Source organism: Ctenopharyngodon idella, chromosome 1, assembly GCF_019924925.1.
Source record: "Ctenopharyngodon idella isolate HZGC_01 chromosome 1, HZGC01, whole genome shotgun sequence".
Taxonomy (NCBI): Eukaryota; Metazoa; Chordata; class Actinopteri; order Cypriniformes; family Xenocyprididae; genus Ctenopharyngodon; species Ctenopharyngodon idella.
Genome location: NC_067220.1, coordinates 5,295,850 through 5,367,938, shown reverse-complemented (window position 1 = coordinate 5,367,938; position 72,089 = coordinate 5,295,850). Strand labels below are relative to the sequence as shown.

At 37.3% G+C, this 72,089-nt stretch overlaps 1 protein-coding gene and 1 long non-coding RNA gene across 4 annotated transcripts; both read left to right on the top strand.

Annotated features, from left to right (window-relative positions):
• Positions 1–22,970: 22,970 nt before the first annotated feature.
• On the top strand, positions 22,971–57,576 carry LOC127521288 (uncharacterized). Of its 2 annotated transcripts, XR_007932321.1 has the most exons (8): positions 22,971–23,010; positions 28,158–28,200; positions 28,887–29,108; positions 43,410–43,555; positions 46,046–46,374; positions 49,871–49,953; positions 56,285–56,414; positions 56,711–57,576. It is a non-coding gene; the product is annotated as an uncharacterized LOC127521288 (long non-coding RNA). The 2 variants fall into 2 exon arrangements; XR_007932320.1 differs by lacking the exons at positions 43,410–43,555; positions 46,046–46,374; positions 49,871–49,953; positions 56,285–56,414; positions 56,711–57,576 and adding an exon at positions 30,053–41,780.
• An 8,501-nt stretch (positions 57,577–66,077) lies between these two features.
• Positions 66,078–71,087, top strand: n6amt1 (N-6 adenine-specific DNA methyltransferase 1). Of its 2 annotated transcripts, XM_051910326.1 has the most exons (8): positions 66,194–66,220; positions 66,987–67,020; positions 67,918–68,056; positions 68,127–68,213; positions 68,329–68,419; positions 69,977–70,060; positions 70,321–70,462; positions 70,547–71,087. In XM_051910326.1, exons 3-8 carry the CDS (start codon positions 67,929–67,931, stop codon positions 70,663–70,665), a joined length of 651 nt encoding a protein of 216 aa, XP_051766286.1. In that variant the 5' UTR covers positions 66,194–66,220; positions 66,987–67,020; positions 67,918–67,928; the 3' UTR covers positions 70,666–71,087. The 2 variants fall into 2 exon arrangements, with proteins under 2 accessions (XP_051766278.1, XP_051766286.1); XM_051910318.1 differs by lacking the exon at positions 66,987–67,020 and having other exon boundaries at positions 66,078–66,220.
• The last annotated feature ends 1,002 nt before the right edge of the window (positions 71,088–72,089 follow it).

The following is a 72,089-nucleotide window of genomic DNA, read 5'->3' as shown; positions in this document are numbered from 1 at the left end:
AAGGTTTGTTCATAACATTAAGAGAACCTTGCCAGAACGTTCAAGAATGTTCCCTGTTTTCTGGATCTGAAGTGGTTGAATCTGCTGAAGTCCAGCAGGAGAATGTGGAGGTGTTTCTTCACGCAGGTGTTCAGTTCCTGTTTAATCTGAATCCTCCATTCCCTCCGACTGTCCCGGCACGTCCCGCCACATTCCCCCTCCTCTTTTTCCCCTTGTCCTCCATCCGGTCCAGGCGGCACTGATCAATCAGAAGTCCCTCTGCTCTCTCTCTCTCTCTCTCTCTCTCTCTCTCTCTCTCTCTCTCTCTCTTCTGTTAGTTTGTTTTCCTGCGCTGTCATTTTTGATCAATCTCTATATAATATGCTCTACAATACGCCACAAGTTCTCCGTCTCTCTCTCTCTCTGCTTCTCTCTTTTGTCATCCGTCTGTTTTTCATTGAATGAATTCATCAAGTCTTCTAGTCTTATACAGCAGTGTTGTGAAGTAATTACTGTGATTAAATGGAGGAACTCCACTAACTTAACTGCATTTTAAAGTAGTCTGACACTTGTCAAAACAATGCAGCAACTTTTTCCCATAACAAGCAACTTTTTCCAAAGAGTAGCTTTTGTTTTTTTTATTTCACTTTGTAATGCATCATAAATACTGAATGAGTGGTTCTTTAATTAGCATTATTTGAAAAGAAAAGCCATGTAACCATGAGAAGTTCGTGCAATTGCATTTATTTAAAGCATAACATTATCTTTGAACATGCAGAATACTGTATTAATACTGTAACTCCTTCCAGGTTTTATGAAACTACACCTAGCTGTAATTGCTTCAACATTTTCAGTACTTTTCATCGTCTTTCTTTTCATATACAGCGGATGATGTTTTGTATTATGGATAATGAGGCAGTACTGTTACTGTACGGATATTTCCACTGTGAAACTAGCATGCGACCACATGACAAACGACATGCATTTTACTTTTTCCCTCCTGAGACGTTTCTGGTGAAAGTGAGTTTGTTTATTCAAATATAGGCTGAATGTTGCGTGCTTGCAAATGCAAATCCTCCTTAATGTCGTATACTGTAATTTAATGTAATGTTACATTGAACTCATTAAATCCAACAAGTTTGGATGTGTGCCGCAGAATGTAGAGGAACATTTCATTACTCAGAAGTCTTTCAGAGCTTCATAGTAGGAACACTCAACATCTAAAGAGTTGTTCTCTGAGAGTTTTGTGCTTATGGCCCAGATCAACACTTACCAGCTGTATATTTGTCAGTGAATAACTGCATAAGTGTTTTATTTTGGGAGTCATGAAATGTTTTATTCCTTCTCATGCACTCTTGCACTCACAAATTCACACGTTTGTACTGTCTCCAAGTGTCTGAGATGATGCTGTTGTGTGTGTAGTCCGTGTCAGATCCTCTATGATGTGATCTCTGGGCTCTTCAAGCTGTTTGCTCTCTCCGCAGGATCCCAGCCGATCACATGGATGTTGTTGTTCCTCCTCTGTTTCCTACATCACCTCCCTCGTCCTCCTGACGATCCCGGAGAGAGATGGCATGGCTTTACCAGGTTATCCCATTCCATCAGGTAGGCCTTTTCATCTCAGGCTGATAGCAGGCCTGCCTGTTGTTGATAAGGATTGGCTGTGCTCAGAACAGCACTCTGATACAGCTTCTGCAGCACAGGTACAGTGTGTAGATTATATACTATAGTGTATAACCAAAATGCAATGCATTTTACATGGCATGTTTACAGTTTGATGCATTTGGCAGACACTTTTATACAAAGCGACTGACTTTGCATTAAAGGTGTACAGGTCTCTAGGAGTCTATTTTGACTCATTATTTAATCAGAGTGCCAAAAGTTAAGTTAAATAAAAATGCTAAATAATTGTTTACTTCCAGAAACATGATGACATACAAATAGCATACAATGCTTGAAATGTTTACTCACTGTTTATTGTTTTATTGACTATTTTTACTAATTGTAGGCTGTACACTATGTATAGAAGCTTGTTTCCACCACTGAATAAAAAATAAAAAAGGTAATTGTGACTAATCTCACAATTCTGAATTTTTTTTTTTTTTTTTTGCGAGTTTATATCTTGCAATTCTGACTTTATATCTCGCAATTCTGACTTTATAACTCACAATTTCAAATTATATCTGGCAATTCTGACTTTTTTCAATTGCAGGTTTACAGTGTTATGCGAAAGTTTGGGAACCCCTTGCAGAATCTGTGAAAATGTGAAAAATTTTAACAAAATAAGAGAGATTGTAGAAAATGCATGATATTTTTTATTTAGTACTGTCCAGAGTAAGATATTTTACATAAAAGATATTTACATATAATCCACAAGACAAAAAAAAAAAGCTGAATTTATTAAAATGGCCCCGTTCAAAGTTTGGGAACCATTGATTCTTAATACTGTGTGTGGTTACCTGGATGATCTACGACTGTTTGTTTGTTGTGTGATGGTTGTTCATGAGTCTCTTGTTTATTCTGAGCAGTTAAACTGAGCTCTGTTCTTCAGAAAAAATCCTCCAGGTCCTGCAGATTATTCAGTTTTCAAGGATTTTTTGTATATTTGAACCCTTTCCAGCAGTGACTGAATGATTTTGAGATCCATCTTTTCACACTGAGGACAACTGAGGGATTCAAACACAACTAATAAAAAAGGTTCAAACATTCACTGATGCTCCAGAAGGAAACACGATGCATTAAGAGTCGGGGGGTGAAAACTTTTGAACAGGATGCAGATGTACAAATTTTTCTTTTTTTGTTGAAATATAATTTTTTTCATTTAATACTGCCCTTCAAAAGCAACAGAAAATACTTACATGTTTCTTTTTTTCTCATAATTTCAAGTTATATCTGGCAATTCTGCCTTTATAACTCGCAATTCTGAATTTTTTCTCACAATTCCAATTTTATAACCCCTAATTCTGACTTTTTTTCAATTGCAGGTTTATATCACGCAATTCTGACTTTTTTTTCTTGCAATTGCAAGTTTTTTTATCTCACAATTCTGACTTTTTTCTCACAATTATGAGTTTATATCATAATTCTGACTTTATAACTATTATAATTTCAAGCTATATCTTGCAAATCTGACTTTATAACTCACAATTCTGACTTTTTTCCCCGTGATTGCAAGTTTATATCTTGTAATTGTGAGGAAAAAAAAGTCAGAATTGTGAGATAAAAAGTTGCAATATCTTTTAAATTGTTTTATTCCGTGGCGGAAACAAGCTTCCATAGTATGCAGTATATACTGCACTATATTCAGTAGGCTAGTGTTCCATTTGGAACACAGACAGTATTTTTACTCTAGAATGTGCTACACCAGCCTAAAAAATACAGTTTTTAAGATGTTAAAGAAGTTAAATTTATAAAACCATTGTTGTCATATTTCATTTGGTGATTAATTTTGGATTTCCCTATTCATGTAGATGGAGCTGTACTTGTGATGTCTTAAAAATAACCACTTTTCTATTATTTTGTACCTTAAATCAAAAAGGAATTCTCTGTTTTGTTCTGTATTGAACTGGGTGTTTTAATGCAAAAACATCTATTGCTATAATTCAAAACCCATAATAAATTTCAAGATACTAATGTAAATATGTTGTACTTGTGACGACTAAAAAAATGAACAGACTTGCTTCGTTAAGACTGACACGTTAACTATATATGTGTCAGCATCATCTGAGTCTGTCAGAAAACCTTATTGAATTCATCAGAATAACATGTATTGATGAATCACACAATAAGACCAGGAATGTGTATTAAAAAGTCAATATTGATTTCATGTTGACTTTGAAACATGCAGCTATATTCTGGCACAGGATGGATTTAATAATACTGCGCTAGCCGATCTACACAGGCTTTTAAAACAAGATGTGATCTGGTCCAGCTGGTCTCCTGGTGTTACTGAAAACACTCGTCACTTTCACTTTAGTGAGTTTAGCGTCTCTCGTGAGTGTGATGGATGAAGTTTGAATGCCTTCCTGTCTTTGCTAACGCTGCACAAGCTTCACATTCCTGTAAGCCGCCGCTCAGCTCAGGTATAGGAAGCGGATTTGTATATTGTCTTGAAGAATTTGGAACGGATGGAGAAACATGGCTCACCGTTCCGACATTCCCGTCTCATCTGGATCAGCTCTTTACTCGCTCTGCACAAGGCCAAACGCTTGAATAAAATCAATCCCATAATACAGAGGTATATTCATGAATTCACAGCACTTCACAAATGGACCTTTCATTCTATATCAATAAAGACTTTTCTATTACTTTGTACCTTGAAACAAAAATGGAATCTTTGTTTTACATTTTGTTACACCACCAGCAAAAACTATGTATTATTTTCTGCATTCAGCCTACTTTTTGTTGAATTATAAGGCAAAATCTCTATTATTATTCAAATCCATAATCCTAAGCATTATACTTTGATGCATAACTCGTCCCTTGGCTTCAAATGTAAATGATATCCTGTGGGGCTTTTTAAGGACAGGGTTGCTATACTTTTCCAAATGTATACCCTATAGCATATATTTGACCTATTGCAAATTCTGTAGAAACCAGGGTGTTGCTATGCAGTTGCTAAGGTGTTCTGACTTTTTTAGCACATTGCAAAGTGGTTGCTAACAAGTTTTAGGTGGTTTCCAGGGAGTTGCTAAAGTTTTCTAAGAGGATTTTTGGCATATTGATATGCAGCTGCTAAGCTTTTTTGCCAGGTGTTATTAGAACATTACTATGTGGTTGCTAAAGTGTTTTAGGTGGTTGCTATGCAGTTGCTAAGGTGTTCAGAGATAATTGCAATGTGGTTGCTAAAGTGTTTCAGGTAGTTTCCAGGGAGTTTCTAAAGTTTTTTTTTTTGCCAGGTTTTATTAGAACATTTCTATGTGGTTGCCAGGGGGTTGCTATGCAGTTACTAATGTGTTCTGAGAATTTTTTTGCACATTGCCATATGGTTGCTAGTGTGTTTTAGGTGGTTGCCATGGTGTTGCTATGCAGTTGCTAAATTGTTCTGAGAGCTTTTTTGCATGTTGCTATGTTTTTCAAAAGTGTTGAATATACAATTGCTATACAATTGCTAAGGTTTTAGCACTGCATTTGCTAAAGTGGTTGCCTGGGTGTTGCTATGAAGTTGCTAAGGCGCTCGGTGAGCTTTTTTGCATGTTGCTATGTTGCTAATGTTGCTATGCAATTGCTAAGGGTTTTTTTTAGCACTGCATTTGCTAAAGTGGTTGCCAGGGTGTTGCTATGAAGTTGCTAAGGTGTACGGAGTGGGTTTTTACATGTTGCTGTGCAGTTGTTAGGGTGTAAGGAGTTGATATGTATTGTGTTGCTATGCAGTTGGTAAGGTCTTTTTGTTTTAAGGCGGTTGCCAGGGTGTTGCTATGAAGTTGCTAAGGTGTACAAAGTGGGTTTTTACATTGCTATGCAGTTGTTAGGGTGTACGGGGTTGTTGTTATGTATTGTGTTGCTATGTGGTTGCTAAGGTCTTTTTAGCACTGCATTTGATAAATTGTTTTAAGTGGTTGCCAGTGTGTTGCTATGAAGTTGCTAAGGTGTATAGAGTGGGTTTTTACATGTTGCTGTGCAGTTGTTAGGGTGTACAGGGTTGTTGTTATGTATTGTGTACCACCAGGAACACCCTAGCAACAAGCTAAAAACACTCAGAACACCTTAGCAACACACAGCAACACCCTGGCATTGTGAGTGTTGCACAGGCTACAGACACCTTGTCTTTCTTGACAAAATGTAAAAATCTAGTTTTCATGTATTGTACAAGACCAGGTTCTGTTTGATATCACTAAAGCATATCCGTCCAACCTTCCATCAGAAACGACTGCAGTGAATGAAGAGCTGAAAACTGCTGATTCCAGTTTTAAACTTCTAGGAAACTCACACCAGGGGTCAGAAAGATGTGCTTTCACCTTGCAGGTGACAACGATTGAGGCCTGTGTTTTGTTAAGTCCTGCCAAAACTGTGGACTGGTGGTCTGGTCTTAATTACATCGTTTTTTTTAAGAAGCCCTACATTTTAAGGTATAATGGAACCATATTTGGATTACACATAAATGACTGTTGAATGAGTATCAGTGGGGGTGTATTTTTACAGCCTCCACATGAAGCTAGTTATCACATTTGTGTCAGCGCTAAAAGATAATATACAGAGGAGCGTATTGTGCACATGCTCTTGCTGAATTTAGTTTTTTTTCTCCGATTTTTGATGATGAATTTTTTTTTTCTATAATAGTATACCATATTCTTCATACAAAAGCATTTTCTGCAGTCAACCATCAAATATACAGTAGTGTAGTGTAATATAGTATGGTAAGAGGCAGTTTCTCTTTATGTGAACATGGTTTTGTTCCATAAATTATTGTGAACACTGCTATGCAGTTGCTGAGGTGTTCCGAGAGTTTTAGGACATTGCTATATAGTTGCTAAAGTGTTTATATGGTTGCCAGGGTGTTGCTATGCAGTTGCTGAGGTGTTCCGAGAGTTTTAGGACATTGCTATATAGTTGCTAAAGTGTTTATATGGTTGCCAGGGTGTTGCTATGCAGTTGCTGAGGTGTTCTGAGAGTTTTAGGACATTGCTATGTAGTAGCTAAAGTGTTTGTGTGGTTGCCATGGTGTTGCTATGCAGTTGCTAAGGTGTTCTGAGAGTTTTAGGACATTGCTATGTAGTAGCTAAAGTGTTTGTGTGGTTGCCAGGGTGTTGCTATGCAGTTGCTAAGGTGTTCTGAGAGTTTTAGGACATTGCTATGTAGTAGCTAAAGTGTTTGTGTGGTTGCCAGGGTGTTGCTATGCAGTTGCTAAGGTGTTCTGAGAGTTTTAGGACATTGCTATGTAGTAGCTAAAGTGTTTGTGTGGTTGCCAGGGTGTTGCTATGCAGTTGCTAAGGTGTTCTGAGAGTTTTAGGACATTGCTATGTAGTAGCTAAAGTGTTTGTGTGGTTGCCAGGGTGTTGCTATGCAGTTGCTAAGGTGTTCTGAGAGTTTTAGCACATTGCTATGTGGTTGCTAAGGTGTTTTAGGTGGTTGCCAGGGCGTTGATATACAGTTGCTGAGGTGTTCTGAGAGTTTTAGGACATTGCTCTATAGTTGCTAAAATGTTTAGGTGGTTGCCAGGGTGTTGCTAAGCATTTGCTAGAGTTTTTTTATTTTTTTAACACATTGCTATTTGGTTGCTAAAGTTTTTTAAGTGGTTGCTAAGGTGTTGAATTGCAGTTGCTAAGGTGTTCTGACAGTTTTTTAGCATGTTATTATGCGGTTGCTAAAGTGTTTTAGGTGGTTGCCAAGGCGTTAATATGCAGTTGATAAAGTGTTCTGAGAGTTTTGAAGGACATTATTATGTGGTTGCTTAAGTGTTTTAGGTGGTTTCTAGGGCGTTGCTGTATAGTTGCTAAGGTGTTCTGAGAGTTTTAAGACATTGCTATATAGTTGCTAAAGTGTTTATGTGGTTGCCAGGGTGTTGCTATGCAGTTGCTAGAGTTTTCTGACAGTTTATTTAGCACATTGCTATGCATTTGCTAAAGCATTTTAGGTTGTTGCCAGGGTGTTGCTATGGGTTTTCTGAACATGAAATTTCATTTTTCTGTATGTTAATTCACTCATTAATGCTGACATGTTTTAGTGAGATGCCTACTGAGACAGCATTTGTGTGAACAAAGCTGTTAATGATGGAGCTACCAAATGAGACTGATGTTGCTGGTAGGGATACTTGACAAAACGCACCTGTGGAAGTTGAGGGCATGTACAGCATGTTGACTATTTTGAGTGACCTCAGGAAAAGGCCTTCTTTGCTACAGTGAAGGTGCTCAGGTTCCAGGAAAGAGCAGTGTAAGTGTACACTCATTTGATGAACCATAAGGTCATTAGTAGCGTTATTTCCACTATGTAGTTAATGAACAGTAGACTTAAGTGTTTGCTCACTGTGACACTGTTATGTCATTTTAATTTAATAATTAAGCCTTTGAAAAAAAAGAAATTCTGTCATTCTGTCACTTAATGTGCAATCATTATTTCAATGAAAAGGGGTAAAATATGAGAAGAGATGCTGTAGGAAAGCCCCAGACTTGAATCATAGTTTCCAATTTGTTTTGTTTTATTTTCATTCAGCTGTGAAACCCTTTTCTCAAAATGCAAGTAACTAGAAATGTACATATCTATCAAAATACTGAGAATGAATCATAATTTTTCATGTCTAGATGCCACAAAGCGTCAGAGTTCCGGGACATATTTCATAAGCGAGAACTTCCCAATCCAACACACCATCACTCCCACCGTACCAGATGAAGGTTACCTCCATTTCAAGATGATTCATATATATATATGCCTCACGGATCCAACTGCAACCAGCTCTTTATTACAAAAGGTTGTCATCACCCGTGCTCTGACCTTTCAACCTCCAGACCTTGAATAACTAGGAAATAACCCTTTGCTTTTCGTCACTCTCATCAGAGGCTTCCTGGCCTCTCCACGCTCTGTTACACCTCATAAACTGCCCCGTGATTCAGCACTCATGAGTTACCCGTCGTGGAGCCACAGCTCTGGCCTGAACAATCGAGATGTGGAGGTTTGCCATGCGGTAGTTATAAGCTGCGTTTACAGATATGAGTGAGCTTGACTCACTGGGAAAACAAAATGATCTCCAAGATGGACTTTGATTTGCCCTTATTAGTAAAGCTCATAAACATTATGAGACTGTAACAGGAAGACGCCTCCATTGATGTGAACGTCACGTACATCAGCAACCATCATTTTGTTTGTATCAATTGCTCTGTTTTTGTGTGTGGCTAATACTTAGTGTACATCAATTCTCTCTTCCATTGAAAATTGACAAAAAGTCAAAATTGAGATAAAAAGTCAGAATTAGCCATTTTTATTTCATAATTTCTATGTACGTCAATTTCTACTTCTGTCTCATAATTATGATTTAAATGTGTCATAATTTTGACTTTATCTCAATTTCAACTTGCCAATTTCTACTTATCTCATCATGATTTAAATATGTAATAATTTTTAATTTTATCTCACAATTATAACTTAGTCATAATTATAATTTCTTGACTTGTCATAATTATAATTTTAATTTTGACTTAATATCTCAATTGTTTTGTCATAGTTATGAATTTTTATCTCATGTCAACTTGTCAGTTTCTACTTCTATCTCATAATTATGACTTAGTATCTCATCATTTCATCTTGTCATAATTATGAATTTATATCTCATAATTTCAACTTACATCAATTTCTACTATCTCAATTATAATCTTAAATGTCATAATTTTGACTTGTCATAATTATGAATTTTTATCTCATAATTTCAACTTATGACAATTTCTACTTCTGTCTCATAATTATGATTTTATGATTAGTATCTCATAATTTTGCCATATTTATGACTTTTATCTCATAATTTCAGTTTTTATCTCATAATTATTCCTTAGTATGTGTGATAGTAACAATTGCTAATTAACGTTTATGTGTGTGAATAATTCTAAGTGTAAATATCCATACATCAACGCTGTCTTCCATTCACTCTCAGCTGCTGTTGGGTTTGTTATATTATGATTTGAGCTCATTTGAGGAATATTTTGACTTGACATGATCTTAATGATGTGCATCAATGTTGAGCAGCAGAAAATGGTCAGATTTAATGTTTTTTGTTCATTGCAAAAGAAGAAACTTTCCCCACAGATGGAAAACGGCAGGGTCTTTCCACTCCTGTGCTGGAACGTCACGGTTGCTCCACGTCTCATCTGGACGGGATATAGAGGCAGCTGAGCGAAAAAGCCCATAATGTTTCTGTTTGTGCCGACACAGAACAGCATGATCCTTCAATTGTTTTGTCAAAATTACTGAAAATAAGAAAGGCAGATTATGTTTGCTCTTATTTATATTCCACAAAACATATTGTTGCATTCAGATAAATTACAAAAAAATGACTAATCTGTCATCTGTTCTTCCTCAGGAGAACCAGCAGTGGATTCGGCCTGCATTAACTGGAAAAGTCGTAAATCTCACTCACCGGTTTATTTATCACTCATTGAGCTGTGATGGGGTTTTGAATATTAAATCAATTAAGAAAAGTTAATGTCTTTAAATTAAACTACATCCCTGCTGGGAAAAAGAAACAAGTTAAACCAGCTAAGACCAGCAATCCACCTTTAGTTTAGTCACATAAAGACATAATTATGACATAAAAGGTTGAAATGATGGCATAAAAAACATAATTGTCATAAAAAGTCGAAAAATTGAGAAAAAGTCATAATTGTATAAAAGAAATTTGACTTTTTTTGTCTTTTAATGACTTATGGTGTCATTTTTACTTCCTATCTCATAATTTTGAGTTGTGTCATAATTTTAAAACTTTTTAAACTTTAAAAATTTTGAATTGTCATAATTATGACTTTTTTATCTAATAATTTTGTCTTTTTTATCTCATAATCATGATTTACTATCTCATAATTTTGACTTATGTCAATTTTATGACTTACTATGTCAATTTTGACGTCATAATTATGAATTGGTATCTATTTTTTTTTTTTTTTAATCTCATAATTATGACTTATCTCATAATTTCCACTTGTCATAATTTTGACTTTTTTTGTCATAGTTATGACGTGTTGTAATTTTGACTTTTATTTCATAATTGTGACTTATCTCATAATTTCAGCTCATGTCATAATTTTATGAATTAGTGTTATAACTTTGAATTATGATATAATTATGATTTCATATCTACTAATTTTTGTCATTTTATCTCATAATAATGGCTTTTATCTCATAATTATGACATATAATTTTTTTTACTTTATCTCATAGTTATTATTATCTCATAATTTTGATTCACAAAAGCTAGATTTTTTCCTTGTATGGCAGAAATAGGATTCTAATACTATATTGCCACTTCATAACCATTTCAAATGTGCAAAAGTGCAGAACTCACTGGCGTTCTTGTGTGGTTTTTTAGGTGTTTTTGTCCTGTCTTCTGTTGGAGAGTCCTGCACCCTGCACAAGTCTCAGTGATCTACTGGCTCGGGTCCCTCCTTCAGTGTAACAGCCAGATTTACTAAACAGAATGGGTTAAGACATGCTTTTTTGGGTGTTAAATAATGGTGTAAATACCAGTACTGATGAGTAATTGACGAGCACAATTATTAGTAAATCGTGTTGCGTGCTTCATTTAAATACTCTCCTCCCATAAATTTTGCATCTGAAAGGGAAACTCAACAAATGGAAGAGGAAACTCTACAAATGCATATGTTATAAGATCAGCCGCAAAAACAACTCACTCCATGCCTTTTCAGCACTAATTTTGCACTGCATGTCTTTAGTAAATCCCGAAGAAGAAGGTTTGGGCTGGCGCAAGCTGTTAGTAAATCTGTCCCTAAGTCTGTAGGATTTTTGCCTGTTTTATCACCAAGTCTGATTGCCTAGAAATATAATAGCACACCTCTACGAGCCACACAATCACAGGTATCATTCACGTGAGATAGTGACAGTGATGCTTGTTTTAGAAAGCAGAATTTCTCATGAAAGGGTATGCATGAAGTATGCATGCTTTGTGTAAACGATATAATCAGTATGTATCTCGGTGTATAGTCAATCACTCTGGGTGGGTTCTGTATTCAATAGCACGATACATTCTTGTTTACTTAGTCACTGTTTTGCACTGATTTGGCTCTTATTACCCCCTCTCAGCCTCTAAACACCAGCAGTGTGATGGAATAACACAGACTTCAGTAATTACTGCACAAAATCGCGCCAATCAATTACACGTGAAAGGGCGGTAAAGCAAACACAGCAGCAATCTGTGTGGCTCTGATTACATGAAGTGGAATTCAAGTGCTGGATTACTGTCAGAACTGTATGTACGTGTCATATGAGCAATTCGGATATTAATTTGCACGTACAAATAGATCGTAAGTTTCAGTCCCGAGGCACGAAACGTCCCGTTTTTGTCATCTGATCATTGGTGTCGTATTTGTTTTACTTTTTTATGACCTGCGGTGGGAACTATGCGTGCAGTGCTCGGGGAGTCACACGAGGACACATTTTTCCTTTTCAGATGCATTTTCTAAATCTTACAGTAATCGAGGACCAATGACATAAGCGTACGGCATAGCTGCGTGTAAATAGTATTATGTAAGCGTTCCGGACGGGATGATGGATGGTCTGACGGATCGCTGAGAGTCTCATTGAGGTCTTTGGACGTAAGAATCTCCAGCAGTAGGCCAATGGCCTGTCTCTCTAAATCACAATGCTGTAGGGCCTGAACTCCATCTGGAGATGGAGGGAGGGTGAGCCTGAGAACAAATGAGATGAAAAGCGAGAGAGAGAGAGAAAGAGCAGCATGGTTTATACTAGCCCACAATCCTCCAGGCATTAGTGTTTAGATGAAAGACGCCTGACAGCTGCCGGTGAACGTGGCTTATCCAGGCCAGAGATGTCGAGCATGTTTGTCGTCATTTGGCTTTTAACGTGCTCAGCAGAAACTGCACAAATGCCAAAAGCCTCATTTCTGCAGCTTCCCCCTGAAACCAGCAGATAAGCTGAACACTCCGAGAGCTTTATGTCTTTGTTATTGATACAGTATAATGAAAATGCTCAGGATTTGAATAAACTGCTACTTTCCTTTGTGTGTTTTTTGCCCACTATCATGGGAGGTTGTCAAGGTGTTACTAGGTTATCATGGGAGGTTGCCCGGGAGTTGCTAGGCTATCGTAGGAGGTTGCCAGGGTGTTGCTAGGTTATCATGGGAGGTTACCGGGGTGTTGCTAGGTTATCGTAGAAGGTTGCCAGGGTGTTGCTAGGTTATCGTGGGTGGTTGCCAGAGTGTTGCTAATCTATCGTAGGAAATTGCCAGGGTGTCGGTAGGTTATTGTGGGTGGTTGCCAGGGTGTTGCTGTGTTATCGTGGGAGGTTACCAGGGTGTTGCTAGGTTATTGTAGGAGGTTGCTATTTTAATGGTGGGGGGTTGCCAGGGTGTTGCTATTTTAATGGTGAGAAGTTGGCAGGGTGTTGCTATGTTATCATACCTAGTGACTATTTATATCCCTTTCCCTTTGTGTGTTTTTTGCCCAATATTTGGGCCAGGGTGTTGATAGGTTATCGTGGGAGGTTGCCAGGGTATTGCTAGGTTATCATGGGAGGTTGCCAGGGTGTTGCTAGGCTATCGTTGGAGGTTGCCAGAGTGTTGCTCAGTTATCGTGGGAGGTTGCCAGGGAGTTGCTATTTTAATGGTGGGAGGTTGCCAGGGTGTTGCTAGGTTATCATAGAAGGTTGCCAGGGAGTTGCTAGGTTATTGTGGGAGGTTGCCAGGAAGTTGCTATTTTAGTGGTGGGAGGTTGCCAGGCTGTTGCTAGGTTATCGTAAAAGGTTGCCAGGGTATTGCTAGGTTATTGTGGGAGGTTGCCAGGGTGTTGCTATTTTAATGGTGGGAGGTTGCCAGGGTGTTGCTAGGCTATCATATCTAGCGATTATTTATATCATCGCAAAATGTAAACTATATTATCGTCCAGCTCTAATCTGCTAAATGCAACTATAAGACATGAAGATATTATAAACATTGATTATATAAACATGTTGTCTGAAACAATGTGCATTGTGAAAAGTGCTGTACAAATAAATATGACTTTACTTGACATTTAAAACAATTTTCAAGGAGTTTCTATTGTAACCATTGTAAGTAGAGTCGTGGGTTTTGATTAACTTCTCTCACAAATGAAATCCTAAAAGTCTCTTTCTTTTAGGTTAAAGCCTCTTCCTGTTCATTTAACCACAGAGAGGCCTTGTGGACGGTGAGACTTCCGATTTCCATGAGCAACGCAGGACCCTCATGCGGCTCAACATCCGCCCCAGGAATGCAGATTGCAGGGTAGCAGTTTCACCCTCCTGCCTCGACACACGCCACACACAGAGACGCTCATTATGGGTCTGATACACATGGAGCACAAGAACCTCTAAAAAAGACGATTCATCAGTCTACAATGTCATGGGCACTAAATCATTGTAGGAAATTTTAGCTATTGTTTAAAAAACTGCAATTAGAAAACATTGTGCATGTATATGATTAATGCATTTCCCATGTGATCATTCTTTTTTCTCAAGTATTAGTCATGTTTAAGTCAATAATCACTAGTACTAGAGCTCCAAGTGATGCAATGAAAGCTCAAATTAGTGTTACGTGCTAGTGCACACCAGCGCATGATAACATGTATATGTATTTTTTTGTTATCATTTACATTAACAGAAGCTGCAAGTCATTCATTCATAACATGAACCTATAATACTAGCTAATACTTCTTTCATTATAAAGTGCTGAGACAGGCAGCCGGACAGTACAACACAGTAACGTATAGCAGTATGTGTGTGTGTGTCTGAGCAGTGCTTTATTGTTGTGTTTCTTGAGCTAGTGAGCGAGGCGTCCCGTTTCAAAGATAACACCAAAACACAATTAACCCCAGCGACACTCGAGACGCGTTTCCTGGTGCTCGCTTACCACGTTCTGACAGGTATCCATGAGGGGGCTATTGTGCGATGTTGTGTTTACTTTGGCCCAAACACACCTCACACGAGGACACGTGCAGCCTGAGTCTGACATGAACCTGTTGAACAAGCACTCTTATTCAGCATTGTCCTGCAGCCTTGCAGACAGGACCAAGTTCATCGCCGTTGTTTTCTTGTCGGGTCAGTCAGCTGTTTATTTAACCGTGTAAACTGAGCCGCATCTCTGATGACTGTTAAGAAAATGTTAACATAAAACAATGTCACATAAACAATTTTATGTTTCGAGAGAATATGAGCACTTTTCCAATGCATTTTTCTTTTTCAGTGCATATGAACATAAACATCATGATTTACACTGAACTGTCTGAAAGGAGCTTGATTGAGTTAAAACGAGCATGTTGATGTGTTCAGTTTGACTGTTTATTGTTACATACGGTGCGCGTGACTTGAAGATTTATCATCTGTTTTTAAGTCCACGCTGCAAAAAAATTATTCTTACTTAATATTTTTGGCTTGTTTTCCAGTACAAATAGCTAAACATTCTTAAATCAAAATGCATTTACTTGAGAAGCCCAATGACTTACAATATTTAGGGGTTCATTGTAATAACTTATGCAGACCAAACCATAAGGCCTAAAGACTTGAAGCTTAGCCAGATAAAGGTCTCAATTTGGGGAGAGACTGACATGATATCATCCCAATCGGCCAATAGGGGGCGCTACAGCGATCAAAAGTTCAAAACTGCTCATAACTCCTAGACCGTTTGTCATAGACATTGGAATCCTTGGCTCAAGATGAACAAAAAGTATATCTCCTATTTCATTTCCGACTGGAAAAATATTCCGCCATTTTGAATTTTGTCCAAAACCTACTTTTGTGAACTTGTCCTAGGTTTTCTGCCTGATCGGAACCAAAACAATGCAGAAAGACTCTCTGAAGTCTGAATATCAATAATTATCAAAAAAAAAAAAGTCGACACTAGGGGGCGCCAAAAAGTTTGAAGTGGGCGGAGCCACTTTTACTAAAATGGCTATAACTCGAGAACGAAATGAGATATTTTCACTAAACTCGGTGCACAGGTGTATGGGCTCAATCTTTTGTGAAGTGAAAAAATTGTGGACACAAACATTAGTCTAACTGACTTGAAAATTGGCATGCACCTATTAGACAAGGTTAATCGAGGGCGATCGGAATGAAACTGTGGGCATGTTCGACTCATGGTCCTAGAGGTCTGTAAGAAATTTTAAAGAAATCAGCCACTAGGTGGCGCTAATAAGTTTTACACCTCTGTAATCATGTGATGTTTAACATATCCACACAATATGCATATCATTTGATAGATCTCCTCATTCTGAACAACTTTGCCTCAAGAACCACTGCTGTCAATCAAATTGTTCATTAAATTTGCTATTATGTATTAAACCTACTTTTGCGAACTAGTCCTAGGTTTTTTGCTAAATCAGGGGAAAAAAAACACTGCAATTCAATTTCAATTGCAACACTGCAGTACAATTCTCTGGACTCTCTAGATAAATAATTATCAAAAAAAAGTTGAACTTTACCCTTTGGATAGCTATAACATGGTCATTTAGAAAAGGGGTGTGGCAAAATATACTCAAAAGCCTATAAATCCTAATTGAAAACTCACGGAATATGTGAGCATATGTGACATAAGATTCATAGGTGACGCTAAAACTGTTAAAAAGCTTTTAAAACCATGCATTTCCTATGGTAAATTGCCTATTGGCTTTAAATGGTCTTTTCCATCTAGGATTGAGATGGTTACATGCTTGCTAAATAAAATATAATACTTTTTTATGCATGTGCTTTAAGGCCTCAAAGCGTTTGAACCCTGTTAATTGCTGCTCGCAGCTATATCAAGTCTTGCTTTCTAAAATAAATATCAGAATTAAGAGTATATGCTTCACACCGGAAAATAAAATCTTAATTCATAGGGCAAACAGGAATATTTTTCTGACTCCATTGGCAGATGTAAGAAATGTGTTTCTATAAGATATAATAAAGTGGTAAAAGTTGGTGCACAGGTGCAAAAGCAAGCGAGGTAATAATGTAGGAAACAAACTAAACCAGAATCTGCAATTCCTGCAAAATTATGAGCCACATTTCTTCCACTCATCGCTGCAAACTCGTACTGTACGTCCTGCTGTAACTTCCCTCCTTTCAGATGTGTGTTGATAATGACAGAGACATGCTCAGCCCATAACCATAATTATACACACATTCACACATAAGTGTATTTTGGAAGCGGAGAGAAGTGATGTGGTTCTCCGTATAATCATATCCGCTTCAAGCATTGATCACTATCTTTAAGGCCGATCTCCTGCATGTGTGTGTGTGTGTGTGTGTGTGTGTGTTGGTCATGTTCATACATGTGGTGGTGAGTGTATGTTTACACTGGACGACTAAATCTACACAAAAATCTGATTCCAGATCATGACAGATGCGGAAGAGTTGAAGCTGAATGCAGTGAACGCCAGTGCATTCCTGAAAGCGTTCCTGCTTTACTTTGGATAAGTCTCGTAAATACTCTGGGTCACATACAATCAAAAGAAATCAAATTGCATTTTGATGTTATGTTCATGACAATAGCTGTTTCTATCCACCTTTTTAATGCACATTTTAGGATATCACATAAAAAAAATGCTGGATGGAAACGCCAAGATGTGCATAATTTCTAAAAATGTGCATAAAAAACGTGCACACTCAATTGAACAAACGCTATGTTCCTGTTGTCAGGAGCTCGAGTGCTCCAGCTGTGTTATCTCCTCACAAAAACCATCATGATTGTGGCGTGGGGAGGAGTTGGAGAAATGGCAAGAGGACGGATGGAGAATTAGAAGAAGCACAGCGAAAATATTCCCACAACCTCTGTTTCTACAGCAGTTGTAATTTCCCCTTCTTCTCCTGCAATCCGACTCCTCTAAGCGGGTATCAAAACACTGGAAGGGGTGCCAGACCCCCGTTTGACGTCAAAAGGGTTTTCCCCTGAGGCTGATGGGACTTTATTCCCCGCTCACCGCTCGCGTCAGAGGTGGGCTTCGACACAAGATCCTGTCCCTGCGTTAACTTCGCTTGACTGCGTCGTTTCTTACGGTAATCCTTCGCTCGGAGAGTCGTGCACATGTCAGTCATGACCCCGTCTGCTCACAGGCCCCTATAATGACCGTAATCAGTCTCTAGAGTCGCTGGATCCTCTGATTTCTGCCGTGCAGGAGGGGGACGTGTGACGGCAAAGACTCGGAGAAACAATTAAATGTGAGGTTTTTTTTGAAGTGCTGCAGATCAGAAATGAGAACACAAACTCTGAGATCAGTTGTTCTCATCTGGTGATTCATGACCACAAAATTAGTTGCAGGTCTGTTCTGATGAGCCACAAAAAGAGTAAATTGCTTATTTACTTTCCCAAATCAGGGTTATTAGTGATAATTAAAACTACTTCTATTAAAAGATTTGTGTTAAGTGAAATACTAGATGAAAAACCTGCAATGCGTTTATTTATTTATTTATTTATTTATTTATTTATTTATTTATGCGTTTATTTATTTATGCGTTTATTTATACATTTGTGTTTATTTTGTTTTTATTGCATAATGAAAATTAGGGGAAATGTATTTAATTATCCTTAAAATATAAATACCAGATGAAAAAATGCAATGCATTTATTTATTTAATCTTTCATTTTTGCATTTGTGTTTATTTTATTTAATACTTATTTTTATTGCATTCTGCAAATTGGGGAAATGTATTTAATTACCTTTAAAATAAAAACACTAGATAAAAAAACTTGCAATTCATTTATTTATTTATGCATTTGTGTTTATTTTATTTTTCTCTTATTTAACTGCATTATGCAAATTAGGGGAAATGTATTTAATTATCCTTAAAATATAAATACTAGATGAAAAACTTGCAATGCAGTTATTTATTTATTTATGCATTCATGTTTATATTATTTATCTCTTATTTTTACTGTATTTTGCAAATTGGGGGAAATATATTTAATTATCATTAAAATATAAATACTAGATGGAAAAACTTGAACTAAATAAAAACTAGAAATGTTGCTTGGCAACTAACTGAAACTAGTTTAAGTTGAAGCACTAAAACTACTATCTGGATATCTAAACTAAAACTTAAATTAAAATAAATTAAACATAAATATTAAATAGCAGCTCTTCAGAAGTCCTTGTTCCCATCGAACAAAAATATGTTCTAAGAATGGTTTGCTAATTAAGTTGCATGAATGTTATAACGGAATGTATTTTAAAATGTCCAGTTTTTTAATGTTTTTTTTTTTTTAAATCTTGATTATGTGAATGTTAAGGGAACATTCCAGTGTATCGTTTTGCAGTCATCATAGGAACATTTTAGAATGTTCAGAGAATATTTAAAAGTATAAAATTGAACTGAAACATTAGATGAACATCCAACTAAAGCATTTCAATGTTCTATGAACGATGTATAAATAACATTTTTGTGCTAACGTTTTGAGAACGTTATAAAAGACCAGATAACTGTTAATGTTACTGGAAGAACGTTTGTTCATAACCTTGCCAGAACATTCTGAGAACGTTCCCTGTAATAAACAAAGGCCTGTAATGTTACCAAAAGAACACTCAGGTCTTCTCTTGTATGTCAGTCACGCAGGTGTCAATCGAGTGAAGGCTTTTAACAGAGGGAAGCCAGCAGAGAGCAACACCTGTTCCAGTCGGAGCAGCGGCTCTGTAATCACTGCGGTTTCCAAACCTCATCCAGCTGTTCCTCCAGGTGAGAAGAGCGGCACTTTCATCTTAATGATCACCCTATAGCTGAGGTTCGCCAACAGAGCTTCAGGCCCGCCGCGTTCTGATCGGAAACGCATTTATTCTGTATAGACAAAAAGGTGAAAGTGCACTACCATTCAAAAGTTGGGGATGGGTACGATTTTTTTTAACAAAAAAATACAGTAAAAATTCTGAAATATTACGTAAAACAGCTGTTTTGTATGTGAATATATTGAAAATTTATATCCAGTGATCAAAGCTGAATTTTCAGCATCATTACTGCAGTCTTCAGTGTCACATGATCCTTCAGAAATCATTCTAATATGCAAACAGAATCTTTTGTAACATTATAAATGTCTTTACTGTCACTTTTGATCAATTTAATGCGTCATTGCTGAATAAAAGTATTAATTTCTGGCCCTCAACGTAGAGTCTGTATAAATAAACTTGAGCTTTGACTTTTGGACGCCTGCTAAGGTTCTTCTTCATATTCTTCCTTTTCAAACAGTTGTAACTTTGAGACTCATTGGTAAAAAGTGATCAAACTTTGCATATACAGATTACTTATGATAGGATGGATTAGCAACAATTGAAAAATCTGAAAGTTTGAAAGTTTGCAGCTCTGGTTAACGCTCTGAGTAATGGACTTGACATTTCAGACACATCTCATCAAGAACAACTGTGCCTTCTGGATCTTTGATATCCGTGTTTATGGATTTTCCATTTAGTAGAAGGTTTAAACCACGTCATCAGGAACTGTGAAAATGATCTGCACAGAATTTGGCACACATGCTCTTTGGACATATCTCGCACTAAAATTCAAAGAAATACTAGATTTGAAAGAACTTTGGCACACTTAAAGCATAACTGCTTGTGTCTGTGTTTATCTTGCATATGAGATATCAGCCTGACATGCTGTTTAAATGAATGATCTTATAACAAACTGCTGATGTGAAGGTTTCATGGTTGTGTGAACATGACTGGCTTCTTCAAGAGGAGCTGTGAGCTGAACTGCGTGACTCTGCTTTGCAAATATTTAAGATTACAATTAAAGACTGTAGTAATAGTGTCAGAGTAGCTGTTTCCATTCCAACTTTCACTTCTACTGTGTACAAATGTTTGCTACAGGCTGATTATTATCTAGGACCGAAGCCAAAAACAACCTAATGAACATAAAGCGAGTGAACAAACATCTATGAGGCTTTGCTATATTTGAATAAGCTGATCCAGTTCTGAAAGCAATCTGAAATATAGCTGCAAGCAGCATTTAAAGGGCCAAGCACCACAGAGGCAGAATGAGGAGCTAAAAATCAAGGCAGTGAGCATCAGACTAACTGCAAAAATGAGTAAAGACATTTGGAGACGATTTTAAGCTGAAAGCCCATATACAGTCACTTGTAGTGTCACATCGTTGCTTATTACTTTTGACAGATAGGTGGCACTGACACTAAATTGGTCTGGTGTGGTCAGTGCTGGGTGACAATTACACATGTAAAGTTTGGTGACAATATGTGGAATCTTTCCAGAGATACAGCTTCAGATGCAGTTTGGCATTATGCCATCAAATTGAAATTGAAAACCGTTTCATCTATCGGCACGAAATCCATAACATTTTGCCAGCATGGGATAAAGAAGTTCTGATTCATATTTGGTGAAAATCAGACAAGCAGTCTAGAAGGAGTTCGAAAAAGAATGTTTTTAAAGAAAATTAAAATCGTGGACAAGAAGTTGGGCCGACTATCGCAAATTTGGTATCTGTGTTCTCGGCATGATCCAAGGAATCTATTCAGATGAGGTTCATTACAATACGCACACTGCGCTGAATCTAAAGAGTCCAGTCTTGTGATTTTTGGTCAAACTGTTCAAAAGTTATAAGCAAAAATACCAATTTTTCATATCTCGTGACCACTAGGTGGCACTGTGCTGAAACTGTGCAGGTACCCTCAGGTCATAGGTTGTCATAACACGCACCAAATTTGGTCAGAATACATTAAAGCGTTGTGGAGATACAGCCTCAAGTCCATTTTCGCTAGCTGTTTGTCAGATTTGTTCGCCCGTCAATCGAGAACGTCTGATGGTCTGATGATGATCTGATTCAATTTTTGTGAAAATCGGAGCAATGGTCTAGGAGGAATTTGAAAAAGTATGTTTTTAGAGACAACCAATAGGTGGACTAGTCACTAATTGTGATGTACTCTCTAGGGACGGGCGTCCCGAGGTAAAACAGAAAAGCAAATGGAGAATAATTAGCATAGCTGCTGTTCATAACATTAAGCAAAGATAGTCATGTGCAATTGATCTGATATGAGATGGATTATGTGAATGCTTGGCTGAAGAGATGTGTCTTTAATCTAGATTTAAACTGGGTGAGCGAGTCTGAGCCCCGAACATTATCAGGAAGGCTATTCCAGAGTTTAGGAGCCAAATGTGAAAACGCTCTCCCTCCTTTAGAGGACTTAGCTATCCTAGGTACAACCAGAAGTCCAGAGTTTTGTGATCTTAAAGAGCGTGAAGGATTGTAGGGCGATAAAAGATCGGTTAAGTACACAGGAGCTAAACCACTTAGAGCCTTATAGGTCATTAGCAGTACTTTATAATCGATACGGAACTTAATAGGTAACCAGTGAAGAGATGATAAAATTGGTGTTATATGATCATATTTTCTTGACCTGGTAAGAACTCTAGCAGTAGTCAAACTGTTCTCGAATAATGCACTAACGAATTCGACAAAGAGCATGCTAAAATAATCATGAGGCTATATCTCTGCAACACTTTAGCATATTCAGACCACACTTAGTGTGTGTTATGATAACCGTGACCTGATTGTACCTGCGCAGTTTCAGCGCAGTGCCACCTAGTGGTCTGGAGATATGAACAATAGCTATTTTTGCTTATAACTTCTGAACAGTTTGGCCAAAAATCAAAACAAAACATGTTTCTTTAGATTTGGTGCAGCGTACTGAGTCGAATTATACCCAATTTTCCCATATCAGCCATTTTGGGCACCAGCCATTTCCAACTCGTTGGTGTATCGCTATGAAACTCGGTAAGTGTCATTAGCACCATGCCTTGCAGGTACTCAAAAAGTTTAGAGACAATGCCACCTTGTTGTCAAAAATTATAATGAATAATTTCAAAAAATGCTAATAGCTTTTGATTAATTTTGCCTTTTGTAATTAAACTAGTCTTGATAGATTCTTTGGGTCATGCCAAAAACAGAGATATTTAGCCATAGTCGGCTGAACTTCCTGTCTGCCATTTTGATATTTTTTCAAAACCTTCTTTTTCGAACTCCTCCTAGACCGCTGGTCAGATTTTCACTGAATTCACCAGAGTCACCAAAGTCAGCAAAACCTGGCAACAGCAAAAACAGATAAGACAAATATCCATTTTTGCACTTGTATTGTTGTCTATTTTTTGCAGTTGTTGTGACATTTAAAATGTCCCTCTTGCTTCCTTTATCATGCCGTGTCCTGTAAAGTTTGAACAGTGATAGTGTATGCATCAGGCAGACATTCGTATCTTGACATTGACGTTGTCCATGTTCACCCGTCCCTCTCCTCCATTCCCGCTCTAACGTCATTTCTGGGAAAGCGTACGTCAGGGCGAGATATTGACAAAGGGATGGCCTCTATTTTTGTCGCATTCCACAATCGGATGACTGAAGCCTTCAGTAACTCCAGAACCAAATGCAGCTCCTTACGTAAGTCTTGAACCTGTATTAACCTTTAACCTTCACCTGTGAACTCTGCTCTTAACCTGATCTTAACCCTGACCCTAACGTTCATATCCGTAAACTCAGGAATGTGTGTTTACATTCAATTCATTTAGAAAATCCAGACAAACACAGCTAAACCTGGATCTGATTATCCCATTCATGAGTTTGTGCCACAGTTTCGTGATGCAGAAATAAGAGACCCTTTGAAGGAATTATATTATATTATATTATATTATATTATATTATATTATATTATATTATATTATTGTTTGTTGTGTTGTCATGCAAGTTTGTTTCCCCACACAAATATTTATGTATTTATTTATTTATTTATCTTTCTGCATGTTTGTTCCTTACACAAATATGACTTCAGAAGTCATAAATTATATTATATTATATTATATTATATTATATTATATTATATTATATTATATTATATTATATCATCTTTGATTATTTTTTCTTTTTGTCATGTTGTCACACAGGTTTGTTTCTCACACAAATATTTATTTATTTCTTTAGTAATTTTGTTATACAGGAATGATTTTATTTGGGACTAAATGATAATGCAGTTTTAATTTTTGGGTGAACCATGATGTCTTTATTTGTACTGGTGGGTTCAAGTGAAAGTTTAGAGAAATAAACCACTGACAAAGATTTGGTTTTCATTGGAGCGCAGCTTCATTCGACCCATTAATTAGTGTATCGGGCAGGATGCCAGTTCAGAGCTCAGAATGGACTCATCAAACATAAAATTAGGAAGGTTGGCAACATTCTCATGCCTCACATGATTTATCATAGACTAATGCCGCCTATTGTTCTAATTGAATGTGACACGATAAATTGATCAAAGCAATCAATGATGTAAAGTTGAGAGGAATTGGATTCCGAGGTCATGAACAATTCATATTCAGCTCTGAGAGAGGTCATGTGAAGTTTTGCATCGGCTCTCTTTCTAGCTGCATCAATGAATCATTCTGCGTGTGTCCAAGAGGAAGAGAGCTCCTAAACACAGGATCCATCCTAATCTGATACACCGGGACACAATGTCGAGCTCTGATGATGGACATCAAAACTGACATCATCTCTGCAATACTGCATGTGTACAAATATTTTATTTTATTCAGTAAAAAGTAAAAAAAGAGGCATTACTTATTTAATGTTACAAATTTTTGGAGTAAAATTTCCATACCGCCTACTAATTATCTAAGTTTCCCGTGAGCAAGCAATAGCTTCTCATGAGCACGCAAAAGTTTCTTGTGAGCACTCAGTAGTTTCTCATGAACGCAATAGTTTCTCGTGAACATGCAATAGTTTCTCGTGAGCACTCAGTAGTTTCTAGTGAACATGCAATAGTTTCTTGTTTAAAGAATGTTTAGATATTTGTACTGGTAAACAACTCAAAAAGTATGTACTGAGTACAAACATTTTTTTCAGCATTTAATGAAGTAGGCCAATGCATTGCATTTTTAATAAATAGTTAATGTGATTAGTTTAACACCATGCTAACTTCAAATTTAATTGGAATCAATAGTGAACTAAATAGCAATGTTTTTAAATAGCAAAGGTTTTTGGGATATGGAACTAAACTACCTTTGTCAACCTTAATCGTTGTTCCTCTAGACGTGAATGTGATATATTAATATGGACAAAAAATAAAAGGCAGTTTCGCATATTTGTACATTAGCACCTGGCATGCAGTCTGTCTACTACAGTCCGGCGTCTCCTTCACTTCTCCTTTAATCAGCACTGTTCAAGTGGTGTTGCATCACAATTGAATAAACATACACTGGAACTGACAGAAAGCATGTGACATATCCAGGAAATGCAATCACACATTGTAACTGTACAGTCCGAGCGAATGGTCTCTTCCGTGACCCCATGTGAGTGGAGAGCAGCTGGGCACAGCTGTCAAACATCTGCAGCGCTGCAGAGAGAGTTACACTGCCCCCTACAGTCACGGGTGTGAGGAGGACACTAGTTTTTTACATCTTCTATGATAGAGGGCTGTTAGGGGCTGCATAGTGTTGCCATCCAGATTCTCTGATGTTTTGTGTTGTTGTTTTTAGTACATTGCTATTCAGTTGCTAGGTTGTTCTGAGGGGTTGCTAGGGGTGATTGCTATTCTAGGTGATTGCTATGCAGTTGCTAGGGTTTTCTGGGTGGTTGCTATGCTGTTGCTAGGGTGTTATGAGGGGTTTCTAAGATGATTGCCATGCAATTGCCTGGGTTTTCTGGCTGGTTGCTAGGCCAGTGCTATGTGGCTGCTAAGAGGTTATGGGTCATTGGTAGGGCATTGCTGTTTTGCTTTATTGCATTGTTATTCTATTGCTAGGGTGTTCTGAGGGGTTGCTAAGGTGATCGCTGTGCAGTTGCCTGGGTGGTTGCTATGCAGTTGCTTGGGTGTTATGAGGGATTGCTAGGGTGATTCTGGGTGGCTTTCTGGGTGGTTGCTATGCCATTGCAAGTTGGTTGCTAGGAGGTGATGGGTCATTGCTAGGGCATTGTTGTTTTGCTTTAGTGTATTGCTGTTCAGGCATTGCTAGTGTGTTATGAGGGGTTGCTAGGGTGATTGCTATGCAGTTACTAGGGTGTTCTGGGTGTTTGCTATGCCGTTGATAGGAGGTTATGGGTCACTTCTGTGATATTCTGGTTTATTGATAGGGCGTTGCTAGGGCGTTGCTAGGGTGATTTGCGGGGTTAAAGGTTGGTTGCTACATAGATGTTAAGGTTTTCTGGATGGTTGTTATGCTGTTATTAAGTGGTTGCTAGGAGGTGATGGGTCAATGCTAGGGCATTGTTGTTTTCTTTAGCGTATTGCTGTTCAGGCATTGCTAGGGTGTTATGAGGGGTTGCTAGGGTGATTGCTATGCAGTTACTAGGGCGTTCTGGGTGGTTGCTATGCTATTGCCGGGGGATTGTGGGTCATTGCTGGAATATTCTGGGTGATTGCTAGGGCATTGCTGGGTGGTTGCTAGGGCATTCTGAGGGGTTGCTAGGGTGGTTCCTTTGTAGTTTCTAGGGTGGTTGCCATGTCTTTGCTATGAGTTTGTGCGTCATTGCTGTGATATTCTGGGTGATTGTAGTTTCTACGGTGTTCTGGGTGGTTGCTATGTGGTTACTGTGGTATTATGATGATTTGATTCTCTGTGATCTTCTCTAGATATGGCTGGGAAGTGTTGGAGGTTTTATCATATATCTGGCACATCATCACATGTACCAGTAATGAGTCACTTAGTAAGAACTACTAACTAAAAAAAAACTGTCAATGAAAGACAAACGTAGAGGACTTTATTTTGAAGATCAGTCAAGTCTGTCCACTTTTCAGGTTGTTTTGTTCAGGTTGAGAATTCTTGCTCTGGTCTTTGAACTGGCAGGTCCAAACACGCCTGTTGAATGAAGCTCTACTCACCTCTCCATAAACGGAGCTCCCTGTCCTAACCGTTTTGGCCCTAATTACCCATAATCCTCAGTGAGTCTCTAAAAGTCAGCCAAAAAGTGCTGTTGTTGAATAGGGAGTCTGTCTGAAGATTAGAGCATTCGGTTCTCTCTCAAGTCTAGAAATGATGACAACGGTTTCTTACCAAGAGTTCCTCAGACTTTGTTTTATCAGCGGTTGAAATGCTTTTATGTCCGAGTCTCTGAGCAGTGGATATGGCCTTTCAAAGTGCCAGTAATTATTTTTCCCAGTTGTGGCTGGAATAAAGTGATGAGGGAAAAGTCGTTGGTGTATGTGATGTGTGGGTGAACATGGCCACTATCGCTGCGGGACAGTATAAACATGATTCTCCAGACATGTCCAACAAATCAATAAACCAACTCAAACCATCGCCTATCAATATAAACTCTTAGTATGCTTATTCCTCTACCCAAATACATAAACTATGCTATATAGTTTGATTGTGACTCCATTTCAAGTACACTCAGTCCACGTTTTTGTTTGATCCATTGATTCTAAGGGACTGTTTACATGACACTGTTTTCAACTAAAAACGTAAAACTTTTGGCTTTTCAATTTACACAACAATGGCGCGTAGTGTTTCTTTACAAAGTCACATCGCCATCTACTGGCCTGGCAGCAGAATACAGTGTTTTTAGTCGTTTTCGTGGATCCTTATGAACGGGATCATTTTGACAATGTTGTTGTCTGTATGTGTACAGCTGTTCAATTTACACAACAACGGCGTTTTGGGGGCCTGAAAACACAAACTTTTGAAAACGATACCGTTTTTGTCTCAGTGTAAATTACAAAAATGCAAATTTGTGAAAACTTTGATGTCGTGCACATGCTTATGTGTTCAGTCTATAGGCACATAGTGTTTCTTTACAAAGTGACATCGCCATCTACTGGCCTGGCAGCAGAATACAGCGTTTTTAGTCATTTTCACAGATCTGTGTGAATGGGGATCAGCGTTGTTGTCTGTACCTTAATGTTTGTAATTCGATTACGTAAACCAGATTATATGTAATCAGTTACTACCCAGTCATGCAAATATATAGTGTGGTATAATCAGAATAGTGATTATAAAATTGACTATATAATTTGGCCTTTAACTCAACGCTGAAAAGTTTGTTTCCTTTGAACAGAAGGCAGATTTAATCCGTTTGAACTCATTCACTCTAGTCAAGGGTTTAGTGTACACTAAGTTTAAGACTCTTGTTCCTTCCTCATACTCATGAGGGCTTTCTCACTTTGTAGATTCTGGGCTCACAAGTCATTCCAGCCCATCCATCGTCAAGCTTAAGAGGTAATGATGTGGCTTTGGCCATAAGCATGACAGTATTTACCTTGCTGTTCATTGGCATAAGAAATCTAAGCATTCGTTAATCATGCCGGCTAAAAGAGACTACATGGCAAGGTTTGTCTGTTGAAACAAACAAGCTTGCCAACAAACCGTCAGGCAACCAAAAAGCTCATTAGCTAAACATTGGTATTGCCAGGGATTTTCCTATGGGGTATCTAAGATAAAGAATAAAGAAACTGAATGGCAATGCTAACACTGGTTTTGCAGATGAACAGTTATCAAGAGAGAAGATAATATACAGTGTCTCTGTAAATGCTAAACTGGTTTTATTTTATTTGCATCAAAAACATTGTTTATTATTAACTGTGAACATCTCTCTCATTTTAGTGTGACGGCAAAAATGGCATCTTTTAAATAAAGAGTTATACAGGTCTGTATGAGTTTCTCAATTGGAAAAGTGGCGTTCCAATGTGAACAGGTGTTATTAACATTATACAAATCAACATGATTTTCTGTAAAGCTGCTTTGAAACAATGTGTATTGTGAAACGCCATACAAATCAATTTGACCTGACTTGAAACAAACCCATTGTAGGTCAGTGTCTTAAGCATTAGATTAATATGATTCCAGTACAGCAAAGAGAAGATTTTACTCATTGCAGACATGATTTCTTTTTCCATGCAGCTGGGTTATTGTATCACAGATTCCCATACAGGAAACACACGCAACGTCTAGAGCCAATTGCTCCATATTCACATCTGCCATGACTGACTGACTGAACCATCAGAATGGGAGTGAGATTTGAAACAGAAATGACCTTTCTACTTGTTATAAATTAACATAAAAATGTGCTGTTGATCTTCTGATGGCTCTTTATCCATATTTTGCTGAACTGAATTGTTTTGAAGATGCTCAATAGGACAGGATGGCTTAGAGGAATTATTCACCCAAAAATGAAAAGTTTTTTACAGAATAGTAATGAAAACTGCATTGAATTGGGTGTGTAAATGATGACATTTTTGCATGAACTTTTCCTTTAAATACCTTCAGTTGAGTTTATACCCGTTAAACCCTGTATATCTGACTTTCCGTCCTCTCTGTCTGTGTTTGACTCAGGTGGGATTCCTGTGAAGGGAAAGACAGTCAGAGTGAATCTGAGCTCTGTTAAAATCATAATGTTCGTGGAAGGACGACTCAGAGAGACGCCCACCATCTGATGGCTTTACAATGTGACAAAAACCAGGACTGCTTCAGATTTCATGTGCATTGCACCTTAAGAAGCGTGTGGGCCTTCTTCTAAATGCTGTTCTGGCATGAACATACACTACCGTTCATGGGGTCAGTAAGTTCTTTCACTTTTTTTAAGGAAATGAATACTTTTATTCAGCAAGGATGCATTATATTGATCAAAAGAGACATTCAAACATTTATAATGTTACAAAAGTGATAGATAGATAAATAAATAAATGCTGTTCTTTTGAACTTTCTATTAATCGAAAGAATCCTTAAAAATGTATCACAGTTTTCACAAAAATATAAACTGTTTTCAACATTGATAATAATCATAAATGTTTCTTGAGCAGCAAATCAGCATATTAGAATGATTTCTGAAGGATCATGTGACACTGAAGACTGGAGTAATGATGCTTTGATCACAGGAATAAATTACACTTTACTATATATTCACATAGAAAACTATGGAAGCTTGTTTCCGCCACAGAAAAAAAGAGAAAAAAAAGTAATTGCGACTTTTTATCTCACAATTCTGACTGTTTTTTCTTGCAGTTGGACTTTAGAACACACAACTGTGAGTTTATATCTCATAATTCTGAGAAAAGAAGTCAGAATTGAGAGAAAAAAGTCAGAATTGCGTGACATAAACGCGCAAGTACGTGTTATAAAGTCAGAATTGCGTGTTAAAAAGTCGCAATTGCGTGTTATAAAGTAAGAACTGCAAGACATAAACGCGCAAGTACGTGTTATAAAGTCAGAATTGCGAGATAAAAAGTCGCAATTGCATTATAATGTCAGAATTGCGAGATAAAAAGTCACAATTACCTTTATTTATTTTTTATTCAGTGGCAGAAACAAGCTTCCATATAAAAATTCAGCTTTGATCACAGGAATAAATTAGATTTTACTATATATTCACATAGAAAACAGCTGTTTAAAAAAGTACTATGGTTGGCAGATTTTTCTCGATTCACCTGCCACATCCACACATACAGTGAGGCCTTGACTTTCTGTCTGAAAAAGCATTATTATTATTTCATCTGTGTCAGTCCATAGTACCATCCGCTCCACCTCCACACCAGCTCTGTGATGCCTGAAACCCCAGAGAGAGGAAAATTCTAGGAAGCGTCGGGTGACACTGAGGTAAAGGATCCAGGCGAGGTGGAGTGGGCGGGTTCAGGGTGTGTAAGAGCTCTTCCCCAGGGGGCTGTAGGCCCCTCCGCAGGGTTGACTTCCTTCCTGCAGGAAACCCCGCCCACTCCCTTCATCCCCCGCCACTAACGAGCCCAGCAGACGCCGTACGAGCCGAATGCACAAGCCCTGAGTCCTGTACTGCAGCGGTGTGACTTGAAAACAGAACCCTTCTGGGGACGCTGGATAGGATGTTGTCTGCAGCCCAGTTTCAGTGTTTCTCGGCTGTCAGAGCTCAAACGGAGCAGACAGGTGAGAGCTGCTGTGGCGCCAGGACTGGGCCGTGGCCCGCGGCCAGAAGACCCACTTTCCACATTTATCCTCCTGGCTCCAGGTTCTGCCACACCAACCAATGAAAACAAGGGCTCGGCGTGATGCAGCGGCCTGGAAATCTCCACTGGGACGGGATGGCACCACCGCTCCTAATTAACTTTTATTTAAAGGATGGGAGAGGCATTAAACTCCTCATCACTGCCAAAAAGTGTTTTTTATAACTTATTTGGAAGTGGCTGTGACACAGTGGAATTACTGTACAGTAATGAAAATCAAATAAGTCATATGGTTCATTTTAAGCACGATCTGGAGTCAGCCAATATTAACTTTTTTAAAGAATCGGCGCTGGTCCAGTTAGGCCAGTATTTGAAGCAGCTCTTATTTGTGAACACGTCTGCGTGTCAGATTTAACTAGTTATAATGTTTCATCATTTTAATTATAATCTTCTATAATTCTAGATTGGAAATTCATGTTTATGGAAACAACAAACAAAATATAATGTGCCATGATATTTGTTATCAGCATAAAATAAAAAGATTTTTCTAAATATTTTTAGGTGGTTGCTATGTGCTTACTGAGGAGTTCTGACAAAAACTTTTAGTGCATTGCCATGCAGATATTCTGGGTGATTGCTAGGGCATTGTTAGGGCACTCTAGGTGGTTGCTAGGGTGTTCTGGGGGGGTTGCTATGTAGTCACTAGTGTTCTGAGTAGATGCTGTGTGGATCCTGTGGCGTTATGGTGATTTCTTCCTGTCTAGCATGAAAGAGTCCCCTTTTAAGTCTCTGTGATATTCTGAGTAATTGCTAGGGCTTACTAGGTGGTTTCTAGGGTGTTCTGGGGGTTGCTATGCAATTACTAGGCGTTCTTGGTGCTTCGCCTACTATCATATTGCTTAAAGAATTAAGATGGCAATTTGGATGGGAGATGAAATGCTTAGATAGTTTTATGCATCAAGTAATGGATGTCTTGTTTATTATAAATGAACGAAATGTTGAAAATCGATTACTGAATGAACTTTGACCTTTGTTTTTTGACTGCATCAAGACAGCTGGATCCACGAGAATCACACCATACTTTTTGCATACAATTTTTTTCTTGGAAACCGAATGAGCTCCTCCCTAATTCATGGAAGGCCACATGAGTTTATCCCTTAAGTTCATGAGTTTCTGCTCCGGTGAATTCCCACAGGGTTATCCCCCATATTTCAGAGAAGTCTGATTCATCTGTTTGTCTGATCCCACATATGATCTGATGGCAATGTGGGATGAAATGAGCTTTCTGAGACGTTGACCTCAATCTTTCCGTCACACTGGAAAGGAATGTGTGTTGGAGCATGTAAGCCAAAGATGTGGTCCGCTGGTGAAGCTCCTTGATCTATCAAATATAAGCCACCAAAGGGAGAATCACGTTTTGGAGGAGCGTCTGGGAGTATTTGGTAGATGTGATTTTAATGAAGTCTTCTAGTCCGTGGCCATCACAGCAGGCTCCAAGTGTAATTGGATTTGCCTCATTGAGTTCCAGCTTGTTATGGCCAGAGACTCCCTAAAAGATGCTGACGAGAGCATTGAGCTCTTGTGTGAGTTATAGATCGCCCCAAACCTCGAATGTACTCGTGAACCAACCAGGATCCATGTAAAACCAGGGTCATTTGTAGCACTTTCTACAGTATATGTGCTTGGATCCAAAGAAAAGAGTCGTGCGGTCAGGTCACCCACACTCTTGCATCATCTTGAGTTGCAGCTGATTCATTATTTATGCCCCAAAACCATTTCATACTGCCCTACCAGAGAGGGAAAAGATGTGTCAAAATCTGCTCTGCTGAGCCAGTGGCTCTGTATGGAAGCACATTTTTGCCTCATAAGAAAAAAATCATGATTTGGTAAATCATAATTATGACATAAGTTATAATTGTGACACAAAAACAGAAAATTATGAGATATTTCATAACTATGAGATAAAAAGCAAAAATGGTCATAAGTCATAATTATAACAAAACATCAAAGATATGAGATAAAAAAAAAAGTCCAAATGTGGAAAAAAAGTGGAAATTATGGTATACTAAGTCACAATTATGAGATAAAAAGCCAAAATGGACAATAAAAATTATGAGATAAAAAGTCAAAAAATGTGACATAAATGTAGAAATTATGGCATACAAAGTCATAAATGTGACATAAACATGGAAATTATAGCATACCAAGTCATAATTATGAGATAAAAGGCCAAAATGAAAGCCCATACCACAAAAAAGGTGAAAATTATGAGATACTTCATAACTATGAGATAAAAAGTCATAATTATAACAAAAAGTCAAAATTATGAGATAAAAAGTTGAAATAGAGAGCAAAGTTTATGCGATGAAAAGTCATAAATATCACATAAAAATGGAAATGATGGCATACTAAGTCATAATTATGAGATAGAAAGCCAAAATGGACAGTAAAAATTATGAGATAAAAAGGCAGAAATATCACATAAGCATGGAAATTATGGCATACTAAGTCTAATTGTGAGATAAAAAGCCAAAATGAACAGTAAAATTATGAGATAAAAAGTCATAAATGTGACATAAATGTGGAAATTATGGCATACCAAGTCATAATTATGACTCAATAGTTTTTGATGTCATAATTATGATTTTTTTTTTATGTCATTATTATTACTTTTTAATCTCAGGATCCATGTAAAACCGGGGTCAGTTTTAGCACTTTCTACAGTAAATGCATGCGGTCAGCACCAGACGTGCGGTCAGGTCACCCATGTCCAATTTTCCCTTATTATTATTTCTCTAAAAGTCACATAGAAGTCTTATCAGCAAAGTGTGACATATGCAACTTATCCCAAAACTTTGGATGGTGGACAATCCCAAAGTCATGTGGTCTCCTGTGACTTTGGGATTGCTCTGTGACCAGTTTGAAAGCATTCCCATCCTTGAGAACCAATTTAGACCTTTTGTTAAAGTTTTGCGTAATATATTTTTTGAATGTCACGTTCTAGAGTTCAATAGCAGTAATGCTGAATCACTAGGGTGGTGCTGCCTTCCTGACTGCCTGTGATGTACTTCCTCAGTGCAAAGCGTTCCTGCTTCCCAAGGTTGCCTTTCCTGCTTGACCTTTGGCTTTTGTTTGGCTTCCATGATGGGGTTTGTCACACCCTTCCAGGAACCCGACGGCGAGGCCTCCACCTAAATATGCACGTTTAAATCTGTTTCATGCATTTCATAAGCCATCCTGGGTGTTGCGAAACAATAGGGTGGTTTCCTGTAATACGATAAAGATGAACAGGAGTAGTACATGACTAAAGTTTTGGAAACTGCTGGATCATAATTGGTGCCACACAATAACAAAGTTTAATTTTGTGAAGTTTCCTCTCAGATACTCCAAGGCACGTCAGATTTCCTTCCTTCCCACAAGCTTTGGCACAAAAGAGTTTTTGGGACAGCTTCCAGGGTCAAAATGGTGACAGCATAGGATGTGACCACACATCTGTGTCATTGGCACGTTTTATGTTCATCTCGCACCACAGCTGGGCTCTAAAGATCAGTTTCCAGGAGGGTCTGATTCTTGACAAGAGTTTGAGAAACATTAAAGCTAATTAGGATTTCTACAATTGTGACTGTCAGACCTTGAACTCATCAAAAACGTCACAAGGGAACAATATACAAGTCATCTGAATGCATTGTGAACAGACTGTTTATTGTTTCTTGCTTTTATGTTACAGAAAATGTCTTATATGATCGTAGCAAGTGATTATCATTGCAATATAGAGTCATATGAATGCTGCAGCTGTTTTATGTGACCTAGTTCTCCTGAGTAGCAGTCTGCGTTTCCCACTCAGTTTTACCACACAGACTGTGTGTCTTTGTCTGCAAACATCACTAACAAGATTTTTTAGGATTTTGGCCTCATCTTAGTTTGATTTGACTCTTTATTTATGCCCCAAAACCATAATTTCATACTGCCCTACCAGAGAGGGAAAAGATGTGTCAAAAGCTGCTCTGTTGAACCCGTGGTCTGTACGGAAGCCCATTTCTGCCACATAAGAAACAAAAATGCTTGATAAATCAAAAGTATGAGGTCAATTATGAGATAATAAATCAAAATTGACATGTTAAAATTGAGATAAAAAGTCATGATTGACATTTCATTCATCATCGACTAGTCATAATTTCAATTTTTTATGCCATGATTTTTCATCTCATAATTTTGACTTTTTATGTCATAATTGACTTATCTCATAATTTCGACTTTGTATATTATAGTTGTCTTAGTATCTAATAATTTTGACTCTTCATGCAATAATTATTTTTTATTGCATAATATTCTTTTTATCCCATAATTATGACTTAGTATCTCATAATTTTGATTTTTTTTTTTTTTTTTTTGGTCACAATTGATTTTTTAATCCCATAATGAGTATGTACTGTAATAATTTAGATTTTTCATGACATACTTTTCATCTCATAATTTTGGCTTTGTTTATCATAATTGTCTTAGTAATTTTGACTATTCATGCCATAATTACTTTTCTTTTTATCTCATAATATTGTCTTTTTATCCCATAATTATGACTTGGGGTCTCATAATTTAGCTTTTTTTTGTCACAATTGACTTTTTATCTCATAATTTTAACTTTATATTTCATAATTTTGACTTATCATAATTTTGACTTTTTATCTCATAATTTAGACTTTCTATTTCATAATTATTACTTTTAACTCATAATTATATTTTTCTCATAATTTTGACTTTTTTCCTCATAATTACCACTTAGAATGTCATAATTTTGACTTTGTATTTTATAATTATGACTTTTATCCCATAATTATGAATTTTTATCATCATTTTGACTTTTTATTTCATAATTATGATTTAGCGTATCATAATTTAAATTTTTGTCAATTTTGTCATAATTGACTTTTTATCTCATCATTTTGACATCTTATCCCATGATTATGACTTTTTTTGTAATTTTCATAATTATGATTTACTCATTTACATGTTTTCTTATGTAGCAGAAACAGGTTTCCATAGGTCTTGCTTGAGGAATACAGGTATTTCAGATCCATTGTAATCCTTTATCTTGACACTAACTCGAACAGAAAGCCTAACCTGCGTCTTCCCAGAGTCTGCCCTGCACGCTAACTTAGATAAGATGCTAACGCTTACAACACATAAAGGCTATGCATGAATTTAGTAGCTACTGAGGGTCTGTGTGTCGTCTGTCAGTTTAACCTTCCATAATATCACTCTTCTACAGGGATATGATGACGTCTGTTTGATATCCTGAGAGCCAGCGTTAGCGTTGGCTGCAGTGTTGAGCTCTGGCTGTCCTCCATGAAGCAGTGCATCCCAAAATGTCATTAATCGCAGTTCAAATACAGCGTTCTGCTGCCTCAGCGCTTCTCTGCAGTCTCCGTTTCAGATTTGCTTCTTTCTCCCTGGGCGAACATCTGCAATAAATGAAAGCCTTTTATCGTATGTATGTTGAAAAGGAATATGGAGGAATATGGTGGTGAATTAGAAAAAAATGTCCACCTACATGATGTGTCTGTTGGATTGAATATCAGGGCTTCAGCCGTACACCACTGTGCTGGACGAGCAGTGTCCTGATGGGGAAAGTAATTCAAAACTAGCTAATCACACCAGCAGGCGTGATAGTGTGTGGAAAACCACCAGTCAACCTGGATAATCTGCTGCGTAAAGAAGTAGTTCAGTATTCTGTCTTCATTTACTAACCCTCAGGCTGTTTCAGAGTCTTGCTTGCTTTTGTGCAACATGCTCTTTGCAACAATATGAATGCATGCAGTGACCTTAAATTCTTAAAAAAATTGGAAATTGGGGGGGGTGGAATATCAGCCACGATGCAGAAAAAAGTAATTTAATTAAAAAATATAATATATAATAGTATAATCTGATAAAATAAAAAAAATAAAAAAATAAAAAATAGAAAAACAATTAAATGGGTTAATTATTTGTATTGTATTGTACTGTACTGTATAAACTGTGGAAACAAATGGTTAATAATTATTGCATAAATATTACTTGTTACCATGAAATTCCCTCTTAATACAAAATATTAAATGATATTGATCCAAAATATATATTACATTGATTTAAAAAAAAAAAAAAAAAAAATACATTTGAGGAAAAAAGTTCGTCAAGACAAATTTTGATGTTGGCTTGGGAAAGCCTGAAGTAGTTTAAAAACTTGAAGAGAAGTTTTTCTGTTAGAAGTAGATTAAAGTTTTGAAGGCTTTTTCAATATCATACAGTCATCAGAAAAACAGACTGATATTGGATGGATGGTTGCTAGGGTGTTGCTATGCTGTTGCTAAGGTGTTCTGCGTGGTTGCTAGGATGTTATGCATTTGCTAGGGTATTTTGGGTGGTTGCCATGATGTTATGCGGTTGCTATGGCATTCTGGGTGGTTGTTAGGGTGTTTCTATGGGGTTGCTAGGGTATTCTGGGTGGTTGCTAGGGTGTTGCTATGCAGTTTTCTGTCAAAAATTCATTAAAGCTTAAACTATTTCAAAATGTAAACCTTCAAACTTAAAGCTGTTAAACTACTCCAAAGTTTCTGGTCAGGCTTTCTCAAGCCAACATCAAGGTTTGTCTACAAACTTTGCTATCTTTTTTATCTATTTTATTTGAGGTGTTCAGGAGGAGTATGAGTGTGACACCTAAATGAGAAGGGCTGAACTAGGCCTGTCAGCATGTGCCATGGCACCAAACGACGTTGCTTCTTGCTCATCTTATTACCGATTGTGACTTGCCCTGGTTGAGTAATCAGAAGAAAAATATTCAAACAAATAAAGACGTGAATTTCGATCAGTTCCGAAAAACAGCCGTCACCTCCATAAGCCACTTTTTCCGTGACCCAACAACCTGATGTTGAAATAAACAACAGGGAATAGGTTAAAAACATTGCAGAGGTGAATGTTTAATTGTTGCATATTTAAGCGGTGAGCGTCAGGAATGGTGAAGTGAGTGATATTGAACTGGTAAACAGGCTGATGACTGGAAAACCATGCGATCTACCATTTCCTACAGCAACATCACGCCTAGAACCTCATACAGGACTGATTTGGAATGATTTACACAGGCAGCAGCTGCAAGAATACCATTTTTCACATTGAGCAAAAGGAGATTCAACTCACAATTAAATTGGTGTTATTATGTTGCCAAGCTAAAAATGTGGAACAACCTGTTTGATGGTTTAAAATGCAGCTCAGTAGAGTTTGGATCGGATCCACAGAGCTTTTCCTCACCGCCCTTTTCCCAAATGAATGATGCTCAGGGTGGATGGATGAGCGTTCGCCTCTTCCTACGGATGAGAGGAGCAGCTGAGAGACTCTGTTAACCCTGTAAAGCTGGAAACAATAGTCCAAAAAATAATTGAACTTTTAGACAAAAAAAAGTTTGCATATGTGCTTTATGTTTTGTATCATATTCTATACATCAGGCTTTTGCTCGGATAGTCTGATATAGTGAGAATATTGAGCTCAGTTTTATTCACAGGCTCAAACTGAGTAAATATATGCAATTTGGTGCAGATGATGATATTAAATGCCAAAAAGTAAGATGAAATTCTGATGCTTGTAATGCAAATAAATGAGAGCAGTTGAATAGCAGTCAGTCATCACTCTTTATCTGCCAATAACATGTCTTATTAAGATGATATTTAAATGCTTAGTTTTATGATCAAAGCTCTGCAGTTTTAAAACATATAAATCAATGCAATAAATAAACCTTCATGATCATTATTTAATACTCATGATGCATAAATAACCAAATAAACCAAAGCTGCTTCAGTGTTAAATCTGATTTAGTGGCTTTAGGAAATCACATATCAAATATGACACAGTAGGCTTTATAGGGTTAAAATGTGTTTCCCTTCTTTTACAGCCTTTATTACAACTGTGAATCTCATCCCCATTCACTTTACTGTATCCTGCTTTTTGCATCGGACTGGACAGTTTCCCGTTCTGTCACTCCACGTCATGCTGCTCCTGTTCACTGGTCGGTCAGGGAAAGTTGAGGAACAGGGATGTGAACGCGGGTTATTCTGGAGCTGGAGCCACAGGCTTTTCCTTCCTGTGGTTTAACGGCCCACTGACCGGTGCCTGGCTTTCATCTGCGCGGGTGAATATCTGACATGGATCCACCTGAGATGTTGCACAAGCCTCAGGGAAGTCTAGGAAAATCAGGCCGGATGGAAGGATACGCTCTGTGTGTGTGTGTGTGTGTGCACTGCACAAGATTTTCCCTCAGTATTTTTGTCTTGTTTTACAGTATCCAAATATCTAAACATTCTTAAATCAAGGTGCATTTACTGGAGAAGAATAAAAGATAAATTGAGTTTTTTCTCCTAAAAGAAAGAAGTGATTCTGAACTGAAACGAGTCGTCAGTAATTCCAGTCTCACTTCCTGCTGAAACTGCATAAGTTTGTAACTAATTTGCATAATGGGCTTCATTGGCTGAACAGCATCTCTTTGCCCCGCCCTCAATCACTGTAGTTGTATCTGAGACTGGAAGAGTTTGGTTCGTGTTGTTCATGTCGAGAAGACGCTGTTTTCTGCTGCCAAAGCAAATCCACTTTGATGAGATTGATACGGTAAAACCCACGCCATCGTTACTGTTCGTATCACTGTGAATCAAGAGCTGAGATTCAGATATGATAATGAGCGTTTGGTTTCCGACCAATCACAGGGCCATCTGACCAATCAGAGCAGAGCAGCTCTTATAAAGGCGGGGCTTAGAGAGGCCGAATCTTTGAACGAACCGTTTCAGACACTGTGAGAAAAGAGCTGATGCTGCAGTGGATATTATGAGAAAATGAAAGTGTTTTTGATCTTGAATGAATGTAAATCTATTGTAGGAGACTCAAAACAACATTAGGGGCACTTCATGCTTAAAACAAGAACAAATATCAGATAATTAATATCACAAATAAAAAAGTATCTAAAGTTTCAATGCAAAGACATATATGATTGTATCTGCACAGCTCTAAATGTCACAGAAAGTACGAATGAACCGTGTCTGATGTGTAAAGCAGCACATGGTGATTCAGTTCAACGGTCTTTGTGGCCTCATATACTTATTCTGTTTAAATCAGACGGAGCTGAAGGAGATTGTTTACAGCTACTGCATTACAGTCCTGCCAGTTAACCCACGGGATAACCATGAACACATCGTCTGCTTTTTATTTCCTGAAGGGCATCAAAACAAAGAGCTTTTGCCACGCGCTGGTGCAAATACTGCAGCCTGTGATGCTGACGGAGGAAAACTGCTTTAATACGAAACAAAAGGGCCAGACTGATGATAATGCCAGACAGAAATAGCCCTCTCTCTCTCTGAGGTTGGAATCGGACAGAAAATGACACAGTTTATGCGAAGGTTTGTTTACAACAACATTTTTGTTTCCTGTTGGGATAAAGATGCTTTAATACGTGACTGTTTCATAAAGGGGAAAAAAAAACAGAACAGTCAGTCGCGCCCTTTTGGAAACCAGTCAAAACACTTATATAAACTCTTATTTGTGTGTCTTTCTTGTTTTATTTTAAGAATGAATCAAACACAGTCCGTTGGTGTAGTTTTGACAGTGGCAGTAAATGGATCATTTATCAGTTGCTGACGCGTCATAAATGCAACATGAAAATACAAATATACTCAAATGTTGTTGTTTTGTGCTATACAGATGATTCCTCGTCATATTTCTTGAAACTTGAGGGTGGAGAACACCATAGCAACTATCTAGCAACACCCTGGCAACCAATGAGTGCACCCTAGCAACATGGCAGTGAGTTGTGCAACACCTGCATTAAAGTTCAGAAGGGTTAAATACATGGGATGTAATGGGAAAAGGGAAGTAACAAATTGAATTAAACGTGAAATTTTGAATTAGAAATATCTGAAAAAGTATTTTCTTGCAAAAAGTGTACCTTTATATAATTACTTGTAAATTAAATAGTTTTGTAGTTTTCATAAGCTTTATGTATCTGTTCCTATTATGTACGTACAGTGCTGGGAAGATTACTTGCAAATTATAGCAAAGACTATAGAATAACGCAAGACGCGTCACTCGTATTGTTTTGAATGGGAGAAAGTGCAACGCGAAATATGGCGAAATAAGCCCCGCCTTCTAAATAAGAGCCAATCATCGATTGGTAAAGTTATCGCGTCACTGCAGCGGCCGTTAGAAGCTCCGGTTCCTATAGAAACAGTGAGATACGTGCTTAAGACTGCACATGCGCATTAGCTTCATCCAGCCTGAAATTTTTTTTTTTTTTGTCATGATTCGAGCGCTTAGAAACAAAATTTACGTGACAGTTGTTGTCAGATTTCATTGGTGATTTCAAATATGAAATTTAATCAAAAGCTTGGCAAACAGCTTTGGAGAATTTGATGTTTCTCCATTCAAAGAGATAAGAGCTGCACTTGCATGACCGAGAGGCGTTTCTAAGATGGCCGCCGACTGAAATGACTTGTCTTAAAGGGACTTTGATTATAGTCCGTTACTAAATACAAATTACATGGTGAAAATTGTAGTTAGTAATTTAATCTCGAGTACTCATTTTAGGTGATGTATTCTGACTACTTTTAGATTACTTTTGACGTAAATATATACTATATTTAAAAATTAGAAATTTTGAAGTAGAAAAATCTGAAATAATTTTAGTAACGTAATCTAGATTACATTTTAGGTAATGTATTCTGACTACTTTTAGATTACTTTTGACATAACTCGTTTATCATTTAGATATGAATGGGACTATTGATATATAAAAAGATATATATTACTGACTTTGTTTGTAATCATGTAATCCATAAAGTAACTGCAATCTGATTTTTAAAATGTAATATAATCAAATTACAAGTACTAAATTTTTGTAATCTGATTACGTAATCCAGATTACATGTAATCAGTTATGAACCAGCACTGATTATGTATGACAAAGCAAATTCAAATACTTTTGGCATCTGCAAATAAGCCTAAAACCTGTCAAAGCAGCACTAACATTTATTTTATAGTCGTCTGTTATAAAGCGACTTGAGGTCATAGTTACTACAAGACATTCTGAGGTTTATTAGTTAATGCTAAAACACTTCATAATTGCTTAGTAAAATGCCAATAAAAAAACAAGAAAATGATAAATATGTGCAGGAGAGATTTGAAACCCAGCTGGACTTATTTGATTATAGTGAAATAATCAATATGTGAAATGTATAGTGCAAATATAGCCAATGTTCTGCACGCTCCAGTATTTAATCTTGTGAATTTTAGCACAAATTGTGTGAGAAGAGAGTTAAATAAATAATGCATAAATTGCATAAATAATGAGGGCTTGTTTTCTATTGGTCAGACAGACAGAAAACTCACGCCATTGGTTGAGGCAATGTTGCTGCGTTGAGCTTCACTTTTCAAAACATTGGTGTTTTTTGCGCATTTCTGACCAGTCAACCTTTACTTCTAGTTGACTGCGTATTAACCTCAGGAGAAAATATTTTCATGCATAATAAATAACACACATGACCTTTAATGCTTAGTGCGAGGGGTTGAAAGGACAGTGTTTAAGCTGCAGGCTCATTCATTTCATGTGACCAGTGGAGAAAATATAAATGTGGAGCAATTATAGGAATTCTGACACTAAATATTCTGTGGAATGTTCAACTGATCCATGTGTCAAATATCAGACATATTACAGGTGAATCGCTCAGAGAGGTCAGAGTCTGTGTTTGGTCAACACGGTCTTACTGAACGACCAATCAGAAGACATTAATATTCGCTACTGAACTTCAGTGGTGGATGGCTAATTATGTGTGTGTGTGTGTGTGTGTGTGTGTGTGTGTGTGTGTGTACAACATCATAAGGTCTACAGGACTGACCTGCCATCTGATGAACACGATAAATACCCTGATTATCAGATTATCTTGATTTACATTGAAAACAACCATATATTCACATTTTCATCAAGACTTATTTTCAGAGAATGTATCAAAAATGTTTTATTGTGAGTATATTGTGAGTTTTGGACATTTTTCAAACTAAATTTTATTAAAGCTACACTAAAATGTCTTAATATTGCTGATAAAATAATAAATTTGCTTAACTTTTGAGCATTTCTGCATCTTAATATTTGAGCAAATATTTATTTATTTATATATGTTTTGACATTTTTCAAACTAAATTTTATTAAAGCTACACTAAATTGTCGTAATATTGCTGATAAAATATTAAATTTGCTTAATTTTTCAGCATTTCTGTGCATCTTAATATTTGAGTTTGTTTTGAACACAATTTTTCAAACTAATTTTTCTTAAAGCCATACTAAAATCTCTTAATAATGGTCTAGAATTAATTATTTGCTTACCTTTTGAGCATTTCTGTCTATTTTTAAGATCTCTTAATATTTTAATAACTAGATATTACTTATTTATTTATCTATTTATTTCTTTGCTATATATATATATATATATATATATATATTTTTTTTGTGTGTGTTTGTTTTCAAACAACATTTTCTTAAACCCGCAGTAAAATGTCTTAATATTGCTGATTTATTTTTTTTTTTTTAAAAACATACATTTGTGTAACTTTTAAGCATTTCTGTCTATTTTCAAGATCTCTTAATATTTTATGGTTGTTATTTATGATATTATGGCTATATATTTAAGGTAGTTTCAAGTTATTTTAATGCACCATTTGTCTTTTTTTTTTTTTTTTTTTGCTATATTTAATCATGTTTTGTTAGTTTTAAAGGGACATTTTTAGCAATGTTAGAGGCCACTGTTTTTATTAGGATAATTGGTACCAGATTTTTTAGGGGAACATCATTATGATCCCATCACATCAGTAAACACTGCTCAGTCATTTATCAGAAGTGTTTCAATCGTGTTTTAATGACAGTGTTTCTGCCCTGTCCCGTATCCCACAGGTACGCTGTGATTCCTGCTCTGGACGGCAGAGGAGCTGAATGTGTCCAAACCGCAGCCCGGCGCTTCTCGGAAGTGAGACTTTCAGCAGCGTCCCACGTCAAGCTGCCCTGGCCTGTTATTTGATGAAGGAGTGGAAAAACAAAGTGTAAGACACGACTCTCTTCAGGCGTCTGTTATTCACAGTTACCAACGTTTGCCAAAGGGAACTTCCACCCTTTTGGGGTCACAACATGCAGGAATTGCACATTTCCATCAAGAGAATGTATTATAAAAATATTGTGGTGATATTTAGTGGTTGACCGATACTGTTTTTGATGGCTAATGCCAGTATGGTAGAGAGCATGGTGGCCGATGGCCGATATAAAGCCGATAGTGTTTGCCGTCCTACTGCTAATAATATAAAAGCAAACGCTATAATACTTTTTTATATGCTGTTTAGTTTCTTTGTTTAACAGTTCTGACAAATAAAGTATTAGATATAACTGTTAAACAGAGACTAATGAAAGATGTGAACTAATGACATAAACTAATGAAGAATGAGAGCGCTGGCATTCTCAGCGACGTCAAAATAAAAGTCCCTCTCCCGACACGTCGGCCAAACAGAGAAACTTATCAGCTGATGTCGTCTGATATATCGGCCTTGGCAGTATATCAGTCGACCACTAGTAATATTTTTGTGCGCACTTCATATTTTTTGTGACATTTTGCAAACAAAATATTATAGCTAAATTGCTACACTATTATTGCTGATAAAAAGGTAAATGTGCTTAACATTCAAGCATTTCTGTCTGTTTTTAAGATTTCTTATTATTTTTTGTCAACATTTCTTATCAAGTCATTTTTGCATACCCCATTGGCTGTTTGTTTGTTTGTTTTTAATCCTTTTTGCTTTTTTAATTTTCTTACAATGTCATTATTGCATATCCTATTGGCTGTTTGTTTGTTTTCAAACTTTTTTAAGTCATTTTTGCAAACCCCATTGGCTGTTTGTTTGTGTGTGTGTGTGTGTGTGTGTGTGTGTGTTTGTTTGTTTTCAGAATTTCTTATCAAGTCATTTTTGCATACCCCATTGGCTGTTTGTTTGTTTTTTTGTTTGTTTGTTTGTTTTCAACATTTCTTACAAAGGCATTTTTTGCATACCCCATTGGCTATTTGTTTGTTTGCAAAATTTCTTAAGTAATTTTTGAATAACCCATTTGCTGTTTGTTTGTTTGTTTGTTTGTTTTCAAAATTTCATACCAAGTCATTTTTGCATATCCCATTGGCTATTTGTTTGTTTGTTTGTTTTCAAAATTTCTTATCAAGTCATTTTTGCATACCCCATTGGCTGTTTGTTTGTTTGTTTCTTTGTTTGTTTGTTTGTTTGTTTTCAAAATTTCATACCAAGTCATTTTTGCATACCCATTGACTGTTTCTTTCTTTCTTTCTTTCTTTCTTTCTTTCTTTGTTCGTTTGTTTTCAAAATTTCATACCAAGTCATTTTTGCATACCCCATTGGCTATTTGTTTGTTTGTTTGTTTGTTTTCAAAATTTCTTATCAAGTCATTTTTGCATACCCTATTGGCTGTTTGTTTGTTTCTTTGTTTGTTTGTTTGTTTTCAAAATTTCATACCAAGTCATTTTTGCATACCCATTGACTGTTTGTTTCTTTCTTTCTTTCTTTCTTTCTTTCTTTCTTTCTTTCTTTCTTTCTTTCTTTCTTTCTTTGTTCGTTTGTTTTCAAAATTTCATACCAAGTCATTTTTGCATACCCCATTGGCTATTTGTTTGTTTGTTTGTTTGTTTTCAAAATTTCTTATCAAGTCATTTTTGCATACCCTATTGGCTGTTTGTTTGTTTCTTTGTTTGTTTGTTTGTTTTCAACATTTCTTACAAAGGCATTTTTTGCATACCCCATTGGCTGTTTGTTTGTTTTTTTGTTTGTTTGTTTGTTTTCAACATTTCTTACAAAGGCATTTTTTGCATACCCCATTGGCTATTTGTTTGTTTGCAAAATTTCTTAAGTAATTTTTGAATAACCCATTTGCTGTTTGTTTGTTTGTTTGTTTGTTTTCAAAATTTCATACCAAGTCATTTTTGCATATCCCATTGGCTATTTGTTTGTTTGTTTGTTTTCAAAATTTCTTATCAAGTCATTTTTGCATACCCCATTGGCTGTTTGTTTGTTTGTTTCTTTGTTTGTTTGTTTCTTTGTTTTCAAAATTTCATACCAAGTCATTTTTGCATACCCATTGACTGTTTGTTTGTTTCTTTCTTTCTTTCTTTCTTTCTTTCTTTCTTTCTTTCTTTCTTTGTTCGTTTGTTTTCAAAATTTCATACCAAGTAATTTTTGCATACCCCATTGGCTATTTGTTTGTTTGTTTGTTTGTTTTCAAAATTTCTTATCAAGTCATTTTTGCATACCCTATTGGCTGTTTGTTTGTTTCTTTGTTTGTTTGTTTGTTTTCAAAATTTCTTACCAAATAATTTCTGCATACCCCATTGGCTATTTGTTTGTTTGTTTCACATTTTGTAAAGAAAATTTTCCACACTAAAATGTCTTAATATTACGGAAAAAACATTTGCGTTATCTTTTGAGTATGTATGTGTATATTTTAGTGACTAGATATTTTTGTTGTTTTGTTTCTCTCTTTAGACGTTTTCTGCAGTTACTCACAGTTACCGGCGTTTGTCAAAGAGTACTTCCACCTTTTCCAGGGCCGCAACATGCAGGCGTTTTTCAGCCCCGTCAGTGTGTGCAGAATGAAAATAAAGCGTGACAGCTGCACAAACCAGCTGCCATGTGATTCTTGGGGTGATTTGTGATGTGAAGCCAGTGTGTTTGTGATGTCGGTGAGGTGTCGACCCTCTCGGCCAGGTTCACGGGAGCGTCCGGCGAGTCTCGCTGCTGTGGCCCAGTTTAATCCTCAAAGAAGCCCTGTCTGGAAAAGCCTCCTCCAGAAGCCCATGTGCTCCCAAAACTAGGTCAGAGTTTTATTATGCTTAATTATGTTTTGTGAATGTGAAAGGAGTTGAGTTACAGCGTGCATGTGCTCTGAATTACTGCGATGTGAAGTCTCTGGGTAGTCGACGTGAACCACCTGTGCTCAAATCTATTTATATCATGTCAGAATGTGTACAAACAATCAAAGCAAGAAGCCATTAGCTCTGTATACAGTGTGCCACTGTCAAGACTCGGTTGAAAGTGATATACAGTTGCAAGAAAAAGTATGTGAACCACTTGCAGAATTTGTTAAAATGTGAAACATTTTAACAAAATAAGAGAGATCATACAAAATGCATGTTATTTTTCATTTAGTACTGTCCTGAGTAAGATATTTTACATAAAAGATGTTTACATATAATCTATAAGACAAAAAAATAGCTGAATTTATTAAAATAACCCCATTCATAAGTATGTGAAGCCTTGATTCTTAACACTGTGTGTGGTTACCTGGATGATCTACGACTGTTTTTTTGTTGTGTGATGGTTGTTCATGAGTCTCTTGTTTGTTCTGAGCAGTTAAACTGAGCTCTGTTCTTCAGAAAAATCCTCCAGGACCTGCAGATTCTTCAGTTTTCGAAGATTTTTTGCATATTTGAACCCTTTACAGCAGTGACTGAATGATTTTGAGATCCATCTTTTCACACTGAGGACAACTGAGGGACTCAAACACAACTATTAAAAAAGGTTCAAACATTCACTGATGCTCCAGAAGGAAACATGATGCATTAATAGACGGGGGGTGAAAACATTTTGAATTTGAAGATCAAGGTAAATTGTATTTAATTTGTCTTCCGGGAAACATGTATTTTCTGTTGCTTCCGAAGGGCAGTACTAAATGAAAAAAATTGATATTTAAAGGAAATAAGAAAAATTTGTACATCTTCATCCTGTTCAAAAGTTTTCACCCCCCGACTCTCAATGCATCGTGTTTCCTTCTGGAGCATCAGTGAATGTTTGAACCTTTTTTATTAGTTGTGTTTGCGTCCCTCAGTTGTCCTCAGTGTGGAAAGATGGATCTCAAAATCATTCAGTCACTGCTGTAAAGGGTTCAAATATACAAAAAATTCTTGAAAACTGAAGAATCTGCAGGACCTGGAGGATTTTTTCTGAAGAACAGAGCTCAGTTTAACTGCTCAGAACAAACAAGAGACTCATGAACAACATCACACAACAAACAAACAGTCGTAGATCATCCAGGTAACCACACACAGTATTAAGAATCAAGGCTTCACATACTTATGAATGGGGTTATTTTAATAAATTCAGCTATTTTTTTGTCTTATGGATTATATGTAAACATCTTTTATGTAAAATATCTTACTCAGGACAGTACTAAATATAAAATAACATGCATTTTGTATGATCTCTCTTATTTTGTTAAAAATTTTCACATTTTAACAAATTCTGCAAGTGGTTCACATACTTTTTCTTGCAACTGTAGTTTACCCAGGAATTAACATTCTGACGTCATTTATTCACCATCATGTTGTTCTAAACCCATATGATTTTCTATCTTTGTTGAAACACAAAAAGGAGATGTTAGATTATCTGCTATTTTCCAGTGAAAGCAGGTGTAGATTTTTACTTTGAAACTCAAAAGCACCATAAAACCATCATAAAAGTAGTCAAAGCCATCAAATCACCTTCAGGCCTGTGTTCAGTCCAAAAATGGCGCCCTTAGATGTGCTGTGCAGGTTTTGTCACTAACATCAAATGCCATTTGAAATCGAGACCGCAAGTGAGATTTGAGAGCGGCTGCGGAGGGAGTAAATGAGTTAAATGTCGGTCTGATCAAAACTGATCTGGTCAGTGATTATTACATGTGTTTGAAAATGCAACATACGCAAACCATCTAAAAAAGGTTTTTATAAGTATGTTGTCAACAAAAGAAGCTTTAAGATCTCCCTGTGATTTTCTGCCAAAATAAAAGTATAATGGTTTAACATTTGAAAGCAAAGAAATATTAATATTAGTGTTGTAATTTTACTGTTGTTCTGTAAAATAAGTGTGTATATATATATTAATAATAATAAATTAATAATTAATAATGAATTATTATTAATGGTGCTTGCCAAAGGCAAAAGACAATGACAAAAAAAAACTTCATAGCCACACCCTAGCAACCAGTTACAGCACCCTAGCAACCACAGACTTCCATTGAAAAATAGATGAGATGGATATATCATAGAGACACATGGGTTTGGCTCTTTTGATTTGAGCAGACATGCAGTCTATTAGTTTAAGACTGCTAACTGTCTAGCCTTGCCCTAGCAACCATTTAGAGCACCCTAGCAATTAGCTGATTAGCTAAGTGCTAAATTGGTCTAAGAACATGCTAAGAACTCTATAAAAACCCCATAGTAACAATCTGTGACAACTACCAACTACCTAGTAACACCATAGCAACCACCCAGGTTACGATAGCAACCGCCTAGCAACCACCCATAACACCCTAGCAATCGCCTAGCAACACCTAGCAACCACCCCAAGTACCTTAGCAACACCCTAGCAACCGCCTAGCAACCACCCAGAACACCTTAGCAATTGCCTAGAAACACCCTAGCAACCGAGTGCTGAGTTTTGCCACTGCAAGCACTATTCACATTTTCTTCAGGAAATGTACATTCTAGTTATTATTATTATTATTATTATAATTAAATACCTAATTTGTTTTACAGTTTATTGGTTTGTTTAATTTTTATAATTTAATAAAATAGAAATATTTTATTATTATTATCATTATTATTAAATACACAAATATATATATATATAAAATTGAGTATTTAATAATAATAATATAATATTTAATAAACTTGAAATATACTAAATATTCTGTAAAATAAGAATATATTAATATAAGAATATATGTTAATAATATTAATAATAATAAAGTAATAATTAATAAAAATAATATATAGAAACAATAAATTATTTTTATATATTTATTTATTGGTTTATTAATGTTTTTATAATTTAATAAAATAGAAATGTTTCATTATTATTATTATTATTAAATACTCAGTTATATATATATTAATCAAATATATATATTACTACAATAGAAATATGTCTTTATTGGTTTGTTTAATTTTCATAATTGAATAATAATAATAATAATAATAATAATAATAATAATAATAATTGTTATTGTTATTATTTTTTTTTTTACATATTTTTACAGTCTATTGGTTAATTTTTATAATTTAATAACTAGAAATATTTTAATAATTACAATAATAATTATTATTATTATTATTATTATTACATACTCAATTTTATATTTTACAGAACAATTGTATAACTACTAAAGACATGTTTCTTAATTGGTTTGTTTAATTTATATAATTTAATGATAATAATTATTATTATTATTACTAATGTGGTTTTAAAACAAACTATAGTCTAGGATAAGTTTTTCCCTATATCCTCATGCGAAACTGACTGTGAATCTTTTCCACTGATATAAATTACCAGCAGAAGCTGAGACATTCAGCTGAACATCTGTATCTGTGTCCCTCAGAGGAAAGACCGTCACTCAGGTCTGGAAGAACATGACGGTGAGTAAATGAACTATTCCGTGTGCTCTTCTGTTTACTTTCAGGCTCCTTTCTAACTAAACATGGCCCGTACTGAATCAAGTGTGTCCACAAATATAGATTTGTGATCCCAGGCTTTCCTGTTTATTTCAGTAGATGTAGTGGCTCAGCTTTGCCAAGTCTTGCAATCCAGTTGTTATGGTTTGGTTTCCCGAACACCCCGTTAATGTACCGACACATCGTGTTTCCTGACGTCGCTCCGACGAGATGTCCCGAGTCGGGTTTCAGTACCACTGTGTTGTGCCGCCGGGCCCCTGATTGAATTTGAAAACAGTAAATCTCATCTGAGAAGCAGGAACATGAAGAAACCCGGTTTATGGCTCGTCTCGCATGTAACCACAAATCTCTCTCAGCTGCTGTCGATTGGCCTGGAGACTCTTAATTTGGAGTGAGACCATAGCGGTGCAAGAATGCTTATCGTAATAACAGACGCTTGAGGACGGGATAAGACGGGCTGAAAGATGAACGACCACCAAACATTACAAAAACAAGACCAGATAAACATGGCCATCCAGACTTTTTTGCCCTTATTATGCTTTTACAGATATTCCCTTTTATGCAGTGTGTAATAAAGCTGTTTGTGAATGTAAAAGTGATTCTGAACTGCCTGAAACGAGTCGTCAGTAATTCCAGTCTCACTTCCTGCTGAACCTACGTAGGTTTGTAACAAATTTGCATAAAGCCAGCCCATTGGCTGTCTCTTTGCCCCGCCCTCAATCACTGTAGTTGTATCTGAGACTGGAAGAGTTTGGTTCGTGTTGTTCATGTCGAGAAGACGCTGTTTTCTGCTGCCAAAGCAAATCCACTTTGATGAGATTGATACGGTAAAACCCACGCCATCGTTACTGTTCGTATCACTGTGAATCAAGAGCTGAGATTCAGATATGATAATGAGCGTTTGGTTTCCGACCAATCACAGCAGACTGGGTCATCTGACCAATCAGAGTAGCTCTCAGAAAGGCAGGGGTTTAGAGAAACACAATCCTTGATCGAAGCGTTTCAGACACTGAGAGAAAAGAGCTGATGGATATTATGAGAAAATGAAAGTGTTTTTTGAACTTGAATGCATGTAAACCTGTCGTAAGAGACTCCAAAACAACATTAGGAGCCTTTAAAACAGCATAATAGGGGCACTTTAAGCTTTTTTTAAGAAGAGCCAGTTCTTGATTCCCAGCCCTACTAGAGTGAACTGAGCTCAGTGGTTTCCAGCGCCGTGACGATGTGTTTATGGTCAGTCTTAACATCAGCATCACCGCAGGCTTGTAGGAGGCCACAGCCACGGCCTGATGGAGCCAATTCCTCGAAATCACTCAATCTGAGCGCTAAAGTAAATCTCAGATGCTCCAGAGAAATGAATCTGTGGAAAAGGCACATTTGTGCACAACATCAGGATTAGCGATTGGCTGAACGCTCACGCTGCCAGGAACTGAATAAGCCATAAGGAGAGTTTTGTGTCAAAACAACGTCTGCTCAAAAACTCCTTCATCTCATTATTCATTTGGACAAACTTCACAGAGTGTTTGGACGGTTGATATCTGAAGGGATGTGCTTCATGTTAATGTAAAATCTCATGTTTAGTGGTGGGAAATTATTGTTATTGGCCTATATTACTTTATATTTAACTATATTTGTGACCGGTCCCAACTATCATACAAAAATATTAGATAGATAGATAGATAGATAGATAGATAGATAGACAGATAGATTTAGTTTGATAGATAGACAGATAGACAGACAGTCAGATAGATAGATAGATAGATAGATAGATACACATTGCTAACTTGATTAGCACATTTCTAGCATGTTGTTAACGTAATTAAGCACGTTGTTAATATGTTGCTAACATGATTTAGTAAGATAGTAGCATGATTTAACATTTTGCTAGCATGATTTAGCATGTTGCTAGCATGGTTTAACATGTTGCTTGCAGGTTTTAACATGTTGCTAGCATAATTTAACACATTGCTAGCTTGATTCGCACATTGCTATCATTTTGCTAACATGATTGAGCACATTGCTAGCATGTTGCTAGCATGATTTAACATCTTGCTAGCATGATTTAGCACATTGCTAGCATGATTTAGCACATTGCTAGCATAATTTAACACATTGATAGCTTGATTTGCACATTGCTAGCATGATTTAACATGTTGCTAGTTTGATTAGCACATTGCTAGCATGATTTAGCATGTTGCTAGCATGTTGCTAGCATTATTTAACACGTTGCTAACATGATTTAACACATTGTTAGCATGTTCCTAACATGATTTAGCATGTTGCTAGCATGATTTATCTTGTTGCTAACATGATTTAGCACGTTGCTAGCATGATTTAACGCGTTGCTAGCATGATTTAACATGTTGTTATCATGTTGGTAGCATGATTTAGCACATTTCTAGCATGTTTTACGCATTGCTAGCATGTTGCTAACCTCCCTATATGAAACATAAACACTGTTTTTATGCTTTGATTTTATCCAAAGCAACTTGCAAATATGGAACATAATGCATACTTGTGTATAATATGTTTCTGTCCTTTATCTTTCTAAACAGCCGATTTCACCAAGTTAATGTTCTTTGGAATATAGTTAGAGGTCCATTTGTCTGAAGTTTGTGTTTATTAACACATTGTGTTTATTATTTGCAGCATTTAAAATAAACAGCTTCTTAGAGCACTGACATGAGTCTTTGTGTGAGTCTACAGCATATGATTTTAAACAGATTTGACAAAGTACTATTCATTTTTTTTTTAAGTGAAAAACATCAACAACCTCAACACATGTTTACTGAAGTACTCTCAGTTTTATTGCTTTATTATGATACTCTCATTTGCCAGTCCGTATACCAGCTTATTTTCCAGCGGGTATCTTGGCACAAATATTGCACTAGGAAAATATTTGACCCCACAGACGTGCTTATGAAATATTCCTCTGGAGAAGATAAAATTGAAAACACAACTGTGCCAGCATTCATTTAATTTGAAAGGAAAATATTCCACTGTTTATGCAGCTACTGCACAGCCTTTACTCACATACTGATAACTGACCCATTAAACACCACGAGAAATCACATATTCATACTAGTCTCATGCTCGCTGTTACATTTGTATATAAACTTTAAATGTAACATCAAAGATGTAATTCGCGGCTTTTCAGTTCTCAGCGGGAGAAACTCGAGCCGTAAAAGAGGCCAAAAGTCTTAAAACCAAACCAAAACACAGATAGCATAAGTGCGTCTCCCAGCGGGGCTGGAATCGCCACCGGGCTGGAGGCAGACGTTTGTGAATCGAGTGAAAACAGAAGCTCGGCGTGGGATGTGAGGTCCTTTTGTTTACCTGGATTGGCTGCGCGCAGCAGTCCTGCTTGTCCAGATGGCGCGCTTCTGCACATCTGGAACGCGCGCTGATACACTGTATATATAAAGAGAGAAATGTCATGCAGTCTTTAGAGTGCACACACATGCATGCACAAGTGTTTGTACATAAATCGCACTGTCTTGTATCTTCTACAGAAGAAAATATGATCACTGTATAACCTCAGAGCTCATGGCTGATCGCTGGTCTTATGAAGTTTAGACATTCTTGCTAAAAATCTGTAGAGAACTTGAATAGGGTTTATAGTTCCTGAACCCGAGCATTGAACTCTCTAACCTGAACACGCATATAAACATAAACACATGGCGGCGTACAGTCGTGTGCAGCAGCTCTGACAGAACTGACCCAGTTGGCTCTGAACCAGCAGCGGTTTAAACAGGAAAGCAGAATCTCAAAATGTAATGAACCTCCTCATTATTTCTGTCTTTACAACCTCGTTTCAGGTGCTCGCGTGTTAGAAGCTGAACATGTACCTGCAGCGAGTATTATGGATGTAGGTAATTTGAACTACTCGAGTTCTCAACATACAAGTAATAATATATGAGAATTTTTTGTTTTGCATTGTTTTTTCAAAGTCGTTCTCAGAACGTTCTGGCAAGGTTCTTTCAAAGTTATAAACAAATGTTCTTGGTAATGTTAATAGAATGTTCATTCAAAGTTATCTGGTCTTTAATAACGTTCTCAAAACGTTTGCACAAAAACATTATTTATACATCATTCATGGAATGTTTTTCTGAAACGTTTTTTAAATGTTACAAATTGTTTCAGAATGTTCAGAGAACATTCAAAAGTAACTTTCCCATAATGTTTGAAGAATGATAAAAATGGAATGTTCCTTAAACATTTGCATAACCAAGAAAAAAATGTATTTAAAACATTTTAAAAAAAAAAATATTAAGGACATTAAGAAATAATATTTTCAGCAAAACATTCTTAAAACATTATTTTGTTAGCTGGATCATAAACTGGGCAAATTAAATCCTGAGTTTTTCCTGATCCACTGATCCTGATGGAAATCTGCAGAAGTTTAGCAATCTTATGGTCAATTTTTTGCACTTTTTGGTTATTTTACGTTAAAATGTTACTGTAACTCTTTTCTAAGGTGCCAGAAAACCAGAAAGTTTGCCGCCGAGTGTTTGTTTGGAATTTCCTCTATAGTTTGATTGGAAAAATGTACTGTATATTCAAATGTCACAATCTTTCAATCACAATAATAATCTAACAAAAAGATGAATTGATTGATTTTCTAACCAATTCTGAGTATCTTTTTATCTCCAGGCAGCCAATTCTGACACACCATACAGTCATCATAAATCAAGCGTTAGCACAAAAACACAATATATCATTCACTGAAGACAAACCCATCTGTAGTGTAATGCATTTATTTCCTCTCCACCCTTTCAGATAAACACTCATTGCGTTTTCTGCTGGTAACTGAAGTCTGTCAGCAAGTGCAATTGACCAGAACAGAGAAAACAACAAGAGAAATGAAGTGATGAGGTTTATATATTAAATGTCCGAGCTGCAGCCGATCTCCCACTGGTGCACCACGAGTAGATGAGCGTGAAATATTAGTTTTTTGTGAATAATTATTTATCTTTGAAGCTCCTTCCAATTTAACCAAAGGAGTAATGGCCGTCAAGTGTCTTATTTTGGAAACTCTCGTGAGCTCATGCTTGCACTTGCGTGGACCTTAAATTCAATACCCTCTATGACAGCAGAACAAAAGAGTGAGAAGGTACAGGACGTTCATCGGAAAGTTTGGATGTGAATCACTGTGAATGTGACGTCACTTCAATTTGACCAGCTTTATTTTGTGTTGAATATCAGGTCTGATTCAGTATTACGCAGAGGAATATGTTATTGCTCAGATGTTGCTCTGTAATATCTGAGGGGACTTAAACTTTTGAACAACATAACATTTAGACAAGTGAAAGTTTTTAAAATCACTTTTTGTACACTCTTAAAAATACAGGGGTTTTCAAAGTGATGAAAGAAGTGAGTTACTGTAATCAAAGTGAGATGTGACAGTTTCAGCATCCTGCTGACTAAGAGAGGATCGAATATGAGAGATATTACATAGGTGCAAAAAAGCTGTCTTTACCAATGTGAGCATTAAATGAAAGAGTAAAATCAAGAAGAACAAGAAGAAGAAGAGATTTTGAACTGTTGTAGAGGGCATTGGGCATTGTCAAGTCACCATCCAAATCTATTAGTTGGCAAGATAGTTTAGACGCTAAAGATTTAGAACCAACCTCCGTTTCATTCCGTTCCTTTGAATTTAGGGTGATTTGCTTTGAGCCAAAGCTTGAGTTCCTTGATGCAAACACTGAGGTGGGAGGAGTGCTAAAATAAATCTTTATGTCATCAGCATAACAATGGAAATTGAATTATTTGTTCAAGTGGTAGATAGTGAAAAGAAGAGGGCCCAGAACAGAACTTTGAGGTACACCTGAATTTATAGTGATTTAGTAAAAGATTTGTGCTTCTGGAATACAAGAAGTTGTTGCCTACCCATCAAATAGTAAAAAGAAGAGGGCCCAGGGCAGAACCTTGAGGTACACCAGAATTTAAAGTAATTCAGTGAAAGATTTGTGTTTCTGGAATACAACTAATTGTTTCCTACCCATCAAATAGTGAAAAGAAGAGGACCCAGAACAGAACCTTGAGGTACACCAGAATTTATACTGATTTAGTGAAAGATTTGTGCCGGTACTATGTCTAAAGAACCTTTTAAGAACCATCTTTTTAGAGAAATGTTTGAATTTTTTGTTTGATTGCAAAGCACAGTTTGAGACATTGTTGAGATCTGAAGCTCTTGAGGAGACACATGGTGGACTATAATGGTATAATGCAAGTCTTATGCAACTGAAATCATTCTCTTGAATACTAGTCCACAGTCTCTGTTTTGTCTCCTCAGGTCTCTTTTACGAGACGTCTCTGAGACGCAGTGTGGCGGCAGTCGCGTGCTGCTTCAGCATCCTGCTCCTCGTTCACTGGAGGCACATTTGGCTCACACATGTTCTCCCTGAGGGCTCCACTGGACCTGGGTGAGAACAGGACCACAAACCACAACAACACTGAACACTGAAGAATCGCTGTCTCTGGAGTCATATTCATTCATTTAAAAAAAAAAAAAATCAGTTTCTTATTCTTGTCTTTCAGTAAAAATATTTAATGTAAAAATAAAATCAGAAATGTAGTTTTTGGTGAGGGTTATATATTTTATTTTATTTGCATTAACATTTATTTTATTTCAGTTAACATTTTTTCATGGTTTTAGTTAACTATAATAACCCTGACTTGTTTTAAGCACTAAATGTATTGTTTTGGTTCTTATTTGCAGTGTAAATGAAAGTGCCCCCTGCGGTGAGCAGTGCGGAAGACTAAACTTTTAAAAGTTTATTAAATCTTGATCTGGTCATAAGTGAACCGAGCGGCCTGCCACTAATCACAGAGTGATTCCCACCGGCTTCCTTGGTAAACACAGGTTTGTTGAAACGAATTAGAAACGTGACCTTCTCATCGATGGAAGCGGAAAGCCGTCCGTCTGAAGTCTAGCATTAGATCTGTGATGTGGAGTTCATTACCGAGAGGCTTTATAGGTGCGTATTCTCTCTTTTGGAGGAAAAATCAGGGCTTTATCATGTTACTGAAGTCCTGGGATCACATGCGCAGCTACATGTGCTATCTATGAAAGATTTCCTCCAAGATCCCCTGAACATTACGGATTATTGCGCTCCTTTTTGATCTTAAAATACTCATATTCATAGGCTGATTTGCTTTAGAAACACTGATCTGTTTGTGTTTGAGCATCAGTGGCAGAAACAGTGTTCGGCAAAGCAGTTGTTTTGAGTTTCAATCCATGTTAATGTTTTCAACTTTTAGTTGCAACAAAAATATCCAACAGCATACTGCTTTCCAGGTCTCACCATGACAAAGTCAATGTAACAAGAATAATTGTTCTCAGTTTGTTCCAGTTTCCACTTTGCCTTTGAGTGCTGGATATGAGTGTTCCTGGTTTACAGCCTTAAATAATAAACCTCCATGAAGAGCATAGACAACAGTCTCAGCGAACGCTGCTTTCATGCATCTTTATAACTAATTAGTGCCATTTGTTAAGTCAGTCATCAGGTACTGATACTGATCAGTGTTTGTGCTCCAGACAAATCTAGTTTAAAGCTTTGACTAATTAAATAAGGAAGATATTCACAGGATGTGCATGAATTTGAAGTTGAATTTCGTTTAATACGACTGTGTGGACGTCTGATATGAGATCCTGTTCTCCAGACATTATCTGCATGGTATTTTGAAGAAAAGATTCATTAGATCTGTGAAAGAGAACATGCTGTCTGAGGAAGAGGACAGTCCGTCCAACCTGCTTCCCCAACAGCCGCCACTGTTGATAAGACACGGTAGAACATCCGCACTCCCAAAAACAAGACATTAATGAGAAAAACTGAGTTCAAAAGGACACAAATATTGAAGGTAGAACTAGAGTGAGTTTAACTGTGAGCGATGTTTGCCGGTCCAAAACTCATCACGTGATGCTAGAGTGATGGAGGCGGTTGCCAGGGTATTGCTATGTGGTTGCTAAGGTTTTATCATCCAGCAGCAGTAACCTGCTCTGTCTTGCCTCTCGGCGCATTGTCAGTTTCCTCTTTGCTGTATTTTTCACTACATGAGAACATGATGGCGTGAGAGCGGCATGGCTTTTTGTCAGACATAGCAACAAAGGAAGCAACAGTAACGAAGGGGGGAGGGTCTTCACAAAGGGTCAATTTCATGCATCTAAATACACTTTTGGGAATGTTGTTTTAGTGACATCACTAAAAATAAATAAATAAAATCAATGGAAAATTTTAAAAACTATGTTACTACTATGTGAAAGATATTCATTATGTATTAAGGTATTCTTCCATTTCAGTGTTTACTTTTATTGTTATTGCAAATGTGGACCCTATTCACCATCTGAACAGAGTGAGTTTCATGCATCTAACAGCGAAAGCACTCTTGGGAGCATGAATCTGAAGGAAACCGTGGAGAGCACCTTGTATGGTCCGTTCCCACACTCTCTCTCACACACACACTGATCTGATGTCTCGCTCTCAAACGAGCCCATTGGCTGCTCCTGATCGGCTGTAAAGCATGCTTTAGCTGGGCTTGTGTGAGGCTCAGAGGCTGTAGCCGTAAAGTTTCAGTGCCGCAGGCGGAGATTTTCTCAATCCCGCTAGATTTCCTCTCGTTTCCATTGACTGACCTCGCCGATGTCAGAGATCCCGCGCTTGACCCGTGTAATCCTGACCTCTACACCATCACTTAAACCCTTCCAGACCTCCTGCACTGGGCTGTTTCTGTTGCTTTATTAGATATGTGACAATACCAGCTAACAGGAAATGCTTTCATAAGGTTCTCTCAAAGTTGTGAACAAACTTTCTTCCAGTAATGTTAATAGAACATTTGTTCAAAGTTATCTGGTCTTTTTTAATGTTCTCAAAAACATTAGGACAAAAACATCATTTATATATCATTTATGAAGCCACTCCGAGTACCCTAGCAACCGCATAACAAAATCCTAGCAGCCACCCAGAGTACCATAGCAACAGCATAGCAACCACACAGAGTACCGCATAGCAACACCCTAGCAACCACCAAGAATACCCTAGAAACCGCATAGCAACACCCTAGCAACCACCCAGAGTACCATAGCAACAGCACAGCAACCACACAGAGTACCACATAGTAACACCCTAGCAATCATCAAGAATACCCTAGAAACCACATAGCAACACCCTAGCAACCACCCAGAGTACCATAGCAACACCGTAGCAATCAACCCAACTACCTGCATAGCAACACCCGAGCAACCACCATAAGTACCGCATAGCAACACCCTAGCAACCACACAGAGTACCATAGCAACACCCTAGAAACCACACAGATTACTGCATAGCAACACCCTAGCACCCAGAATACCCTAGAAATTGCATAGCAACACCCTTGCAACCACCCAGATTACCATAGCAACAGCATAGCAACACCCTAGCAATCAACCCGAGTACCTGCATAGCAACACCCTAGAAACCACACAGAATACCTGCATAACAACACCCTAGAAACCAACCAGAATATCCTAGAAACCGCATAGCAACACCCTAGCAACCACCCAGAGTACCATAGCAACAGCATAGCAACACCCTAGCAATCAACCTGAGTACGCGTTTAGCAACACCCTAGAAATCGCAGAGTACCCGCATAGCAACACCCTAGCAACGTAAAGCCTCAAACGTACCCTCAAACGTAAAGCCTTCAAACTTTAAACTTCTTAAACACTTTCTTTTTCTATCTCTAAACAATTTCACACTTCAGGCTTTTTCAATTACTTCAAACTTTCAGGCTAGGCTTTCTCAAGCCAACATCGAAATTTCATAGAACCTTTTTTCTGAAACATTTTAGTTGGACGCTAGTCTAACATTTTTTAAACGTTACTACTTGTTTCAGAACATTCAAAAGTAACATTCCCATAATGTTCGCAAAATGGAATGTTCCCTTAACATTTACATAATCAAGACAACACATTTTGAAAACATTTTTAAAAAAAAACAGGTCGTTAAGAGAACATTCAGAAATAGCGTCTAATGAGAATGTTAGATAAACATTCTTAGAACATATAAGCTATTTGTTAGCTGGGATGCTGGTATAAGATGGTGAGATTGTGGTTTTCCATCATGATAGTGTCCCAGAAAACATAGAATTACCAAAGTTTTTTAATGTTATATTTTTATACCATTAAAGTGCGAGAATAGACGGCGGTCATGATATTTCCCACCTACCCTCCACCCTTACACGTACGCCATCATTAACCGAAAAAACAACCCGCTCTGCCATTTACTAGTCCTCTGGTGAAAGCAGGCCAAACTGTCTCTTTATAGGCTCAGTGTGTGTGTAAGACAGAGAAAGGCAGTAAAGTCAGAGTTTCAGCGTAACTTCTCCATCCGCGGTAGTATAACTTTAACACGCAGCAGCTGTGCGTCGCGCTCAACCTCCCTATAGACGGATAAATCCACTCACCTTTGATCTGACCTGCTCTTGCTTCACCTCCACGAGTCTCTCGCCTTCATTTAATAACTCTTAATTAGTGGTGTTTACTAAGCCAAGCATCGCTATTACTATTGCTCATATTAGGGTTTGAGATTTAAATAACCTAACCTTATTAAACTTCAACATGTAGGTTTTCCTGCACTCGGGATGAATAAAACCGGCAGAAAAATCCCATAGACTTGAACTGAGTGTCAGCCTTTATATTTATTTTAAATGATATATTCCCTTCTTACTCCATTCATTTAATATAAATAAATATGCAAAACAATAAAACGGAATGTTTCCATAACGTTTGCATAACCAAGAAAAAATGTTTTTAAACATTAAAAAACTGGACATTTTGAATGTTCTGAGAACATTCAGAAATAACATTTTCATAACTTAAAGGGATAGTTCACCCAAAAATGAAAATTTGATGTTTATCTGCTTACCCCCAGGGCCTCCAAGATGTAGGTGACTTTGTTTCTTCAGTAGAACACAAATGATGATTTTTAACTCCAACCGTTGCGGTCTGTCAGTCGTATAATGCATGTCAATGGGAACTCCATCTATAAGAGTCAAACAAACACGACAGACAAATCCAAATTAAACCCTGCGGCTCGTGACGACAAATTGATGTCCTAAGACACGAAACGATCGGTTTGTGCGAGAAACCGAACAGTATTTATATAATTTTTTTACCTCTAATACACCATTATGTCCAACTGCCTTGAGCACACGCATGGCATCCGGTGTGTGACGTCTGAATGCACTCTGATGCCGGAAGAAATCGCTCGCACTCATTGACATATACACGCGAGAGATCACTTCCAGCATCAGAACGCGTTTTCAGACCTCACCAACCGGATGCTCAAGGCAGTTGGACATAGTGGTGTATTAGAGGTAAAAAAATGATATAAATACTGTTCGGTTTCTCGCACAAACCGATCGTTTCGTGTCTTAGGACATCAATGTGTCGTCACGAGCCGCAGGATTTAATTTGGATTTGTCTGTGCATGTTTTTTTGACTCTTATAGATTGTGTTCCCATTGACATGCATTATACGACTGACAGACCGCAACAGTTGGAGTTAAAAATCATCATTTGTGTTCTACTGAAGAAACAAAGTCACCTACATCTTGGATGCCCTGGGGGTAAGCAGATAAACATCAAATTTTCATTTTTGGGTGAACTATCCCTTTAATGGAAATGTTAGCAAATAGCGACTGTTTGTAAACTGTCCGCCATATTGGAATGGTCAAAGCCGGCCTGTGAAGACTTGAGAGCCAGTTGACTGTGGGTCTGCAACCATAGTTATATCTATATCTGCAGTATACTTCAGCAGATGATTTTCACAGGATTTAGTTTATCATTAATGCAAGACGAAGGCGATATCTAACACAACATGAAAAAGTTACCATAGTTTAAAAAACCGTAATATTAAGTTAATAATATTAAGCATCTGAAATGTTGACCGTTCTAAGATGGTGGACGCGTCATTGAATGTGGCATCTTTATATATCTCTGGACCTGCTTCTCGAGCGACGCTCACACAACAAATGACTTAATGCAAGCTTGCCTTTTTTTCCTTCTTTCTCCTTTTCCTCTGGGTCTGATCGGAACACTGAAGATGACGGACAGCACGGTGCGAGGAATCCGGTCGCTCCCCGAGCCTCGCTGTGATAAATTCACAGTATATGTTACTCCTGCGTCTCGCTTTATCCACCTCGCGCTCCCGAGGCGGTATAAATCTCGACTCCATGGCCCGGATGAGCTATCGTTTATACACAAACACCCCATTCCCTGTAACCAGAGACATCACCTGTGAACATTCCTGCCGTACCCCATTTATCTATCTAATACTTTCCCACACAGACCCCCATAATAATTTAATAAGCGACTAGAGCCGTTTTCTTTCCAACAGTCATATTCCTCACCGGTGTCCAGTAATCAGAACATCTGTGCGCTGTTGCTTCAGAAACGCATTAATGGCGTTCTTTGGAATTCATGTGAGAGATGTGTAAAATATTTGTTATTTTATTGGAATATTTTTGCTATATATCACTCATTTTTCTACAGTACTGATGTTTATGAACTTTTAAAGGAGGTTTTTGGGAACTGACTTTATTCCAGTCATATAAGTCATACGCACACCAGCTCCACATTAAGAAATCTTATTAAATAAAAACTATTTTTTATGCATTTATTATTATTATTATTTTATATTATTATCATCAAACTCCTTTAAGACAGGGAAATTATTTATTTGGTTTATTTATTTGGTTTATTTGGCTATCTCTTCATCACTGCACCTGTTAGTGGGTGGATATATTAGGCAGCAAGTGAACATTTTGTCCTCAAAGTTGATGTGTTAGAAGCAGGAAAAATGAGCAAGTTTGACAAGGACCAAATTGTGATGGCTAGACGACTGGGTCAGAGCATCTCCAAAACTGCAGCTCTTGTGGGGTGTTCCCGGTCTGCAGTGGTCAGTATCTATCAAAAGTGGTACAAGGAAGGAACTGGTGAAACGGCGACAAGGTCATTGGCTGAAAGCACCAACAGAGGGCACGTGAACATCAGAACTGGACCACGAATGGCACGAATGGCTTACCTGGGGAACACATGGTACCAGGATGCACTAAGGGAGGAAGGCAAGCCGGCGGATGCTTTGGACAATGTTCTGCTGGGAAACCTTGGGTCCTGTCATCCATGTGGATGTTACTTTGACACGTACCACCTACCTAAGCATTGTTGCAGACCATGTACACCCTTTCATGGAAACGATATTCCCTGGTGGCCTCTTTCTGCAGGATAATGCGCCCTGACACAAAGCAGAAATGGTTCAGGAATGGTTTGAGGAGCACAACAACGAGTTTGAGGTGTTGACTTGGCCTCCAAATTCCCCAGATCTCAATCCAATCGAGCATCTGTGGGATGTGCTGAACAAACAAGCCCGATCCATGGAGGTTCCACTTTGCAACTTACAGGACTTAAAGGACCTGCTGCTAACATCTTGGTGTCAGATACCACAGCACACCTTCAGGGGTCTAGAGGAGTCCATGCCTCGACGGGTCAGGGCTGACCAAAGCAAAAGTGAGACCAACACAATATTAGGAAGGTGGTCATAATGTTATGCCTGATCGGTGTATTATATTATAAATCCACTTCCATTATCCTGACATAAACTCAGATCAGAAAGACTAAACATTCAGTACGTGCTTCACGAGTACAAATCCCCTAACGAAGCATCTGCTGTTGAAGTGCTTTGAACCGCATGTTTATGAGCTTCATTCTACCAGCCGATCTCTCGTAAAGCTCCGCGCAGCTCGTCGTCTCCAGAGAAGACCAGAACATCCCGAACAAAGCAGTCTGAAGAATGCACACAGCTGGCTTCAATGAACACTCGCAATTTTCGAATGCAAAAAGGCAGACACTTCATTCATTTAATCCGAGTTATAACTTCAGCCTCATAAAAGCAAGGCTACAACCGCAGAGACGGATCGAGGAGCTGAACGTTTGGCTCGGAGGAGAACAGCACAACTTTTACAGTTCAAGATCTTCCTGTAAACCTCTCTGAAAGGTTGCACGCGAATGGAAAGATGTTGACTCTTTAACGTTCACCCAGAAATTAATATTCTGCCATCATTTGCTCACAATTATTAGTACAACGAAGCTGAAGAATGATACAGAAATACCATATAGGCATTATAAAAGTAGTCAAATCTGTCATACAAGTTTGAAGCAACATGAGAATTCTTAGTTTTGCATGAACTTGATTTTGCGACATTGACACTGTTATTGAATGGAATTGAATCGAAGACACTATACTAACTTACATTTTACTGATATTTTGCTCCAATTTCCCAGGAAGTGACAGTTTTGTTCTCTTGAACACATGGGATGGAAACACTGCTTTATTCGCAAATGTTTTATGCCATATTCCAATTTTGCACATAAGCAAAGTGCAGAGAATATGAAATGAAAAAGCAGGAGCTGAATTGACACATCTTTCATGTCTCTAAAAGGGCATTTGCGGGAAAGGGAGGCTAGGAAGTGTTAAATCTTCCCTCCTGTTGATCACAGCCGGGTCACGGTCGGAGCAAACGGCCTGTGACACGACCAGCATCCTGAACCACATGACCGATGAGTGAAGACCAGTCGCTTTACATCATTAGGAACCATTGAAAGATTGTGTAACCTTGTGTAGGTTTGTTTATGGTTTTTGAGAATGAGGGCATCACACACCGTGTCTATTTGTCTAATTTGACTATAATACTGGCGTTTGATTGGACGCGCAGCCTGTGACATCATCAGCAAACGATATGAGAAGCGTTTTCTCCCCTTAAAAGTTTATGTTGTTGTTTTCACTCTCAGAAAAAAAGCTTTCAGAAGGTACTAATATGCACTCTTTAAGGGATAAATAAGGTACAAAGTTGTGAGGGTATCACCCCAGTGACAGCATTTGTACCTTTTTTCTGTGAGTGTTGTTATCCTATACATAATTTTCTGGGTCTTGGCGTAGTTTTTCCCAGATGTCCGTGACCCATCAGAGGCGTTTTTCTGGATCAAGACCCACCTGTGGAGAAGCTCTGCTTTAAAACACACTGACATGTGTCCGTTTCTGCAGTGTTTCGCTGTTTTGTGTCAGGCATTAATTCTAGATCTGTATTTGTTTAACACCTGGAGCTGAAGGCGTGAATGAAACAGAAGCCATCTGAAGGTGTTTGGTACGGTGTTGATTTATGGCACACGGTGCGAGGACTATCTTTCTTATGGCTGGATTTATCCGTATGTGTTTTTGCACTCGTGACTGACCTGTCCTGCAGCATTTAATTGAACATTATGATCCAGAATGAAGATAAAAGTAATATCAACTGATATTGGTGTTTTTCTTTCCAAAAGGTGCTTTAAAACCCTCAACTTGGAGGAAAAACTGAGAAACTGAAAGAAAACGACACATAGATCAATGCTGCCCTCTATTGAGAGTTTACAGCATTCATTTCTCCTCATTATTGGACATATTATATATTCTTCAACATAATATCTTGCAAATTTGGACATATTATATATGCATAATATTCTGTGAATATATATATGAACAGACAATTGAAAAGTTCAATTAAAGTATTTTTTTTTTTTTCACTAAAATAATCTTTGAGGACAGAACAGTTTCCCTAAACTCGAAAATCTATTTTTCATTTTGGGGTCAAAGTACCGGTCACTGACCTTCTTATTAGAGCCAAACTTTCACCCCATTGGATGAATCCTACAGTGTGACGGCTCCAGGCTCCACCCCCCTCGGGCCCTGTTCTGGCCCCTGTAAAGCTCTGCAGATCCAGGAATGTCTAAATTAATACAAGTTATTTATCACTCGCCGCACACAGAAATTACATGTTTTATTGCTTGTCTTTTATGAGTCCCTCTTGTATCTATAATTGAGAGTTTGCAGTGTTGTTAGTAGGTTAAACAGCACAGGGAAGCTGTAACCAGGGCCATCTGGAGAAAATAAAAGAAAGTAACCTACTTTTTTTTCTGATATATTCGTCACGGATTAGAAAATTTGAGATAAATGGTTTGTCAGATGATTGAGAGATTTACAGTTATTTTCATAACATCATTTATGATTCACATACAGAATATATCACGAGGTCAGTGAACACGACTCCATGTTAAAGAACTACGACTCCCATAATGCACATGTGACCGCACCCGGAAGTGCAATACATCGAGTCCACGCGCTGTTGTGTTTGAAAATCATGCGTGTGGACCAGACAAGGTAAGAAACACCTTCATTATCATAAATAGTGTAAAGTTTAAAATATATTTCTGTGTCAAAAGAAGAATTAGTTTAAAATATTACCCATAACTATTACGAGTGTGTGTAGCGACCCCTCTTTAGAAAAACATGGTAATACCATAGTATTTCGAAATATACTATGGTACAGAATGATTACAGTATTAACAAACCATAGTATTTATATGTACTGCAATACATACCGTTGTATTATCATGATATTATGTCCACAAAGCCATGGCATTTGTGTGTACAATGTAAACTGTGTGTGTGTGTGTGTGTGTATATATATATATATATATTATACACACACACACACACACACACACATACATACATACATACACACACACACACACACACACACACACACACACACACACACATATATATATGTGTGTGTATATATATATATGTATGTATATGTGTGTGTGTGTGTGTGTGTGTGTGTGTGTTTATCATGTATCTAATACTAATACACTCACTATAGTAATGTAATGTTAAATGTATTGTTCATTTATGTTTTATTTCATGTTAGTAATTGTTTTATTTATTTATATTAATCAATTTAAATATTAATTAAATCTTAATAAAAATATTTTAATATAATTTAACCTAATCTAATAGATTAATATCTAACTAATATTTTGATCACATTTTTATGTATTTATTTTAATGTAATTTAATCTATTTACTTATTTTAATCTTATTATTTATTTATTTATTTATTTTTTCTTAATATCTCTAGACTTTTCCATGGATCCCCTGTCAATGTGAATATGGTACTTATTCAGGATATATATATATATATATATTTATATATATTTATTTACATAAATAGATAGATATCAAAGTACCACAGTATGTGTATGCAGAATGTGACTGCAGGGCTTGACTGTGTTGCATATGTTTACAGCTGTGTATAAAAGGACTCAGCAGCGTTATTCCAGATGTTTGGAATCAGGTTTATTTGATGGAGCGATCGAGTCGAGCTGAAGCTCACGTGTCGAAGCGCGTTCGTTCAGACGGATGCTGCTGGATTTATAGACTTCATTAAGACATTGTAAACTTCTCTTCTCTTAATCTTCTTGTTTTCAGAGCACGCTCGGGGCTTTTAACGTTCACACCATCGAGCGTTTCGACCTGCCAAAGCTCAGAAAATACAACCATAAAACTCCAAATCAAGCAGTTTGCGTGTGAAACGACACTTAAAACCAGATTGAGCCCGGTTCGTGCTGAGGCCGGTTTGGTTTGGCAGCACAAGGCATATAAAATCTGTTTAGAAACGTGTGACCACCCAGTGAGCAGAACTGGACTGGCACTTTTTCTGTTTGTGAATCCCATTAAAGTCACCATGAAATCAAAATTGACACTTGCTATATTTTATGCAATATTTTAGAGTGATTTATCATAATTGTGTCAAATTCATAATCTTAAATCAGAATAACTTCCCCTCCCTCTTGCAGTGAAATCTTGAGGGCAGGGCAACCTGTCACTCACATGAGATCCACCAATAGCAAACAACAACTATCCAATCAATTCCCCACAGACAAAATCAAGCCCCGCCCTACATTTGTTCTTGTTTGAGAAGCGTTTCACTCAGATATACAGCTCAATAGGGAAGAAAAGACTAGCGCGACTTCCCTTTCATGCCGACTTTAATTAATTTTTCCCATCAGACGCTGCTCTCATGTACCCGACGCCCCTGTACGCTCACGCCGGCCGCGGCTCTTTCTCAGACGTGTACGAGCCTGCTGAAGATTCGTTCCTCCTGATTGATGCTCTGGAGAAAGACGCTGATCGGCTGAAGGGAAGCAGGTGATTGACTCTCACTCCCAACACAGCACTGTGAGATTCTGGTGATCTACTGATGTGTCGATGTTTTCAGGCCGTCCGTGTGTCTGGAGGTGGGCAGCGGCTCCGGTGTGGTATCGGCCTTCCTTGCGTCTGTGGTCGGGTCTGAAGCGTTATATCTGTGAGTACAGAAAAAGTGAAGTTTGCATCATTGATTCTGTTATTGAAAGAATCTGTATTGTATAAAGTGCTATAGAAATACAGCTGACATGACTTGTGGTGTGTGTGTTCTGCAGCTGCACTGATGTGAATCCAGTGGCTGCGCAGTGCACACTGCAGACGTCTCACTGCAACCACCTGCAGCTGCAGCCGGTCGTCACTGACCTGGTGAGATCCGCAGATGGACGCTTGTCATTAGCTGCGTTTCCATTCAAAGTTGAGAATTTAACTTGTGCGCGATATTGGAATGTCGCATAAAACATTTGCAGCGTTTCCATCCCACGTGTTCAAGAGGACAAAATCTTTACTTCCTGGTGCAAAATATCAGTAATAAATCGCATGTACATTTCCTGAAAAAATGTGAGTGGTGCTTGCTGTGCGCAAATACAAAAAGCATAATGCTAACATGATTACCATGTTGTTAACATGATGCTAACACGATTACCATGTTGTTATCATGTTTTTATCAAGATGCTAAGATGGTTAACATGTTGCTAACATGATGCTAACACAATTAGCATGTTGATAGCATGATGTTAACATGATTACCATGTTGCTAGCATGTTTTTAACAAGATGTTAATACGATTAACATGTTGCTAGCATGATGGTACCATGAATACCATGTCATTAACATTTTTTAACAAGATGATAACGCGATTATCATGTTGTTAATATGATGCTAACACAATTAGCATGTTGTTAACATAATGTTAACATGATTACCATGTTGCTAGCATGATGCTAACACAATTATCATGTTTGCTAGCATGTTTTAGCAAGATGTTAACATGATTAACATGTTAGCATTATGTTAACATGAATACCATGTTTAACATTTTTTAACAAGATAAAATGATTATCATGTTGTTAACATGATGTTAACACAATTACCATGTTGTTAACTTTTTGTAACAAGATGCTCACATGATTAGCATATTGTTAACATGTTAACACAATTAGCATGTTTTGCTAACATGATTACCATGTTGCTAGTATGTTTTTAGCAAGATGTTAACATGATTAACATGTTGCTAGCATGATGCTAACACAATTAACATGTTGCTAGCATGATTCTAACACAATTAACACGTTGCTAGCATGATGTTAACACAATTAGCATGTTGTTAGCATGATGCTAACATGATTAGCATTTTGCTAGCATGATGCTAGCACTTTTTGACTTGTTTTATCATGTTTTCACCTTAAGCTAATTGCTATTAGCATGTAGCTCTTCACTGTTAACATGTGTAGCATGTTGAAAGTCCAGTTTGCTAGCATGAGTCTTATAGGTCTTGTTAAACGGTTGATAGGGTACTCTGTTTGGTTGCTATGGAGTGGCTTGGCAGCTGCCAGTGATGACACTCTTTAGTACTTCAACTTAAACATTTATTTCAAGTAATAATAAACTTCTTTTTTTTTAGTTTTAGTTTTGGTTAAAAACAAGGTTATCATTAACTAAAAATAAAACCATTTTTAAATATTTTTTACATTAAACAAAATAAACATTAACTGAAATAAAATAGAATATTAACACCTAAAATGAAAATCGCTTCAACGCTTTATATTGCCACCTGAAGACCCGCCTTCTCACCTGTCAATCATCCACTGCAGTTAAATGATGATTCACCTGAGATAGTCATATTTCACAGTGTTTTATTTCTGTCTGATGCTCTCGTTCATCATGTTTGTTCAGTTGTTTCAGAAGTTCTGTCGTGTCTCGCAGGTCGAGTGTCTTTTGCCGAGGCTGAATGGAAAAGTGGACGTGCTTGTTTTCAATCCGCCGTATGTCGTCACACCGTCAGAGGAGGTAAACGAGTGTGATGTCATGTGATCAGATACTGATGCAAAACAAAATGCTCTGAACAAACATATAATCCTCCGCTGTGATCCGGGACGCCATTGAAATAAATCACCACTTGTTTCCGATGCTGGGAAATGTAGGGCGGGGCTTGATTTTGTCTGTGGGGAATTGATTGGATGGTTGTGGTTTGCTATTGGTGGATCTCATGTGAGTGACAAGAGATGTCGCTGTTATTTTTCTTTAACAGCTTCATTTTTTGTGCACAGGTGGGCAGCCGCGGGATAGAGGCGTCCTGGGCCGGTGGGATACGTGGCCGCGAAGTGATGGATCGATTCTTTCCCATGATTCCACAGCTGCTGTCAGATCATGGGCTGTTTTACCTGGTGGTCGTGTCAGATAATGATCCAGGTGTGACGAGTGTGACGTTCAGAGTCGCATCAGTGTCTTCACACTCACAGTTTTTGATCTGTACTCATATTTTGTCTTCTCCAGATGAGATCGTGTCCCTGTTGGGGAAATCTGGGCTGAATGGACACGCGTGTCTGTCCCGTCAGGCTGGACGAGAGAGGCTTTCTATACTGCGCTTCAGTAAAAGTGACGATACGTCCTGAGACCATCAGCACATGAAGACTGTAAAACACACTAGACGTCTCATCCCAGGGGTTTCTGGGTATTATTATAAAAATCAAGCTGATGTTTTGATGTTCGTCCCGCTGCTGAACCCTCAGTAATTGAGGCGTTTGTGTTTCCATAAAGTCTGCCGAAGCTCAACAACTGGGTCACAAGAAACTGGTTAGTCATTCCTAACGGATTGATGGTGATTGTTGACGCTCAACGGACTGCGCCGTGTTTCACTGTTTGTTGAGCGTGTCAGACTCCCGCTGCTTCTGTTTCATTCCATCAGTTACACTCAGAATGTGTTCACTAGAGAGTGTTAAACGCTCTTACTGACCCGCACTGACACTCGGAGCACATGGTTTCACCCAGAATGCCACTGGAACCAATCAGGATATTAAACAGGACTGTTTTTAAACTGGCTTGTGTTTTCTTTTTTCCACAGAAGTTAAAACCTAAACCTAAACTAAAAGAGTAAAAAGTTGGAGTGTGTTTATATATATAAAAAATATATATATATATAAGTAATTTTGTGTTTTTATCATTTTTTATGTATTTCTATATAGCTTTATTTTTTTATTATTTAGTATTTATTTCTAATTATAATAAAACATTTTTTAAGGTTGTTTAAAACTAATATTAAAAACTAATAATCATTTTGTAATTAAATTTTATTTCAACTTTATTTCATTCACTGAAAACTATTTTTACTAGTTTTAGTTAACAGGGTTATCGTTAACTAAAACCATTAAAAAAACTTTTTTTCATTACTTGAAACAAAATAAATGTTAGCTGAAACAAAATATACAGAGCCCCGCACATGACATGCAGAAAAAAAAATAGGCTAAATCGTGCGCACGAATTAATAATTGGTTCTCTCAATTTGCTAAATAATGCACACAATTTATAAATCGAGGGAACGAATTAGTAAATCATGTGCACGATATAGTAAATCAAGGGAACTAAATAGTAAACCATGCGCACGATATAGTAAATCGAGGGAATAAAATAGTAAATCATGCGCATGATATAGTAAATCGAGTGAACGAATTAGTAAATTGTGTGCACGATATAGTAAATCGAGGGAACGAAATAGTAAATCGTGCGCATGATATAGTAAATCGAGTGAACGAATTAGTAAATTGTGTGCACGATATAGTAAATCGAGGGAACGAAATAGTAAATCGTGCGCACGATACAGTAAATCGAAGGAATGAAATAGTAAATCATTCGCATGATATAGTATATCGAGTGAACAAATTAGTAAATTGTGTGCACAATATAATAAATCGATGGAACGAAATAGTAAATCGTGCGCACGATATAGTAAATCGAGGGAACGAAATAGTAAATCGTGCACGATATAGTAAATCAAGGGAACAAATTGCAAAATTTACTTTTTTTCCTGCATGCATGTCCG

What these genes read in the sequence shown, in the direction of transcription:
- n6amt1 (XM_051910318.1), top strand. Translation starts at nt 67,929, where the DNA reads ATGTACCCGACGCCCCTGTACGCTCACGCCGGCCGCGGCTCTTTCTCA. An exon ending in GATCGGCTGAAGGGAAGCAG is followed by an intron (nt 68,057 to 68,126) that starts GTGATTGACTCT and finishes CGATGTTTTCAG; the next exon opens with GCCGTCCGTGTGTCTGGAGG. An exon ending in TCGTCACACCGTCAGAGGAG is followed by an intron (nt 70,061 to 70,320) that starts GTAAACGAGTGT and finishes TTTTGTGCACAG; the next exon opens with GTGGGCAGCCGCGGGATAGA.